Source organism: Zingiber officinale, chromosome 4B (assembly GCF_018446385.1).
Source record: "Zingiber officinale cultivar Zhangliang chromosome 4B, Zo_v1.1, whole genome shotgun sequence".
Lineage (NCBI taxonomy): Eukaryota > Viridiplantae > Streptophyta > Magnoliopsida > Zingiberales > Zingiberaceae > Zingiber > Zingiber officinale.
Window position 1 is genome coordinate 79,550,337 of NC_055993.1, and position 72,089 is coordinate 79,622,425.

The 72,089-nt window shown below is 37.3% G+C and overlaps 4 protein-coding genes and 1 long non-coding RNA gene across 8 annotated transcripts; 3 read left to right on the forward strand and 2 right to left on the reverse strand.

The window, feature by feature from the left end:
* The first annotated feature begins 35,325 nt into the window (after positions 1 to 35,325).
* LOC121975236 (target of rapamycin complex subunit LST8) lies at positions 35,326 to 47,349 on the forward strand. Of its 4 annotated transcripts, none has more exons than XM_042526762.1 (13): positions 35,326 to 35,502; positions 35,568 to 35,686; positions 43,774 to 43,862; positions 43,959 to 44,093; positions 44,318 to 44,419; positions 44,505 to 44,617; positions 44,957 to 45,026; positions 46,073 to 46,150; positions 46,284 to 46,400; positions 46,478 to 46,572; positions 46,770 to 46,849; positions 46,928 to 46,987; positions 47,075 to 47,349. In XM_042526762.1, the coding sequence occupies exons 4-13, from the start codon at positions 43,986 to 43,988 to the stop codon at positions 47,200 to 47,202; spliced, it is 951 nt and encodes a 316-aa protein (XP_042382696.1). In that variant the 5' UTR covers positions 35,326 to 35,502; positions 35,568 to 35,686; positions 43,774 to 43,862; positions 43,959 to 43,985; the 3' UTR covers positions 47,203 to 47,349. The 4 variants fall into 4 exon arrangements, with proteins under 4 accessions (XP_042382696.1, XP_042382698.1, XP_042382697.1 ...); XM_042526764.1 differs by having other exon boundaries at positions 44,321 to 44,419; XM_042526763.1 differs by having other exon boundaries at positions 43,964 to 44,093.
* A 346-nt stretch (positions 47,350 to 47,695) lies between these two features.
* On the forward strand, positions 47,696 to 49,679 carry LOC121975237 (transcription factor HHO6-like). The gene is made up of 4 exons (XM_042526767.1): positions 47,696 to 48,805; positions 48,887 to 49,147; positions 49,243 to 49,319; positions 49,410 to 49,679. Exons 1-4 carry the CDS (start codon positions 48,676 to 48,678, stop codon positions 49,512 to 49,514), a joined length of 573 nt encoding a protein of 190 aa, XP_042382701.1. The 5' UTR covers positions 47,696 to 48,675; the 3' UTR covers positions 49,515 to 49,679.
* A 117-nt stretch (positions 49,680 to 49,796) lies between these two features.
* On the forward strand, positions 49,797 to 53,596 carry LOC121975238 (embryo-specific protein ATS3A-like). The gene is made up of 3 exons (XM_042526768.1): positions 49,797 to 50,006; positions 50,075 to 50,188; positions 53,125 to 53,596. Exons 1-3 carry the CDS (start codon positions 49,869 to 49,871, stop codon positions 53,431 to 53,433), a joined length of 561 nt encoding a protein of 186 aa, XP_042382702.1. The 5' UTR covers positions 49,797 to 49,868; the 3' UTR covers positions 53,434 to 53,596.
* LOC121975239 (uncharacterized protein At1g15400-like) lies at positions 53,546 to 54,023 on the reverse strand. Its single transcript, XM_042526769.1, has one exon. The coding sequence runs from the start codon at positions 53,915 to 53,917 to the stop codon at positions 53,609 to 53,611; it is 309 nt and encodes a 102-aa protein (XP_042382703.1). The 5' UTR covers positions 53,918 to 54,023; the 3' UTR covers positions 53,546 to 53,608.
* Positions 54,024 to 64,275: 10,252 nt separating this feature from the next.
* Positions 64,276 to 68,073, reverse strand: LOC121977639. Its single transcript, XR_006110983.1, has 3 exons — positions 67,815 to 68,073; positions 64,813 to 64,892; positions 64,276 to 64,732 (listed from the first exon to the last, which is right to left on the reverse strand). It is a non-coding gene; the product is annotated as an uncharacterized LOC121977639 (long non-coding RNA).
* Between the last annotated feature and the right edge of the window lie 4,016 nt (positions 68,074 to 72,089).

Below are 72,089 nucleotides of genomic sequence, written 5' to 3' on the forward strand. Positions count from 1 at the left end.
TATTCCATTGCGAAGTCGATTTCAAAAGAAAAATATAAATTTTTAAAATACATATATGATTCATCCCTCTCATGTCATCAATCCTACAACGAGAAGCCCCACGGAGTTACGTACCTTCGACGTATCACACCCCGGGGCTTCCTCCTCGTGGCTGAGCACGAGGCGATGGTCTTGACAGAGAATGTGTTTGTCATTGGCGGAACGGGACTGAAATTCACAATCTAAAGAACAGGATGATACGATCTACGGCGGGCTAAGTTCAATCCTACCAATAAAAGATGTGCCTAAACCTCACTCATTGGTAGCTATGTATATACCAACTCCTAACTTTTTAAAAAAAAAAAAAAGTCATATGAATTATTAATTGATATACACATAACGATCACTAACTTTACTGGTAGGATCGAACTTGTATTGTGACAATAAGAATTTTACCTCTTTAATTGAGGTTAAGTTTGAATAATTTAATTGTTTGATTCATATTTAGGTTGGATGGGTATTGGATCTTGATCCATAGTTAGTCATTGCCGGATCGGATTCACTTTTGCTAATTACCATCGGACCCTCGCGTCGATACCATGTCCACTACCAAACACCACTACCGTCGGCAAAAGCCCAAAACCCTCGCCGCCTTGAGATGGCTCTGCGTGGTTCGATCTCTAGGTCGATCGCCGCTACCGTCCGAACCTCTTCCTTCCGCACGCCGACGGCGAGGATTCTCCGTTCGTGTCTTGGTCTGCCGGTGACTGCCTCCCGCCACCCACGCCGCCGGCTCTCCTCTATTCCTGCCCGGTAAAAGTCGGCGACGTGAAATCTATTGTGGTGGTTCTCTGGGTTACTGATCTATTACTCGGCAGGTTGTCAGGAGAATTGGGGTGCGTCCAGCTTCTTCTTCCATTGCAGGCGCTGGATGCGGCTCCACGCCTCACGTCTAGTCTGTCCCTTAGCATGAGAGCGTGCTGCCAGTTCTCCAGGGGTAACCCTTTGTCTAAACACATGAATTGGAAGATGTCATTCTTTGTTTTTGCTAGTATCTATGCAAATAAACCACACCTGGTATCTGGATCATGCAAATCATGCAAGACACAAGTTTCCATTTGCTAATCAATTACATTCTCCAGTCCGTATGTTTATATGGCATCGATCCTTCTTCCATCCACCTCTTTCCGGGCATCTTTCCTCCTTCAGAGTCGAATAGGGCCTCTGTTTGCCTTGCCACCTGCGCCGGTTGCAATCTTCATTGTTGCATTTTTACATTTCATCGCCTTGAACTCCTGACAACGTCATCATATCACCGACATCTCTTGTCAACCTTGGATCTTGCTGATAAAGACAAAGCATATTTGATTTAGCTTAGATCAAATAATCCCTCGTCTCATCTTCTTCTCTGGTCGCCTGAAGTAGTATCATCTCACTTGTGCCATTAGTCAAATTGCAATTGGCCCAATTGAGATTCGAGTTTTTCTACGACCAAATACTGAAATCTGTTCATAATGCCACTTGTCAAATCTGAAATTAACTAAATAATCTGTTAAATTGCAGATTACTCCATTCCTCTAGTATATTTCATATTTGATCTATCTAAACTGTAAAATTAGAATTAATCCATAAAAAAACCACAGCTGTTGATGCTCTCCTTCCTTCATAAAGATAATTCTGCAATGGCTTGTATAACATTTTCAGAAATGGCGAGTGAGATATCTCAACCATTCATGGTAAAATTGGACAGAGCTTATTTTCTCTAATGGTCTCATTTTATGTGTTTTTATCTCAAAGGATGCTAAAACATCATATGTGTATCCGTCTCAGAAGATGCAGGCCATGGAAATACATTACCGGACTTTTTCAGAAATTGATAAATAGGAAATATATAATGATAAGATCGTTACATAGATAACAAATATAGATTTCTTTCATTAATCAACATTCAACTTGGCAAATTCAATGTTTGAGAGTTCCTTTGAATCAAGTGTCATTAGATGAATTTCGTTTTAAAATATAAACTTAAGATAAATTGTAAGACATCTGTAGCTACAACCGTAATATCCTGTTTTGAGTTCTACTCTCTAATAAGATCTAACTGGGCTATTGGTACTGAGTTATGCTGCAAATATCTAGAAGAATTTTGACTTGTATAGTTTCTAATGGCCCTACAAGAATCTCAAAGCCTGAGCAAATTCTTTGTAGATTTATTAGAAACTGTACAAGTGAAGAATCTTCTGGATACTTATAGATAGCTAAGCATTGACAGTCCATTAGGTTCGACTAGGTAAGCTAAGCTAAGCTAAGCATTAACACAGTTCATTTAGGTTCCATTTGGGCTACTTGTCCCAGATGATAGCCATTTGATAGTGGAACTCAGAACAAACTATCTTGATTGTTGCTGCAGATGCCTTGTGTTCATTTGAACTTTATTTTAAAGCAAAATTGTTTCATGATACCTGATACAAAATAATTTTTGGACTTCTATAGTGGGGTTGACCGACCCCACCTAGTGAGAAAAGGTTGTTGTTGTGTATAGTGGGGTCGAATTTGCCAAGTTGCATGCCAATCGATGTAGAAATTATATTTGCTGTCCAAGTCAAGATCTTTTTGTTGTTTATTTTCTATTTACCAAATTTTGGGAGGGCCTTAGGTGGTTTGACATCACAGGTAATGCTTGAGAAAAATATAGCATGAGATAAGATCATCAGAGAAATTTAGTTCCATCCAATTTTACCATGATTTGTTGAGAGATATCACTTGTCATTTCTAAAAATATTATCAGAGCAAATGCAGAATTATTTTATGATGGGGATCACTGTATATGCATATAGAGGCTAGCTTCAGTTGTATCTTGATTCTTGAGGCATAGAATGAGACTAACTTGTATGGAAGCTAGATTTTTGCCCTGACAGAATAAAACTTCTTGTTTTTCCCTTCTTTTCCAACTTTTGCTTGTTTTTCTGTAATCTTAAATTGGTGTAGGCTGTATCTTTAAAACAGAATTATAATTTTCTTTGTGGTAAAAATCTAACGCTAAGGACATACCTTGTTCTTTTCTTCCTTATTTCAATGAGTGAAACTAACTTATATGTTTAAATATCAAGCAGGTTTGAAAAACGGCAAGGTTCTAAAATTCGCTAGGCATTAGTCAGGCGCCAGACCAACGCTTAGCGCCTAGGTTGTCTAGGCGGGAACTAGGCTCCCTAGGCGGATTTCACGGTCTCAACATAAATTACATTTTATAACTCTAACATAATAACATCAAATTTAGACTAAGTTCAAAATTACTCAACTAATAAAATATCATAAATTTATTCTACTTCTTCTCTATAATTTTCAACAACTTATTTTTCATCGGACACAAACTCAATATCATCATTATGAACCTCCCCTTCTTCTTCTTGGGATACAAAATCATCCTCGTGAAGTTTAGAGTTTTTTCAGGGATGTAAATTTTTATCTACTCCAGTTGCTTCATCAACCATTTGCCAAGTGATCCCGGAACTTGGTTCAACTTCATCATCTTTCCTACCATTCACAATCCAACCTTGTGCATTTGAAGCATCTTTTGCAAGAAGGAACATTCCTTTCTTTCTCTCTTTTTTATTCGTTCAACAATTTAGCATTAAATTGGACAAATACTAGATTGTTCAGTTGGCATCCAACCTATTTTTTTCTTTGGTTTATAAAACTTAAGCCCAACACGTTACATTTCAATTTTTTTTAATTGGGCTTTAAATTTAAAAGCTTAAACAAAAAAAAAATTGAAAACCTTGCACTATTTTTGTGGGGCCTAGAGCCGCCTAATCCCGCCTAGGCTGCCTAGGCTGGCTGATCAGCATGTTTTCGGTGCTACTGGTTGGCGCCTAGTGCCTAGGTGGCCGCCTAGGCTGATTTTTAGAACATTGAAAAATGATCACCTTGGAGGGAAACACTAGAAGGGAAATGTTTTAAGCTTAGTAGATTAAATACAGAATATATGGAATTTAAGTTTAGCAATATTAGAAGTAATGAAACAATTGTTAAGATAGGAGAGGATGAGTTGTCCGGAACCGAGAGATTTAAATATTTAGGATCATTTTTGCAAAACGATGGAGGGATTGAGAGAGATGTCTTACATAGAATACAAGAAGGATGGGTGAAATGGAGGGGAGCGTCGAGTGTTTTATGTGACCGTAAAGTACCTCTTAAATTTAAAGGTAAGTTCTATAAAATCGCAGTTAGACCTGCTATGTTATATGGAGCTGAATATTGGGCTATGACTCGAGCACATGAGCAAAAGATGAGAGTTGCAGAGATGAGGATGCTAAGGTGGATGTGTGGATATACGAGGATGGACAAAATAAAAAATGAGAGCATTAGAGATAAAGTCGGAGTCACATCTATTGAGGAAAAACTCCGAGACACGTTTAAGATGGTACGGACATGTACTTAGACGACCAATAAATGTTCCAGTTAGGCGATGTGAAAATATGATAAATATGCATATCAAACAAGGAAGAGGAAGACCAAAAAAGACTTGGTTAGCAATAATAAAACAAGATAAAATTTATTTAAATATAGATGATGATATAATAGGAGATAGAGCTCAATGGCGTAAAATGATTCATTCAGCCGACTCCACCTAGTGGGAAAAGACTTGGTTGTTGTTGTTGTTGTGAAAAATGGTCACCTTGTTTTTTTGTTTTATACTTGAAGAATAAATAGATAGTGAAAATTATGTTATTCCAGGGGGATCAAAAGTCATGTAGGTTATATTTTGTTTTTAAAATGCCTGCTTTTATTTTTTTTTTATGCCTCTTTAGGGAGCTCTCATTTTATTTATTGAAAGCTATCATTGTTTTATAATGGTTCACTGTTACAGTTAGATACTATTGTGAAATTCTATATTGAGTTGATTTCATGTTTATAGGAAAAAATGGATATTACAAAGGACTAATAACGGTGATATTATGTTGCATCAGCCTGATTTCCCCAATACATTGGCATTATTACTCTTTCTGACACTAATTTTAGCCAATCATTGATATGATTTGTTTTGGGGTATATAGGTGGGAAAGATGGGTGATTCAATGGATGCTAATGGTACATTGGACGCAGGAGAAGGGGCTCTCGTTTCTAGTCATTGTTAGTGTTCTCTCTCTATGGTTTCTTACCTGCTAAATGAATTAATTACTAGACTTTTACACAAAATATAACGGATTAACCTGAGCAAATGTCTATTTGCTTTCAATTCCAGCTGAGATACATCATTTCTCTAGTAAACGCTGTATCGAGTTGTGTTTTATATCCATTTGAAACTTCATGTTAATGTGCAGATAAAAGATGGTATCTGAAAGAAACAAATGAAATTTATTTCAATTATTTAGGTTCGGTACATGGAACTTAGTCCGCCATTTATCTCAATTAATTTATTTAGATTTTTATTGGTTTAGAATCTACATGAAGATGGATATCAAGTGCATTTTAGGAAGTCTTTGTATCTTATGCGATATTTTAGATAATCAGAAGATTTGAATATCATTGGTCATGTAAGCTTGCAAAGGATTTAAAGATAAAATGGGACTTATATTGTCACATAGTTGGCACTAACAAGGCATGCCCCATATTTTCTAGGTTAATTTTGATTTAATCCTTTATTATTATCACATCCTACCCTTATTTGAAGAAAGATCATACTGCTTCATATGAACAAAGGCGATGATTAATTGAAATTGGTAGAGTAAAACTTTATTCTCATTGCTTCTTATGTTTGATGTAATGCAATTGTTTGTAATGTTGCTTGACTCGTGGTTACTCTTTTGTTTCCCATCGAAGCAGGTACTTGGAACATGAAGTGATTATGAGGCATGTAGAAGCACAAATTTTAAATGAGCAGATTACTCTAATTGACTAATTAATTGTTGTAAACGTTAAAAATAATGTGGACCAAACTCATTGATTGTGTGAAATTTCCTCATCTTTTACAAAGTAGATATCAAATATATACGTAATTTTATGGTTTTTTTTTCTTTAATTCCTCATGCGCAGTTTACTTTAGAAGAGTGTTGGATCACACACCCTGTTGCAGATTCCAGATGGAAATTATTATTAGTATATTATTTTACTGATTCCCTATATTAGAAGGGAAAGAAGAGAAAGTGATGAAAACATGAAGGATTAAGCTTTCTAGTCGATTTGTCACATCAAATTTCTTTGTTTTCTCTGTACGTGTCAATCATGGTTGATACTGCAAACTCTAGCAATAATTAGATAGTTACAATTTAGATTTTAATTTGATTTAAAAATATTAATTTGAGATTGATCGGTTGGACCGATAGTTGAAAAGCTGATTTGGTTCAATTTCGGAGTTATTTACGTTAGTGCAGCTGATTAAAGAGTGAGATCATGTGACTCGACTCAAAATCACTTTAGGGTCGGGTCCGAATTAATTTAACTCAGGTCTTACAGTTTTGGTTCAATTTGGACCCAACCTGATCCTTCTCCTGAATCATGATCTCGTCGAAGCCCTCTTTCGCACCCTTGAGATCTTCCTCCACACCTCTATCGGTATTCCAACGTTGCCCAACGCCTCTGCATGCAGCGCTGCTTGTCGGCGTCGTAATTTGTCTGCGAGTCACGCGCCCCTGCATGTAGTTGTTGCTTGTGATCTATCCGCGTATCGCTGCCGTCGCCTCTGCTGTTCATCCATGTATCGCCACCGTTTCTTCTGCGCGCCGTGTGTTGCATCGCCTCACGAAGCCTCGACCGTCGTGGGACTCACCTGCCTTCGCCTATTCGTCTGCTCACGCAGCATGATCGCCTGCATTCGCTAGTATCCGAGGTGAGCAGTAGGTTCGACCCTCTCTCCTTCTCCACCGAGAGAAGAGCTGCTAACCCTCTTTTTCTTATGGCGGCAACCTCGACGTCTCATCCTCGACGAAAGATTCTTGTCCCTTCCTTGATACTTGACAGACAGTTTGATTTCTAGGGGTGCCTAAACTTACCCTACATTCAAACGGTTGCTGTGATAAGAGGTCTGCCAACACTATCATCAGAAACCAGGTTTGGAATAATCAGTGAATCCATAGGTTTTGACGTTTGAATAAATATTTAAGTTAAGTTATTTGTCATATTTAATATGCACCTTTGAGTGTGTAGATATAAGAAAAATCCAAGTGTGATCTTGATAAAGAAAAAGTCTAAGTATGACTTAGCAAGGATGAAGCCTCGAAACGAGGAGCCTCTTAGCAATAGAAGACCTTACAATAAAGACAAAGCCAATGTAAACTTCTAAATGTAAGGCGTGAAGGATGAAGAGACATCTAAGAGACGCAAGGCTGATGGAAGATACTAGAAGACAAGGTTAAGGTTGTGCGGATGAGGACGAGTGTTGAGAGAATGTACTCGGGGTAAACCCTAAGTTTAGTATTTACCAGTCGACTGGTGTATGTACCAGCCGATTGTTTTTGTTCTCTCAACTGAAGTGGACCAGTCGACTGGTCCTAACACCAGTCAACTGATATCGAGCCGTTGGAGTTGTAATAATTGAATTTCACATAGGACTAGTCGACTGGTGGTGTGACCAGTCGACTGGTAACAGTAAAAACAACTTGACTATTTTTCCCAAGTTCTATATAATGCAGCTTCGGGTGGCTAGTTTAGGTGACAATAATAGGAGTGGTTAACTCCTATTAAAGTCTCTAAAGCTCTCTTAGTGATCAAGAGTGTGTGTTCAAGTGTTTGTGGCGAGGTTTCTCCACCGACAAGGAGGCTTGAGCTAGTCGGAGTTTCGGGAATTGATCCACCGACGGATTGAGGGATCATCCACCTTACGAACACTCCGTGGAGTAGGAGCCCTAATCTCCAAATCATGTTAAATCAACGTGTTAGAGGTTTGATTGTTTTATTTATTGCCTCTAGGTTTTAGATTGCCTTTGTTTGTTTTGGTATTCCGCTGCCCTAACAAACGTAGGAAGAATCCAAGAGGGTGACAGTCTATTCACCCCCTCTAGCCAATGTCAAAGGTCCCAACAATTGGTATAAGTGCAAGGAGCGCTCTTGAAGGACTATTGGCTTTAAGGAGCAAACGCTAGAAGAAGAAGATGGACTCGAAAGGACTATTAGGATGGGATATCTGAATCTCACCTCTATATGATCGAGATGATTTCGAATATTGGAGGAAGTGGTTAGAGACGTGGTTCCAAATGGATTGGGACCATTGGATCGTGTTGGAAGTTTCTTTTGAAGCTCCAATAAACAAGAAGGTGAAGCGTCTCCGATCTCGGTATTGGACCAAGGAGCAAAGGGAGCAATCGGAGATGGATAAGGAGGTAAATAGAATTGTATTGAATTTATTATCTTCTAATATAGTATCGCATGTAGGTGAGTACAAGTGTTCTCATGAGTTATGGAGCAAAGTGATTGCTCTTCATGAAAATCTTACACAAGCACGAGAAGTGGAGGAGCCAAGGAGAACTTATTGGTTCAAGAGGAGGAGAAGGACCAATCGGATGTGGAAACAAGCTCAACATCTAAAGAGGAGGAAGAAGTGGAATTGTCCACATCTTCAAGTGAGGAAGAAAATTCCAAGAAGAGTGAGGAAGAAGTCTTGGAAGTTTAACCCTCAACCTCACCTATCGAGAAGAGCGAAAAATTACACATCAAGTGCTTTGAATGTGGTAAGATGGGGCATTGCAAGAGTATATTACAAGAGTAGGTGTTCATTGCTCAAGAAGGTAAAGGAGATAAATCCTAAACCTCGTAAAGTTAATTTAAAAATTAATGTGGGTTGTAGGAATGGTACCAAGAAGAAGTGACATATCATATGCTTCATGTGTGATGATCGGGGTCACTATCATACAAAGTGCCCAAAGAGGGATGAACTCAAGGAGATGGAGTGATTGAAGTAATGGAGGAGGAAAAAGCCATGTGGATGCTTATATCAAGGTGGAGATCCAATGGTAGGTAGGAAGGTATACCCTAACATGAACTTTAATTCGGATATTAATTTAAATTCTAGGGATATGCATGCTAGAAATAATGCAGATTATTTACTCATGCATAATTATAGATTTAGGTATAATGATAGGAATATGGTTAACATGATTGATAACCCTAGGAAATCATATGCAAAGGTTAGATCTAACAGGAACCAAACTACCATGTCTAAAGTGAGGAAGGTAGCGAAGGATCTAGGTATTAATCTCAAGAAGGGGAGACACGTGTCTAGAAAGGTGGGTAGGTTTAAGAATGTCCATGGTGACACGTTTATTCTGGGGTTAGAAATCTAGAATTAGAAAATCAAGTTTTAAAGGAAAAACTTGATAGGTTAGGGAAATCCCTTAAGAGATTTAATGGTGGATCTAAGGGATTAGGTATGATATTGGATAGTCAAAGATCCAATGGTGATAGATCTGATTTAGGATACCGATCTTCATCAAATAAAGGTAAGAGGAAGTTACTCATGGAGCACTTTGGCGAGTATGTCATAGTAGAGTTTCCTAAGGTCAAAAGAAGGTTACATGCAATGATTGCAAGTGCAAATGGTAAAGGGAATCCTCCAAGGTTAGAGAATAGTTATATGCTTGGGTGACATATGACTATAACAAGGAGAGATCAACCAAAGACAAGGGAAAGTCTAAGGTTGAGAAGAAGAAGATCAAATGGCTAGACCAATCACCCAAGGTGCATTGTTGTAGTTTAGCCATAGTAGATGAGTCACCTAGGAAAATGTCTAAGATTAAAAGCTCTAGGGGAAGCTCAAAGAGTTAAATTGGGGCTCATGGTCAATGGATCTCAAGTAGACCTTACTTGGGATTCTAGAAGGGTCATAAAGTGTGCCAAATAGTTTGGAGACAGACTTGAGTCTTAAATATAAGGAATTGACATAATTGGGATGAGTATCATGCATGAAAATATGGATAAATACATCAAGAAGAAGCCAAAACTAAGATTTTAGGTCAAAGTTCAATTAAACTATTTAACTAGTTTTAGATTTTATGTCAATCTTGGGATTCATGATAAATATATTTATATATTTTTTTTTCAAGTAGACATTGGTAAAACAGACATTTCCACAAAATTTGAAATTTTTTTGATGTTTGTGGAATTTTTGGTGCATTTCTGAAATTGAGTTTAGAATGTTATTTGGGAGCTGAAATAGGGTACCAATTAACTAGCTCAGATACTAGTTGACTTGTAACAGTGTTCATCAAGTACAGAATAATTCTATGAGGTTATTTCAATGAGATCAGTCAACTGATACAGTCAGAAATTGTTTTTCAATAATAGGAAATGATCAACAGGATATTATACAAGTATGTAATCTTATGGGATTAATACATGATAATTTTGGTCATTAGAGGTTAAAGAGTCCAATAATTGAGATATTGTTGAAGTTTTTTTTATATGTGGTAAAGAGAGAGAAGTTTAAATTTAAGTGGGAAATCTAAATACCTTTGCTAGAAATTCTAGCTCAAGGGGGAGATTAGGGGAGCCTAAGATTATGTTCCATGATATATGCACAAGTAGATGACATATTTATTTACATGTTGTTTTATTATATGTTTCCCTAACTTAAACAGATATCAAACATCAAAAAAGGGAGATTGCTGGAGCAATCAGTGAGTCCCTAGGTTTTACTTTTTAGACAAACGTTTAAGTTAAATTATTTATTGTATTTGATATGCACCTTTGAATACGCAAATACAAGGAAAGTCCAAGTGTGATTTTAGCAAAGGAGAAGTCCAAGTGTGACTTGGCAAGGATGAAGTCTTAGAACGAGGAACTCTTGACAAAAGTGAAGTCCTGAAGCGAGGAGACTCTTGGCAATAGAAGACTCGACAATAAGGACAAGGCCGATGGAAGCTCTTGAAGGCAGGGCGTAAGGACGGGGAGGCACCTGAAGGAAGCAAGGCTAATGGAGGAGGTTAGAAGGCAAGATCAAGGTTGTGCGGACAAGGACAAGTGCTAAGAGAATATACTCGGGTAAACCCTAGGTTTAGGATTTACTAGTCAACTGGTGTATGTACTATTCGACTGGGGAGAGAATAGAATGTTTCTATTTTCTTAACTGAACTGGACCAATTGACTAGTCCTGACACCAGTCGATTGGTATCAAGCCGTTGGGGTTGTAATGGTCGAATTCCACAGAGAACTAGTTGACTGGTAACGGTAGAAGCAGCTTGGCTATTTTCCCCAAACTTTATATAATAAAACTCGGGGTGACTGGCTTGGGTGACGACAATAGGAGTGGTTAACCCTTATTAGAGTTTCTAAAGCTCTCTTGGTGATTAAGAGTGTGTGTTCAAGTGTTTGTGTCGAAATTTCTCCACCAACAAGGAGATTTGTGCTCCAGAGTTTCATGTATTGATCCACCGACAGATTGAGGATCATCCATCTTACGGACACGTCGTGGAGTAGGAGTCCTAATATCTGAATTACGTTAAATCAACGTGTTAGAGGTTTGATTATTTTGTTTATTGCCTATAGGTTTTAGTTTTCCTTTATTTATTTTGGTATTCCGCTGCGCTAACAAACATAGGAAGAATCCAAGAGGGTGACAATCTATTCACCCTTTTTTAGCAGATGTCAAAGGTCTAAACAATCAACACCACATTCTGTGTTAGTTGACACCAGATTATAACTTCGCCTATGTGTATTATGACCAAGATTGGATACCATATATATCTTTTACACACTTCACACTTCTATCTCATTGTAAAATTTTAAAAATCCAAGTCGTCTAGATCCATCAATAGATTTTAGTCAAAATTTATTAATGGATTAGAGAGCTCTGATTGGATTTATTCTAACTCTGATAGGTTTCTACAATTCTCTGGAGTCTAAGGGTGCCCTCCGTTATCATCGTAAAAGATTCTCAGCATTGCTCAGAAGGTTTAGAAAGTTTCAGACTTTATGCCAATTGACACAGGTTTATAACTTCATGTAGGAGACTCATGACTAGAATTTCTCATCATTTCTCCCTTCTTCACACTCATTCCATCTCATTTTATTTTTTAGAAATCTGAGTCCCCAAAGTCCATTAATGAGTTTTGGCCAAAACTCTTGATAAACTTAGAGAGCTCTGGTTGGACTTATTCTAATTCGTATATATTTATTAGGTGAACCCGAGTCTAAATAAGCTCACATTTACTATTTTTAAGATCATCCCAACAGTGCTCAGAATGATTGAAGCTTTCATGACATTGTGGTGCTGGTTTTCAAAAATTAGCACCACACCGATGTTGATATTTAAATTATTGTTGATTTTTAAAGACTAGCTCCAAAATAATTTTTATTTTATTTTTTTATTAATAAAAAACAACTTTATTAATTTTATTTTATTATTCTTCTGTAATTAGATATTAAAAATAAAAGATATTAAAAAAATATTTTAAATGTTTTATTAATTTGTTTAATATTATATTAATTTTTAAAAATAAAAAATAAACAAATTTAGAGGTCGATTAATGTTAAAATTAATTTTAGAGATTAAATAAGAGAGGGAAATTAGGAGAGAGGAAAAGAGAAGATATTAAATGTTAGAATGTAAATGAGAGAGTAAAAAGAAAAAAGTATTAATAATTATCGAGGGGTAAAATTATAATTTAATGTACATTTGGATAAGAATGAAATTTGACTCTCTTTTATACAAAATCGTCCTTTGGGACTTTGCCGCAAACTTAAACACATCTTTTCAGGCATTGCCTCTCTTTCGTCGTCATTCTGAATGACTTGACGTAAATGGCTGGGGAGCCCCACAGAGGAGAACAAGCCTTCAATGTATCACACCTAATCCTGTCCGAGTGCTGAGTTGATGGACGCTGAGGACGTGGCACTCTTGTTGATTGGTCGAAGACTCCAATGACGTAGATCCTCTGTCACCGTGAACCTGCAAACACAGTGCCGAACTGGGGAGGGGTTCCCCGGCGATGGCCCTTCGACGCTCAAGTCAAATCTCTGACAAAAAGAAGTAGAGCGAAGAAGAAATGAGAACTGTAGCTACAGTGAATAATAGCGCATACCTCCATCGACGTTCGGGGGTCCTTGTATAGGACTCCCCAGAGGCGCGTGCACGCTCCCCCGAGGCGTGCACGCTCCTTAAAGCATACCTGTAATGGATGTGTCAAGAAAGCATGCAGGATGCCATACTTTAATAGCACGAGCATATCTCTGATGCGACAGTGGAAGTTTTCCCCATACGATTCTCTACCTGACCACGCCACCGACCTTGCCTCTTGCCGGCGGCACTAGTTCTTATGAAGATATTGCCAACTGCTCCCTTTGTCCTTTACCGGGCCGAGCGTAGGAACCGCTCGGCTGGTGTCTTTCCCGGGCCGAGCGGAGGGCCGTCGGCTAACGGTGTAACGCCCCTAGTTTTTTTTTTTACACATAATAAAATATAAATTGCGGACGTCACCTATTCTTACTTCCATAAAGGTTTCTTAGTTCAAATTACATAGACGGTTCAAAGATAAACATAACAAAATATAGGATTTAATCTGGATGGTCTTCAGGTTGTACTGCCCTTGTTCCGAACTGGCTCACTGGTCAATGCTTCCTGTCTCATTTGTCTCATTATCTGAAAAAAAAAAGTATAATCTGTGAGTCGAGAGACTCAGCATATTCGAAACAGTGTTATGTATTAATTAGCGAATATAATCTAGTGTACTAAGGGGAATCACATACAAGGTAACTTGGGGTTTCTCTACTAGCATACTATGAACGTAAGCATATGCACCGATATAAGCAAGAGAGAATAAACATGAGCGTGCATATTAACAACCATAATCATGAGCATGAACATAAGCATAAATAGACTTAATCGTGGGCATGAACATGATATGCATATCATGAACTTAACATTTTTATAACATATTATGGACTTAACATATTCATAGCATAACATGGATCTGAATTTAGTTTATCCTGAACCTAACTTATTCATAACATATTATGGAAACTGATATTGGGCTCCCTCTGGGGCCTTGTCCCATAAACGTCCCTCTAGGGTCTTTTCCCGTAAACGGGCTCCCTTTGGGAACTTTTCTCATAAATGGGCTCCCTCCAGGGCCTTTTCCCTCACAGTATTCCCATCAAACCTCATCATGTTGTCGTAGTAGACTTACCGATATTGGGCTCCCTCTGGGACCTTCTCCTGTAAACAGACTCCCTCTGGAGTCTTTTCTCTCACGGTATCTTCATTGAATCTCATTAACCACTTGTTAATTAATGCGTTAATACTATTTTACTAAAACTAGAATTAAAGTTCAGATTATCAATTAAACCGTTATAAAATTGTCTAACCAATTTCATTAACTAAATCATAGATTGATTAACTTACCTTAATTATTTCCTTAATTAATCTCTCAATCATCCTTATTAATTAATTAATCTATCAAACTAAATTAATCAATTAAGTTGATTAAATTACTTAACCGACTTTTTAATTAATAATCTTAATTATGGAATCCCTCAAATAAATTTTCTGATTACATTAATTAATCGTATTAATCAAATGGCTTAATTAATCGACTATTTCTTCAATAATCAAACTACACTAATAACTCGGTTAATATTACTTGATCGACCCATTAAATATGTATTCAATCAGATTAATAGTTAATGCATTTAATCACATACTAATCAACCTCAACCAATTAATGAATATCTATTATATCACCAACCATTTAATCAATCTATGAATAATAAATTATAAATAATTCAATTCATTAAATCTCTAATCAAGATTAGATTATCATACCATATATAAATTACACAATAGACCTATTCATCTATTCATTAAGATATTAAATTTAACTAACAATTGGAATCAAATAAATAGAATAAATCTCACAGTTAATTAAAGAAATAAATTATAATTTTAGTTAATTAAACCACATGGTCCCTATCGAAAACTCATTAGAACTTCATCGAATCATCGCATGAACAAGAAGAGAAAAGTATAATCATTACCAATAAAACATGCATTGAATTTTGTAGCATGCAAAAGCATAGAACCAAAATTAACATAACATACTAAATTATCTCTTAAACATGGTTGGGTTTACTATTCCTAAACATTATTATATGAACTGAGTATTGCATAAATTGGTTTAGAACATGCACAATTTATATAGAACCAAAACATGATATCATGATAAGAAAACAAGTCAATCTTACAAGCTGTAAAATTAATAACTTCACAAAATTATATACACTAATTAAGAGCATTAACATAATTAAAAACATGCACAATTCATTTAACTTAAACATGATATCATAACCAGGAAGCAAGCTAACCTTACAAGCTATAAAATTTCCAACCTTCACAATATTATAGAAACTAATTAACAGCATTAACATAATTGGAAACATGCACCATTCATATGAAACCAAAATATGGCATCATAATAAGGAAACAAACCTAACCTTACAAGCTACCTAATCCGAAACTTCAAATAATTATAGAAACTAATTAAGAGCATTAACGTTGTAGAAACATGCATGCATCATTCATTGAAATCGAAACATGATATCATAAAATGGAAACACCCAAACTACACAAGACCATAGAGGCTAACTACCACAATAACAAAGTTAGGAGCATGCCTTCTACCAACTTCCACTTCTCGTCTTCCTTTGGGGCTCTAGAACTGGTGGAGAACAATGGGAAGGAGAGGAGCTCCTTAGGGCCAGCGACACATTAAACGGATGGGGCTTTTTGGAGGTAGGGTTTTTAAAGAGATGGAGATTAAGATTTTACCTAAATTTTATCCTTCAAGTCATATAATTTATTTATCTCTTTTTATATATATATACTTTATTTTCATATATGTTACACGTTACATACATAATATATTAAATCTTATTTTTTTTCTTATTCTTATTTAATTATATATTTTATATTGTATATAATATATTATTTATAGAAATAGTATGTTACACGTTGTGTTTCTTATATATATATTTTTTTCCTTATTTACTTTTATTTATGCTTTATAATTTATATTATACATTTCATATAATATATTATATATATTTTATTTCTATGTTAATTAGATGAATAATCTCTATAAATTTATAGATACTAAATTTTATCCCTAAATACTAAGTCCATTAATTCCTATATACTAAGTTTTATCCACATGTTTTAATTTCATACTTGTTTAATCTTTATTTACACAATATAATTTATATAATATATTTTATATTATACATAATATTTCTTTGTTACACGTTCTTACCTTTTTAAATACTATATAATTTACATTATATATTTTATATTATACATAATATTTCTTATTTACATGTTCATACATTTATTTTTATACTATATAATATTATATATATATATATATATATATATATATATATATTATGTTATTTATATTTCATTTTCATATTATTTAGAAGAATGATTTATTCACATAAATTATATAAATACTAAATATTGGTATATTATTATTATTATTATATAATTCCATATATACCCACATATATAAAAATCCGTAAGTTAACGGTTTTATAAGTGTTAAATCATTTATATATTTTTATAAAACTCAATACTTAGTATAAATAGAAGCCTATATCCATATATTAATTTTATATTTATATATATCCATGTTTATATTAACTATACATGGTAACATATAATTCATGTTTATAATACTAAGTAATTACATTAATTTTGTATATATATTTATTTCTATATACTAATTTCATATTTATATATATCCATGCATATATCACATATATATATATGGTAATATATATAGTTCGTATATTTCGATATTACAATTTCTTAATTATAATATATACTATATATTCTACGTAATACACGTTATATATATATATATATATATATATATATACTTCTTATTTTTTTTAGTTATATATTATGTATCATATATTTCTAATATTTTACTTATATATTAATTAGATTAATAATCTGTATAAAAATTTATACAAATATGTTATATAAATACTAGATCTTTATAAATTTTATATATTTAGCTCCAATTTCTTAATATACTTGATTAATCAAATTTACATAATTGTGGACATAGTTGAATTAATTAAATTTATTTATGTAAATAAATTCATAATTAAATCAATTGACCAATTACAATTAACCCAATAAATATTCTTAATTAAATAAATTTAAAATCTAATTATAATTAATCCAATAAATTTCTTAATTAAATAAATCTAGATTCTAATTAAATTATAATTTAATTCAATAAATTCCCTTAATTAAATAAATCATAATTCTAATTAAATTATAATTTAACTCAATAAATTTCTTTAATTAAATACGTGATTTTGGACACTACAAACGGCCTCCAGGCGGATGCTCGCTCGGCCGAATGTCGTGTCTACTGTTAGCCGAGCGGGATGGCCGCTCAGCTTCCGTTTCTTCCCTCTTTGCCTTGTGAGCGTCGGAAACTCGGCGTCAGGTCGAGCTGTCGAAATACCGTCTTGGGTGACTATTGCACCGCTCGGGAAGATGGGTCGGTCGATCGGTTGGCCCCGGTTGTTAACCGCCTTGACTCTGTCTGACTTTGACTCTCCACGTGTCGTTGACTTTTCTGCAGACTGGGCTTCGCCTTTACTGCCCAGATCACATGTCTCCCCCTCAAGTCTAGTCAAAGGAGGTTGTAAGTCCGACTAACTAGACAAATTAGTTTAATGCTCAGCTGGCCGGTCGGCGGTGATGCACAAAGAACACCGGTTGGCTACATCAAGCCGCTCGGCGAAGTGTACACCAGCTACTTGGCGAAGCATGTGCCATCACTTGTGGGGAATTGTCGCTCCATGTCCTAGTCTTTAGGTGGTCAAAGCTGACGCCATCCGAATCTCTTTGGTTGTCGTGCAAATCACCGTCATCAAAGCTTAGCATGCAGCCAAGCTGAGTAATGGCTTGCTTAAATGTGTTTCAGTAAACGAGCGCCACGTGGCCTGGCCACCGTCATCGTACGGCCGAGGCGTCAAGTCCGATGGGACATGCGGCGGTTTGAATTCGATGGTCGGATGCGCGCCTCGACCTCTGCGACCTAGATCGGACTACTCTCCTTGGTCGAGCCCATCCTTATAAATCCGAGAGGCGGCTCCTGTAGCATCGCTTTCGTCCTCCGCGAGCTTTGGCGACTTCGTGTGCTTGTGGTGCTCCGGCGTCTTTGCATCTCCGTGTTCCGGTGATCCCTGTTCGGTAAGCTCCTCCTTCTCCCGCTGCCTCGTTTTGCTTGGCAAACCAGCTTTCTGTCGATCCTGCTTTTTGCTTTTTCTGGCAATTTCCTTAGTCGAACCTTCCGCCTTTGTTTTTCGACGATGGCCAGTTCCTCGCAGCCATCCGACCTTGCTCCCGGCCCATGGTACACCACCATGGAGACTCAATTCGACGCACATGATGCGGCGAGCCTGATTAATGCCTTTGACATCCCTTCTGATTATGAAATAGTTTTGGCTTCACCTTCCGACCGGCCATATAACTCGCCGCGCGACACAATTTACTTTTTTCGTGACCAATTCGTGGCTGGTCTGCGGTTCCCCATTTCGTTTATTATTGAAGTCTGCAACTTTTTTTGCCTTCCTCTCGCCCAGCTTGTCCCCAACTTTTTCCGCCTTCTGTGCGGTGTTGTGGTACTGTTCACAGTCCACAATATTCCTCTTAGGCCCCAGATATTCCATTATTTCTATGACCCCAAGCAATCCGAGCTGGGCACCTATCTCTTCTAGTCCCGGATCGGCCTAGTCTTCTTTGCTAAGATGCCCACCTCCAATAAACATTGGAAAGACTACTTCTTTTACATAAGACTCCCCGAGCTGTCGTCTTTTTGAACCAAGTGTCAGGTCGGACTCCCAACTCCTCCCAAGCTGAAGAGATACAAGACCCAGCCAGAGTACCTCCATGCGACCAATATGCTAGCCGACCTTGTAACACCCCGCCCCTCCTACTAATGACGGGGGTTACTTACACATACCTATGTATACTTACTTGCTATAGCGGAAGTCTTATTTATAGAAATTAAAAACTTTTCTTTTCTTTAAAAGCAACATGACTAATTACCTAGACATAGAACATCACATAGCATGCTTAACATGATTTTTAAGTCATAGTGCTCAACACAAAATTTAAATGTCATGGAGTCATAAAGCAGTAACATAACTAGTCATAGTTCTTATTAAACAAAAGCAGGTCTTTCTCCTTTAGCCAAGGCACTACCACACACATCCTTCTAGCCCCTCCTGCTGCTCCCCTAGTTCATCCATTCCTTGCCTTTATCTGTGGTACAAGAAAGTAAGCTGTGAGCACTCATGGCTCAGTAAGTTCCTTTCCTACTCACAAAACCGTATAACATATTAAAATCACAAGACATAACACATGGAGGAAATTCATTATATCATGCAGCATATCATGGCATATCATAACGTAAGCATAAGGTATCATGGCATAACATAACATAATCATCAACTGCACCCTGACATATCATAACATCATCATAAATATCATGGCATAATCATAAGGTATATGCAAGGTGAATTCATAAACATGTATCATAAAAACATATGCAATATGTCCTTTGAAAACTTATAATATACATACTTAAACATAATCTTAACATGATTAGGGCCCCAGCTTGTACCACATACATAAATGTGCGCGTCCTATGTAGGTCCAAGGTAGCAAGTCTTGAACCCTACAAGGCATACATACTAGGCCCGTTTCTTAGTCCATCGACCTAGGGGCACTTAGGAGCTCATCCCTAACGAGACCCGTTTCTTAGTCCATCGACCCCAGGGCGCTTATGGAGCCCACCCTTGGTACAAGCCATACATAAAGTAAAATAGCATGTTTTTACATATCATGGTTCTTATCTTTTCTTGTACATCGTGCCACTTATCATATCATACCATATAGACTTTTGGGCACACAGCTCATCATAATGGTATGTAAAGATTTGGCACACAGCACATCATATATTTTATGCATAAATTGGGCACACAGCACATCATATATTCTATGCATAAATTGGGCACACAACACATCATATATTTCATGCATAAATTTGCACATAGCTTCATCATAAAATAATACACACCATAGCATAAGGGTTTCCATCATATATAGATCATAAGTGTGCATAATTAAACATAGAAGCATAGGAATCTCAAAATTATGGCATATAAGATACATGGAAAACATAATTCGATCTCTAACCCTAATGTCTTTTAGTGGCCGAACCATATAGGTTGGGTTTTGGGGTAAAACTTCATCCCAACATGTGAACCCTAAGTAAGCATCACTTCTTATACCATAAGAACTATCATGAGCAAGATTAGGTAGAGTTCTAGGTTACTTAAACTTACAACTTATCATGGCCGAACCTTATCAAGCATACATTGGGTTAAAAACTATCATTCAAGCTTGTGAACCCTAAACAACTTTCATAGCAAACATTTCAAGGAATAACATGAGCATGGTTGAGTTAGGTTCTAAGTTTCCTAAGTCCTTCATCATGTAATGGCCGAATATTATAGGACTTAAAATTTAGGTTCAAGTGTCCTAAAAGCATGAGAACCTTAAACAACCTTCATAGCAAATATATCAAGGAATAACATGAGCATAGTTGAGTTAGGTTCTAAGTTTCCTAAGCCCTAAATCTTGAAGTGGCCGAAACATGTAGGGTCTAAAATTAGGGTTCAAGTGCCCTAAAAACATGAGAACCTTAAGCAACCTTCATAGCAAATATATCAAGGAATAACATGAGCATAGTTGAGTTAGGTTCTAAGATTCCTAAGCCCTAAATCTTGAAGTGGCCGAAACATGTAGGGTTTAAAATTAGGGTTCAAGTGCCCTAAAAACATGAGAACCTTAAGCAACCTTCATAGCAAATATATCAAGGAATAACATGAGCATAGTTGAGTTAGGTTCTAAGTTTCCTAAGCCCTAAATCTTGAAGTGGCCGAAACATGTAGGGTTTAAAATTAGGGTTCAAGTGCCCTAAAAACATGAGAACCTTAAGCAACCTTCATAGCAAATATATCAAGGAATAACATGAGCATAGTTGAGTTAGGTTCTAAGTTTCCTAAGCCCTAAATCTTGAAGTGGCCGAAACTTGTAGGGCTTCATATTAGGGTTCAAGTGCCCTAAAAACATGAGAACCTTAACAATTTTCTTAACAAACATTTCAAAGAATAACATGAGCATGATTGAGTTAGGTTTTAAGTTCCCTAAGCCCTAAATCATGAAGTGGCCGAATGATATAGAGCATGAATTTAATTTCCATACAACAATAAACATAAGCACATTGGATTAGCTACATAACATTTCATCAAGGAGATCATAAGCATCTTAGATTTGCTTTAAATTCTCCTAGTCTTTAAAAATCCAAACCTAACAGAACCTTCATGGACATGAAATAAAGTTTATCTTAACATATAATCATGGGCATATCGTAATAGTTTCATATCTTATCTTAAGGAGATCTTGGCATACTTAGTTTTAAATTAAAGCTCTCCTAGGCCCTTAGTTCTACCATGGCCGAATACTCATAAATCTAAGTTCTACCAAACATTTTAACATGGATAATTCCTTACCATAAAATACATGCTACAAGAGAAATATCAAGCATATAAATTTTAGATCCTTTCTTTCTCTAGGTCCTTCCTTTGGTCTTATCTTGGTTAGAATTTCTTCATGATGTTTTCTTAGCTTTTTATGTGACCGAATTCTACATAGAAAATTTAGAACTATTGTACCACAGGTGAGGGGAACTTACTTCCTTTCGCTTGTGGTTTTCCTTAGAGAGAAAAGTGTTCTAGTGATAAGGAAGGTGGAAGCTTCTTCTTCTTGTACCTCCTCTTGTTTCCTTTGCTTGTAAGGGCTAGAACTTGAAGTTTTCTTCTCGGAAATTAGCTTTCTTGGAGAAGAACTTAACTTAGAAATTGGTATGAGAAGAGGAAAGGGGTTTCTTGGTTCGGTGAGAATGAAGAAGGGAGAAGGAGGAAGAAGAAAATGAATTAAATCCTTTGTTTTTCTTCTCTAACCCTATTTATCCCTTTGCCAATGAGACATGTCCCCATTCATTCCCCCAACTCCTCTTTTCCCCCACTCCATTAATTCCCACGAAAATAGAGAGAGGGAGAGGAGTAGTAAATCCCTCTTTTGCTTGCTCCCTTTTCTTAACCAAGAGGGAAAAGAAGGTAAGCAACTTGGTTTTCTCTTGTTCTTTTTGCTTACTTTTCTTTTCTCCTTTAACTAAATTTTTCATTCCTTTCTATCCAATCATTTCTCCTTATCCTAATGGTTATCATTCATAAATTTATCTCCATTTATTGTGGGAGGTTCAAGGTTCAATCCTTGACCTCACCTCTTCTTATTCTATATTTTCTTTTGTTTTTATTTTCCTTTTTCTCCTATTCTTTTCATTTCTATGCTTTAAGGAAAATAATATTCCTATACCTATTTTATAATTTCGTGGGTGTTACAGGCCTGAAGCTCGACATCAACAAATTGTTACCAGAGGGCGTGCTATACATGTTCGGGTTGAATCCGACCCGAACATATCTCCCGGGCGGCATAGGTGAGAAATTCCCTTAGGTTTTTTCCTTTGGGTCTAACTGATTTTCCCTCCTTTTTCCTGTAACTAACACAATGATGAAGTCGGTGGCGCTCGGCCTGCTAATACTTAAGGCTGTCGAGGCCGAGGCAACTGCTGCTAAGGAGATGGAGAGGCTCGGGCTCACGCCGATCGACTCTCACGAGGGCGAGGACGAAGAGGCTCAAACCGTTGCTGGAGAATCCACCGCGCGGACTGCCACTACTAAGGCTGCGGGAGACACTACTCCAACCGGCGCGCAGCCCTTCATTCAGTCCGAGGGAACTGAGTCCTCTGGTAACGGAGTTCCCCTGAACAGGCGCAAATGATGCCGAACGAGCACACCCACTCGTTCGGCCACATCGGCGGTGTGAGTGTCTGAGGAGACGGGCGTTCCTCCAGTTGCTCTTAATACCGTGGAGGCCATATCCTTCGATCGAACGCCTTCACAGTGCGACCTCCCATCTGATCGGGTCGTCGTCCAATCAATCAACGTCTTGCCTCCCGCTCGCAAGAAGATTTTTCGGTCAGCGATCCACTCCACTCCAACCGACCCCTCCTTTGGGCCAGCGATATTTGCTCCGTCAACCCAAAGCGGTCGACAATCAATAAAGGTGACTTTTCACCTCCCGACAAAGGAACTTCTAGCGGCCGCTGATCAGCTGACTTCTCCTGGACATCAGATAATTATTCTAGGGTCGTTGGCCAAGATTTGGGAGGAAGCCCGAGCCCGGGTTGCGACCATGTCCCCGAGGCTGCTCGGCAATACTCACCTATCCCACGCCACAGGGGTAAGTTTTATACACGCCGACTTATTTTAGTTTTACCGTCGCTCAATCTCTGACACTTCCCCGCTCGACTGTAGTACTAGGTGGAGAGCGTGGTGGTAAGCAACCACCTAGCGATGTTGGAGGAGGAGCTTAAAAAGCTTAAAATTTCTGATGGAGCTCTTTCTCAGGGTCCCACATATGCTGAGCTACAAGCGAACCTGGCGAAGACCCAGAAGTTATTGGAGGATGAACGGAGGAACTCCTCCGGCCTGCAGACCATGGTGGGTCGGCTTGAGGCTCAGGTCAAGTCGTATGACCAAAAGATCGATCTAGCCACCACTAGAAAGAATAGGGTCATTGTCGACCTAGAAACGAAGAACGTAGAGGTCCGAGCCTTGGAGCAAAGGGTCAAGGAGTTGGCGGACCTGCTAACCGCTGAGAAGACTGGCCACTCGGCGGATGTTACTACTAGTCGTGAGGAATTGAAGGTCGTCCAGGATGCGCTAGAGGCCTCGCGTGCTGCCTTAAAGGAATATCAAGAGGTCGAACCAAGCCGACTTGCCATTCTGAAGCAAAACTTCATCCGCTCGGATGAGTTTGTAAAGAAAGCCTATGAGCGACTCGTCCGTGCCTTCGATCTGTCTATCACGGCGACAATCACTTATCTCAAAGACAAGGGTCACCTTCCCGAAGCCTATGCCATTCCTGCCTTGGATCGTGCGGAGCTCCTCACCACTATCCCTGATGACATCTTCGAATACTTGGAGTGAGGAGTGTTCTTGTGGGAGGGTTTCGAATACGTGTATGAATCTTTTTGAGGTTATATATGTATGTTTGGGGCTTTTTCATTAATGTGATGCCTTTTTACCAACTTTTTCTTTAGTTAAGCTTGATTTTTTTGGTCGACGTTTGTTACTAGAGAGGCTAGATGAACACCGTACGTGAGGGTTCGGGTCGCCCTTTCGCCTTAGGCGGGTTCAATAGCTATCCACCTTGCTCGAAGGTGTATGTTTAAGATTGCATTGACCCGTGGGCTTATAGTAGCCGTTCGGTGGTCTTCAGCGTGGAGTATTTATGGTCGCCGCTCTGACCCTGGGGTTTAACGTCGCCGCTCGACAGTCTTCAGTGGGGGGTATTTATGATCGTCGCTCCGACCCTGGGGTTTAACGTCGTCGCTCAACGGTCTTCAAGGCGGGATTTTTATAATCGCGGCTCCGACTCTAGGGTTTAACGTCGTCGCTCAACGATCTTCAAGGCGGGGTTTTTATAGTCGCTGCTCCGACCCTGGGGTTTAACGTCGCCGCTCGACGGTCTTCAAGGCGGGGTTTTTATAATCGTCGCTCCGACTCTGGGGTTTAACGTCGTCACTTGACGGTCTTCAAGGCGGGGTTTTTATAGTTGCCGCTCTGACTCTAGGGTTTAATGTCGTCGCTCGACGGTCTTCAAGGCAGGGTTTTTATAGTCGCCGCTCCGACCCTAGGGTTTAACGTCGCCGCTCAACGGTCTTCAGCGCGGGATATTTATGGTCACCGCTCCGACCCTGGGGTTTAACGTCACAACTCGACCGTCTTCAGTGCGGGGTATTTATAGTCGCCGCTTCGACTTTGGGGTTTAACGTCGCCGCTCGACGGTCTTCAAAGCGGGGTTTTTATGGTCGCCGCTTCGACCCTGGGGTTTAACGTCGCCACTCGACGATCTTCAAGGCGGGGTATTTATAGCTGCCACTCCGACTCTAGGGTTTAACATCGCCGCTCGACGGTCTTCAGCGCGGTGTATTTATAGTCGCCGCTCCGACTCTGGGGTTTATCGTTGCCGCTCGACGGTCTTCAAGGCGGGGTTTTATGGTCGCCGCTCCGACCTTGGGATTTAACGTCGCCGCTCGACGGTCTTCAAGGCGAGGTATTTATAGTCGTCGCTCCGACTCTGGGGTTTAACGTCGCCGCTCGACGGTCTTCAGCGCGGGCCAGCCGCTCGGCGATAACTTTGTAAACCTTTGCTTCAAATTTTAATCCTATAGCCGAAGGACGGTGAAGGAGCGAAGATTACATGGTATAAATTACATCAGCGCACTTTTCACCTAACTCGGTACGGCTGGAGGTGGTTTGCACTCCATGGACATTCGAGCCTCTACCCCTCTTCGTCCTCTAGGTAATAAGTACCCGACCGGAGCTTTCCCACAACCTTGAAGGGTCTGGCCCAAGGAGCCTCCAGCTTGGTGACATCCCCGACCGACTTCACCTTCTTCCATACGAAGTCACCGACTTGGAAAGATCTAGGTATTACCTGCCCATTGTAGTTCTGGCGCATCCTCTGTCGGTAGGCCATCAGTCGAACGGCTGCTTTGGCACGTGCTTCGTCCACTAAGTCCAGCTCTAGGAGTCTCCGCTCGACATTCCCCTCGCTATACTGCTGCAGATGATCGGACTCAATTCCAACTTCAACAGGGACGACTGCTTCACCTCCATAAACCAAATGGAACGGTGTCACTCCCGTCCCCTCCTTTGGGGTCGTGTGGATTGCCCATAGCACGCCTGGAAGCTCGTCTGCCCAGCTGCCCCCGACGTGGTCGAGCCGAACTCGAAGAATTCGTAGAATCTCCCGATTGGCGACTTCAACTTGTCCGTTGCTCTGGGGTATGCCATGGAAGTGAAGGCCTGCTGAATCCCGTAGCCTTTGCACCATTCTCTGAGATGTTGCCCGGCGAACTGTCTCCCATTGTCGGAGACGAGTCGACGCAGAATTCTGAACCGACATATGATGTGCTGTCAGATGAATTTTTGAACCATCTGCTCGGTTATTCTTGTGATCGGCTCGACCTCTACCCATTTGGAGAAGTAGTCTACCGCGACAAGCAGGAACTTTCGTTGGTCGGTCGTCATAGGGAAGGGCCCCACTATATCCATGTCCCACTGGTCAAACGGGTAGGATACTGTGGACGTCGTCATCTCTTCTGTGGGTTGGTGTGAGAGGTTGTGATACCTTGGGCAGGACAGGAAGGTGGACACTGTCCGAGCGGCATCCGCTTGGAGGGTTGGCCAAAAATACTCGGCCAGCAGTTAGGGCTGTAAATGAACCAAACGTTCGTGAACAAGCTTGGTGTTCGGCTTGGTAAGAGCTTGTTTATGTTCGTTCAATATACATAAGATTAATTAAATAAACAAGCTTGAACAGCTTGTTAAGGTAAACAAACAAGCTTGAACACATATGTGTTCAGATCGTTAACGTTCGTGAATAATGTTCGTGAACAACGTTCGTGAACAACATTCGTGAACAATGTTCGTGAACAACGTTCGTGAACAATGTTCACGAACTATATTTATAAATAAAACTTTTTTCAATATCCTAAATAAACAATAAAATAAAATAAATTAATAAATAAATTTAAATTATCAATCTTAATAACCAATCAAACAATTAAAAATTTCAAACAATCAAACAAGCTTGAATTGAGAGCTTGATAATATCTAAACGAACCAAGCTCAAGCCAAGCTCGAACCAAGCTTAAGTCAAGCTTGAATTGAGAGCTTGATAACATCTAAATGAACCAAGCTCAAGACAAGATTCAAACAAGCTCAAGCTCATAAAAAATAAACCAGACCAAGCTTGAACACTCATTTCAAAAGCTTGATTCATTTTAAGCTCGGCTCGGCTCGGCTCGGTTATCTTATCAAACAAGCTTGAACATCCCAAAGCTTGGCTCGGCTCGTTTACAGCCCTACCAGCAGTATCTTCCTGGCCAACGACCGACCGCCCGGGTGTCCTCCGTAAGTTCCTTGATGCACCTCCTGTAGAATGCACTCGATGTCTTCTGGCCCGACGCACTTGAGTAGGGGTCGGGAGAAAACTTTCTTATACAGTTGATCCCCAATCAGCGTGAATCTTCCCGCTCTCCTTCTGAACAGGTGGACTTCCTCCTGATCGGACGGCGCAATTCCCAATCGCAGGAACTCTATCAGCGCTGTCCTCCAATCGTTTGGGAAGGCGAGTCCTTCCATCCGATCAACGTGTGCCACCAGAGATACCTGCTCGATCGACTGCGATATGACAATAGGCAAAATGGAGTTGGCTAGCTTGGCCAGCTCGTCTACCACTTGATTTTTCGCTCGGGGTATCTTCTGAATAATCACTTCCCGAAAGTGGGCTTTTAACCTTTTAAAGGCTTCGACGTAGAGCTTGAGTCAGGTGTTGCTTATCTCAAATGTCCCAGTGAGTTGCTGAGCAGCCAACTGGGAGTCCGAGTGAATCAAGACCCTGATTGCTCCGACATGTCGAGCGGTTTGCATGCCTGCTATGAGCGCCTTGTATTCGGCCTCGTTATTAGTTGCCCGATATTTTAGCCGAACGGACAGATGCATCCCTTCTTCCTGAGGGGAGATCAGTAGTACACCAACTCTGCTCCCTTGCTGAGTGGATGATCCATCCACATATATCCTCCAAGTGGCTTCTGGCTCAATGTTCTGTACTTCGGTGACAAAGTCTGGCAAGGATTGTGCCTTGATGGTCGTTCGGGGCTGATACTGTATATCAAACTCACTAAGCTCCGTTGTCTATTTGATCAGCCGTTCGGATACTTCCGGATTGAGGAGGACTCGACCTAGATGGTTGTTTGTCATTACTATGATTGTATGCGCGAGGAAGTATGGTCGAAGCCTCCGAGCGGCGAGCACCAACGCAAAGGAAAGTTTCTCGAGACCAGTGTAGCGAGATTCAACATCTTTTAAGATATGGCTCAGGAACTACACTGGTTGTTCCTTGTCGTTCGGTCACACCAACACCGAGCCGACAACGTGCTCGGTCGAGGATAAATAAATACAGAGTGGCTTGACGACAGCTGGCTTAGCCAATACAGGCAGAGAACTCAGATATGCTTTTAGCTCTTTAAATGCCTTGTCGCACTCTTCGTCCCATTGGAATTTGGTAGCTCGGTGCAGTATCTTGAAAAAAGGGAGGCTCCGATCGACAGACTTGGAGATGAATCGAGATAAGGCAGTTATCCGACCGGTGAGGCGCTGAGTTTCCTTCAACTCCTTGGTGGCGGCATGTCTTGCAACGCCTTTACCTTACTAGGGTTCGCCTCGATGTCCCACTCGATGACGATGTAATCGAGAAATTTCCCACCTTTTGCGCCAAACAGACATTTGCTCGGGTTCAGCTTGATTCCATATGTGCGGAGCGTCTGGCAAGTTTCTTCTATATCTGCGCAGATGTCAGCAGCTCGGAGAGACTTAATGAGTATATCATCAACATATACTTCCATGTTTCGTCCGATCTGCTATCAGAACACCTTATTCATGAGCCTTTGGTAAGTAGTCCCAGCATTCTTTAGTCCGAACGGCATTACGTTATAGCAATAGGTGTCGTCCGCTGTGATGAAGCTCACCTTTTCTTGGTCCTCCCGGGTGAGCGACACTTGGTGGTACCTCTGATACGCGTCCAACATACATATCAGCTCGCACCCAGCCGTAGAGTCCACTACCTGGTCGATCCTGGGCAGTGGGTAGAAATCCTTTGGGCAGGCCTTGTTGAGGTCTCGAAAGTCGATGCAGACCCTCCACTTGTTGCTGGGCTTTGAGACTAGCACCACATTCGCAAGCCAGCTCGGGAATTGGACTTCTCTGATATGGCCAGCCTCCAAAAGCTTCTCTACCTCAACTCAGATGATCTGATTCTGCTCGACGCTGAAATCCTTTTTCCTTTGCTTCACCGGCCTTGCATCCAGTCGGACGTGAAGCTCATGCTGCGCTATACTCGGGGAAACGCCGAGTAGTTTATGCGTGCTCTAGGCGAAGACATCATGATTCCGCCGAAGACATATGATCAGCTTGGCCTTTTGCTCAGCTTGCAGGTCGGCTGCTATGAAGGTTGTTGCCTTCGCCCGGCTAGGGTGTATCTGCACCTCTTCTTTCTCTTCATAAACTAGAGTAGGAGGTTTTTTGGTTATGGCGTTTACCTCATGCCGAGGAGCTTTCCGAGCGGACTTAGCCTCCGCCTTCACCATCTCGACATAGCAGCGCCGATCAGCCAGTTGGTCTCTTTTGACTTTCCCGACATAGTCTTCTACGGGAAACTTGATCTTCTGGCAATAGGTCGAGACTACCGTCCGGAATTCGTTGAGGGTCGGCCTGCCCAGGATGATGTTATAGGCTGATGGGGCGTCCACGACGATGAAGGTGGTGGTCCTGGTCCTTCAGAGCGACTCCTCTCCGAGTGATATAGCCAACCTTGTCTGACCGATCGGCTGGACCTCGTTGCCGGTGAACCCGTACAAAGGGGTTGTCATCGGTAGCAACTCGGCTCGGTCTATCTGGAGTTGATCGAAGGCCTTTTTGAAGATGATGTTGACCGAGCTCTCTGTATCAATAAATATGCAATGAATAGTGTAGTTGGCAATTACCACACGGATGATGAGAGCGTCGTCGTGCGACACTTCGATCCTATCAAGATCCCTGGGACCAAAGCTGATCTCGGGCTCATTCGCCCTCTCTTGGTTGCATCCTACAGCATGGATCTTCAGTCGTCTAGCATACGACTTCCGGGCTCGGTTGGAGTCTCCGCTGGTCGGTCCACCAGCGATTATGTTGATTTCACCTCGAGCGGCGTTGCTCCGATTTTCTTCCTCCCGAGCGAAGTGCCCGACTTGCCCGCATGAGGCTGGGGTGCGGTCGTCACTCCTTGCTTGATGATGATGCCGCTGCTTGGGGACTGCCTGATCTCCTCTCACCATTCGGTACTCTTCCGCCGATATCGTAGTTCGGGGGAAGGCGATCGACGACAATAACTCCTAGGAGTCGGCTGGGCGATTGCGGGGACTCCACGGCAGTCTCGAGTGTTGTGGGTGGCGGATTGATGGAAGGCACAGAACATTGGAGTCCATACCTTTCCCTTGGGCCTTGGCTGTTCGGCCGCCACGTGCTGGACGGCGTGTGGCCTTGCTTCCTATTGTGGGTGTGCCATATCAGCTCGGGGCCCTCTTGGAGGCTGTTGGCTGGTTGGCGGCCTCCGTTCAGCGTGCACAGCCGGTTTTGATGGCGCTTCTTTCCTTCGGGCCGCTTGAGCTTCCTCCATGTTGATATACTCGTTGGCCTTCTTTAGCATATGATCGTAATCGCAAGGCGACTTTCTGATAAGCAAACGGAAGAAGTCCCCGTCGATGAGCCCTTGGGTGAAGGCGTGCATCATTGTTTCGAACGAGACCGTGGGGATGTCCATGACCGCCTGGTTAAAACGTTGAATGTAGGTCCGAAGAGTCTCTCTCGACCCTTGCTTCATAGAGAACAGACTGACGCTGGTCTTCTGATAGCGTCTGTTGCTCGCAAAGTGGTGGAGGAAGTGTTATAGTGTATACTAAAAGTCTAGCTTTTTGTATAAACATATAAGAATCACATTGGTCAAATGCATAAATTTATGCTAAATGTAGTTGTCCATTTAATTTATATTATAGATAACATGGTGTGAGGAGACATACAGAAGATCATGTTATCAGATTCTTATAAATTATAAATAGTTGCTCACAATCAAGATGGAATGAGATAAACAATTGGAGTGGTTGTAGTGTAATTAGGTATTAGTTTATCTTGACTAATAAATTACACTAGTATACTATGAGTGTATTGAGCAAGACCAATTGATGTAGTATCTTTTTATACTGACTATATAAAAGAACAATATCTCTGTTATTATGGAAGTGTGTACTCTTAATCATGATATAATAACAAGCATATATACTTAGTATTTATTTCTTTGATTTATTAAAGAGTGCGATTTAGCTCGTTAAATCAATAGGACCGATAAGTTGGGAAATAATATTATTTATATGACGTGTTGTTGATTATAGAATGAAACTGTGTCCTAGTAATCTAGGTTGATGATATCCCCTTGAGGAGCTCATAAGGATTGTCATGTAAACCCTGCAGGTGGATTTAGTCCGACATGACGATAAGGTTGAGTGGTACTACTCTTGGAGCTAGATATTAATTAAGTGAGTTGTCAGTAACTCATTTAATTAGTGGGCATTCAATATCTTAAACACAGGGAGACTAACACACTCATGATAAGAAGGATCCCATATAGTAATATGAGATTGGTGCGGTAGTGCAATAATAACTCTTTAGTGGAGTGAGATATTATTGATGAACTTGAGTTCGGTGTTCGGGGCGAACACGAGAAGCTCAAGCTCATCGGGAGACCAAAACCAATTCCTCCTCTCGGTCCCTATTGTAGCCTCTTATACAAAGCCTTATATTCACCTAAAGCCTAGCTTCTTAAGACCCAAGCTAGGGCCGACCTAGCCATGCTTGGTGACCAAGCAAGGGGCCGACCAAGCTAAGCTTGGAGTCCAAGCTAGGGTCGGCCAAGCCTTGCTTGGTGCCCAAGCAAGGGGTCGACCACACCATGATTAAGAAGGAAGTTTTATTTTTTGTAAAATCTTTCCTTTTTATTGAGATCCATAAAAAGGATTTAAAATGATGATTTTAATATAAAACTTTCCTTATTTAGATCGGTCATAAAAGGAAATAAAAGGGAGTTTTTATTTTGTTAAAAACTTTCCTTTTATGTTGATTTTAAAAGAGAGTTTTAAATTTTTAAAATCTTTCCTTTTATAGCTTTCTACAAAGGAATAAAAGAGATATTTGAAATCTTTCCTTATTTGTAGTTATCTATAATATGAAAGAAAGATTTTAATTTTTTGATAAAACTTTCTTTTTTTCAAACCATGTTTTATTTTAAATCTTATCTTTTATAGTTATCCATAAAAGGATTTAAAAGAGAGAGATTTTAATTTATAAAACATTCCTTTTAGAATTATCCACAAAAGGGATTTTTAAAAGAGAGATTTTAATTTTTGTTTAAAATCTTTCCTTACTTGGAGAACAAGCATGTGGTCTGCCATGACAAGAAGAAAAGGAAGTTTTAATTTTTTGTTTTAAAACTTTCCTTTTTAGTCATTGGCAAGGAATATAAAGAAGTTTTAATTATGTTTAAAACTTTCCTTATTTACCAAGACCAAGGAATATAAAAGAGAGGTAGAGGTGCCTCACCTTACAACAATACATCTTCTATTCCTCTCCTCTCTTCCTTGGTGGTGGCCGACCCTTACTCTTTCTCTCTTCTCTTTTGTTTTCCCTCTTGGTGGCTGGTGGCATATTAGTGTGGAGATCCATTGATGGTCGGTTGCTTGAAGGAGAAGAAGAAGAGAAGGAGGTTCTCTTGTCTAGCATCCCTTGGAGGAAAGTTGGTGGCCGAACTTCATCATCTCTTGGAGAAAGTTGGTGGCCGAAACTTGAAAAGAAGAAGAAGGCTTGGGTGGATTCTCGTCTTGGTAGATCGTCGCCCACACGACGTCCAAGATAATAAAAAGAATATAATAGAAGATCAAGAGGTCTATAAGTTACAAGAGGTATAAATAGTTATAAGTTTCCGCATCATAACTAGTGCATCCTTTTGTATAGATTTTGTAAAACCAAACACAAGAGGTTATCGATTTTAATTATCATTTTTGTTATCGATTTTCGTTTCGATTTCATGTTTCGATAATGTGTTTCTATTGAGGTCTCTATTGTTCAACCTTGTTTACCGTGAGAAGTTTAAATATCCGATTTCTTTGAAAGACTTTGTCTAGGCAGTGGTGGATGATCCCATACCCAAGAAGACTTAGTGCCTCGCCACGTTTGACCTGGAAGTCGATCCTTGAAATAGATATTTGATCAACTTCTGTAATATAGTTTAACTTAGGAAGATCACATCGGTTGAACTTGAAGTAAGAATGTTAAGTTTCGTTCCCAATTCAATTTTAACTCCTAAAGGGAAAATTTGGATTAATAATGTTAAGCATCGTTTGCAATCCAAATTTAACTTTAGTAGAACACATGGGTAGCTAGGATAGTTCTATGCTTGTACAAATTTTTGTACGGGGGAATTAGGACGGTATTCCGTGTAGCAACTAACAGGAAGGCCGTCCTGAAGTCCTTGAAGCTTTGAATCGACCCGTCCGGTAACCTTCGAAACAAGCATTGTGCCGAGGCGGACAAAGTAGTGAGGAAGACTCGACACTTAATTCCATCCGTGTACTGATGAAGGGTTGCCGCGTTGTCGAACTTGCCAAGGTGGTCGTCTGGGTCTGTCGATCCGTTGTACTCGCCGATCGCCAAGGGTGCGTAGTTCCTTGATAGAGGATCCTGTAGAATTGCTTCGAAGAATTGGCGGTTGATCCACTCGGGTGATGAGTCAGCTCGGGGCGCTTTGCCCTTTCTTGCATCCCGAGCGGGAGCTTCGTCTAAGGAAGACCGGTCTCGATTCGCTTGCGCGATCTCAGAGGGCGTCTGGAATAAGGCCCAGTGGAATGGGATCAGCGCGGGTGGCGCCTCTATTTGTGTACAGCTCAGACTTTTGTTTTGACCACATATGGAGAGCTGCTCCGGCCGGTCCTTGTGCGCCGCTCGGCCTCCAGATACTGAAGTTGCTTGTTGCGCTAGCCGCTCGGCTAGAGCCTTCTGTTGTTGCTCTATCATCTTGGTCGCTCGCGCATGTACGAGCGCATCAAGTTCCTCTTGAGAGAGCGTCACAGTGTGTTGGCGTCTAGCTTCTTCCATCTCCTTGACTCGGATTCAGGTGCGTTCCCACAAACGGGGCCAATTTGATCCTGTTCGAGTGCTGAGTCGATGAACGTTAGGGATGTGACTCTCCTATTGACTGGTCGAAGACTCCAAAGACGTAGATCCTCTGCCGCTGTGAACCTGCAAACATAGTGCCGAGCCGGGGAGGGGTTTCCCGGCAATGACCCTTCGACGTTCAAGTCAAATCTCCGACAGAAAGAAGTAGAGCGAAAAAGAAATGAGAACTGTAGCTACAGTGAATAATAGTGCATACCTCCATCGACGTCTGAGGGTCCTTGTATAGGACTCCCCAGAGGCGCATGCACGCTCCCTGAGACGTGCACGTTCCTCAAAGCATATTTGGAATGGATGTGTTAGGAAAGCGTGCAAGATGTCATACTTTAATAGCACGAGCATATCTCTGACGCGACAGTGAAAGTTTCCCCCTTACGATTCTCTGTCTGACAACGCCACCGACCATGCCTCTTGCCAGCGACACTAGTTTCTAGGAAGACATCGTCAACTGCTCCCTTTGTCCTTTACCGAGCCGAGCGTAGGAACCGCTCGGCTGGCGCCTTTCTCGGGCCGAGCGGAAGACTGTCGGCTAACGACCTCCAGGCGGATGCTCGCTTGGCCGAATGTCCTGTCTATTGTTAGCCGAGCGGGATAGTCGCTCGATTTCCGTTTCTTCCCGCTTTGCCTTGTGAGCGTCGAAAACTCGGTGTTACTGTTGCACCGCTCGGGAAGATGGGTCGGCCGATCGGCCGGCCCCGATTATTGGCCGCCTTAACTTGGTTGATTTTCACTCTCCATGTACCGTTGACTTCTCTACAGACCGGACTTCACCTTTACTGCCCGGATCAACACCTAAGACTTCGTCCTCGTGGTCAAGCATGAGGCGGCGACAACAGGAAGAGTGTGGCTCCAAAGACGACAGCCATTGACGGAACGGGAATTGAAATCCACAATATGAAGAATAGGATGATGTGATCTACGGTATGCTAAATTCGATCCTACCAAAAAGGGTCATGTTTGAATCCTACACATTGGTTACCATTGTAACCAACTATTATTTTTTTTAAAAAAAAAGTCATATAAATTTACAAGTCATATAAATTGTTAATTGGTATATAACGAGTGAATTCGGATACTATCCTTATTGGTAGAGGTTCGAACTTACCTTGCGGCAATGAGAACTTTATTCTTTGATCGAGGTTAAGTTTGAATGATTTAATTAGTCGATTCATATTTAGGTTCCATGGGTATTGGATCTTGATCCATAGTCATTGCCGGATCGCCTTTAGCCACATAGTCATTGCCGGATCGGATTCACTTTTCCTAATTGCCATCGGACCCTCGCTTCGGCTCCATATCCACTACCAAATCGGCAAAAGCCCGAGACCCTCGCCGCCATGAGGTGGCTCTGTGTGGTTCGATCTGTAGGTCGATCGGCGCTACCGTCCGAGCCTCTTCCCTCCGCACGCCGACAACGAGGAGTCTCCGTTCGTGTCTTGGTCTGCCGGTGACTGCCTCCCGCCACCCACGCCACCGGCTCTCCTCTATTCCTGCCCGGTAAAAATCGGCGACATGAAATCTATTGCGGTGGTTCTCTGGGTTACTGATCTATTACTCGGCAGGTTGTCAGGAGAATTGGGGTGCGTCCAGCTTCTTCTTCCTTTGCAGGCGCTGGATACGGCTCCACGCCTCACGTCTCGTCTGTCCCTTAGCATGAGAACGTGTTGCCAGTTCTCCACGGGTAACCCTTTGTCTAAACACATGAATTGGAAGATGCCGTTCTTTGTTTTTGCTAGTATTTATACAAATAAACCACACCTGGTTTCTGGATCATGCAAGACACAAGTTTCCATTTGCTAATCAATTACTTTCTCCAGTCCGTATGTTTATATGGTATCGATCCTTCTTCCATCCACCTCCTTCCGGACATCTTTCCTCCTTCAGAGTCGAATAGGGCTTCTGTTGCCTTGCCACCTGCGGCGGTTGCAATCTTCATTGTTGCGTTTCTACATTTCATCGCCTTGAACTCTTGACAACGTCATCATATCACCGACATCTCTTGTAATCTGTTAAATTGCAGATTACTTTATTCCTCTAGTATATTTTATATTTGATCTATCTAAACTGTAAAATTAGAATTAATCCATAAAAAAACCACAGCTGTTGATGCTCTCCTTCCTTCATAAAGATAATTCTGCAATGGCTCATATAACATTTTCAGAAATGGCGAGTGAGATATCTCAACCATTCATGGTAAAATTGGATGGAGCTTATTTTCTCTAATGGTCTCATCTTATGTCTATTTATCTCGAAGGATGCTAAAACATCATGTGTATCCGTCTCAGAAGATGCAGGCCATGGAAATACATTACTGGATTTTCTCAGAAACTGATAAATAGGAAATAAATAATGATAAGATCCTCACATAGATAACAAATATAGATTTCTTTCATTAATCAACATGCAACTTGTCAAATTCAATGTTTGTGTGTTCCTTTGAATGATATGTCATTAGATGAATTTCGTTTTAAAATATAAACTTGAGATAGATTGTAAGACATCTGTAGCTACAACCATAATATCCTGTTGAGTTCTACTCTCTAATGACTATCATTTGGTACCAAAGTGTCCTCATAAAATCTAACTGGACTATTGGTACTGAGTTATGCTGCAAGTATCTTGAAGAATTTGGACTTGTATAGTTTCTAATGGCCCTACAAGAATCACAACAAATTCTTTGTAGGTTTATTAGAAACTGTACAAGGGAAGAATCTTCTGGATACTTATAGATTGCTAAGCATTGACAGTCCATTTAGGTTCTACTAGGTAAGGTAAGGTAAGCTAAGCTAAGCATTAACACAGTTCATTTAGGTTCCATTAGGGCTAGTTGTCCCAGATGATAGCCATTTGATAGTGGAACTCAGAACAAACTATCTTGATTGTTGCTGCAGATGCCTTGTGTTCATTTGAACTTTATTTTAAAGCAAAATTGTTTCGTGATACCTGATACAAAATAATTTTTGGACTTCTATGGTGGTGTTGAATTTGCCAAGTTGCATGCCAATTGATGTAGAAATTATATTTGCTGTCCAAGTCGAGATCTTTTTGTTGTTTATTTTCTATTTACCAAATTTTGGGAGGGTCTTAGGTGGTTTGACATCACAGGTAATGCTTGAGATAAATATGCATGAGATAAGACCATCGGAGAAATTTAGTTCCATCCAATTTTACCACGATTTGTTGAGAGATATCACTATTCATTTCTAAAAATATTATCAGAGCAAATGCAGAATTATTTTATCATGGGGATCACTGTATATACATATGGAAAAAACATAAAATTACATATAAATTTGGTATCTACTTCGTAAGAGATGAGGAAACTTCACACAATCAATGAGTTTGGTCCACATTATTTTTAACGTTTACAACAATTGATTAGTCAATTAGAGTAATCTGCTCATTTAAAATTTGTGCTTCTACATGCCTCATAATCACTTCATGTTCCAAGTACCTGCTTCGGTGGGAAACAAAGTGTAACCAAGAGTCAAGCAACATTACAAACAATTGCATTACATCAAACATAGTTTTACTCTAACAATTTCAATTAATCCTCGCCTTTGTTCATAAGAGCAGTATGATCTTTCTTCAAATAAGGGTAGGATGTGAAAATAATAAAGGATTAAACCAAAATTAACCTAGAAAATATGGGGCATGCCTTGTTAGTGCCAACTATCTGGAACTGACAATATAAGTCTTATTTTGTCTTTAAATCCTTTGCAAGCTTACATCACCAAAGATATTCAAATCTTTTGATTATCTAAAAATATCACATAAGATTGACATAAGATACATAGAGTTCTAAAGTGCACTTGATATCCATCTTCCTAACATAACGTAGATTCTAAACCAATCAAAATCTAAATAACTTAATTGAGCTAAATGGCGGGACTAAATTCCATGTACTGAATCCAAATAATTGAAATAAATTTCACTTGTTTCTTTCAGATACCATCTTTTATCTGCACATCAACATGAAGTTTCAAATGGATATAAAACACAACTTGATACAGTTTTTACTAGAGAAATGATGTATCTCAGCTGGAATTGAAAGCAAATAGACATTTGCTCAGGTTAATCCGTTATATTTTTAGTGTAAAAGTCTAGTAATTAATTCTTTTAGCAGGTAAGATACCATAGACAGAGAACACTAACAATGACTAGAAACGAGATCCCCTTCTCCTGCGTCCAATGTACCATTAGCATCCATTGAATCACCCATCTTTTCCACCTATATACCCCAAAACAAATCATATCACTGGTTGGCTAAAATTAGTGTCAGAAAGAGTAATAATTCCAACGTATTGGGGAAATCAGGCTGATGCAACATAATATCACCGTTATTAGTCCTTTGTAATATCCATTTTTTCCTATAAACATGAAATCGACTCAATATAGAATTTCACAATAGTATCTAACTGTAACAGTGAACCATTATAAAACTATGATAGCTTTCAATAAATAAAATGAGAGCTCTGAGGGGGCAAAAAAAAAAAAAAAACAAAAGCAGGCATTTTAAAAACAAATTATCACCTACATGACTATTGATCCCACTCAAATAACACAATTTTCACCTTCTATTTATTGTTCAAGTATAAAGTAGAAAAACAAGGAGACTATTTTTCAGTGTTATAAAAATCGACCTAGGCGACTGCCTAGGCATTGGGCGCAAGCCAGCTGCACCAAAACATGTTGATCGGCCAACCTAGGCGTCCTTGGCGCCTAGACGGGATTAGGCAGCCCTAGGCGCCGGTCGAATCGTCTAGGCGTCGTAAAAATGATGCAGGTTTTTCATTTTTTTTTGTTTGAGCTTTTGAACTTAAAGCCCAAATAAAAAAAACTGAAATATAACGTGTTGGGCTTAAGTTCTATAAGCCTTAAACTTTGGTCCAACAAGAAAAGAAATAAGTTGGATGTGAACAATCTAGTATTTGTCCAATGTTATGCTAGATTGTTGAACAAATAAAAAAGAGAGAAAGAAAGGAATGCCAATGTCCTTCTTGCAAAAGATGTTTCAAATGCACAAGGTTGGATTGTAGATGGTGGGGAAGATGATGAAGTTGAACATTCCGAGATCACTTGGAAAATGGTTGATGAAGCAACTGGAGCAAATGAAAATCTACAACTCCGAAGAAACTCTAGAGTGAGAGAACTTCACAAGGATGATTTTGCATCCAAAGAAGAAGGGGAGGATCACAATGATGATATTGGATTTGTGTCAGACGAAAAACATGTTGAAAATTATGGAGAAGAAGTAGAATAAATTTGTGATGTTTTATTAGTTGTGTAATTTTGAACTCATTTTAAATTTGATGTTATTGTGTTAGAGTTATAAAATATGATTTATTATGTAATTTATGTTGATACCGTGGAATCCGCCTATCAGAGCCTAGTCTCTGCCTAGGCGCTAGGCGTTGGTCTGGCGCTAGACTAGTGGCTAGCGAATTTTAGATCGTTGCCGTTTTTCAAACCCGCTTGATATCTAAACATATAAGTTAGTTTCACTCATGGAAATAAGAAAGAAAAGAACAAGGTATGCCCTTAGCGTTAGATTTTTACAACAAAGAAAATTATAATTCTGTTTTAAAGATAGATCCTACAACAATTTAAAATTACAGAAAAACAAGCAAAAGTTGGAAAAGAGGGGAAAAAACAAGTAGTTTTATTCTGTCCTAGGGCACCCCTCTAGTGCTAGACCTTGCTCTTGTCACAAGTACAGATTTTTTCCACGATTCCTCATTGTAACATGTTGCTTTCGTAGTTCTTTGTCTTTAGCAAGCCCCGGTTGATCGAATTAACTATTGAGGGAGGCAACGGAGCCTTCTTCATTCACTTGTAGTGGCCTATTCTCAATTTTTAGTAAATCGCAATGGCGATAAGCTATTTTTTCCTCTGTACCTAAATTAGGATGACTTGCAAGAAAAGATTAATGTGGGTCAATATACCTTATGTCGTAGGAACTCCTGATGTTACCTTATTTACTCACTTATTTGTAATTGCTCATATATCCCTCTTGGACTGTTGTTATTTTGGTTGTTCATGTGCTTAGGCGGTCTTATAAGCTGCTACATATTTAATTATTTATGGTGTATTATATTTCAATTGTAGATTGTTATTATCTGCTCTTAATATGTTGAATGTTATGTGGTATCTTGGATGTATTATGACATTTTATTGAATAGGCGGTCTCCTTTGGTTAAGGTTATGGTAAACTTAGGACATAACATAATAATTGAATGTCTTCTAGGGGATGTGGACGTCGGGGCCTTTGGCACAATTAGGATGATTTCTTGACCATGTAGTAGTTATATTGGTTGTTTTTACCTGACTGTGCATTTGCTACACTAATGAGTATGACGAGTTAGATGCAACACATTTGGGCTATCTTTAGTAGTTGTGCATGTGCTGGCTATCTTTAGTAGTTGTGCATGTGCTAGAGAGATACAAACATCATTTTGTACTTTGAAAAACAAAAGAGGGTGTAGTGGCTCACGCGGTCACACCCATTGGATGACTCTAAGCATGTTTATTGAGTGGTATTTAGCGGATTGCAACGAATCAAGATTTTGTAGTTACTTTTCCTTTCTTGCAGCTTATAACATGGTATATTTCCTTAGTTACCCTTTTTTTTGTTATCAATACATCATACTATTTGCCTAGTTTCTTTTCCCTGATAACCAACTTTTGCTCTCTGGAGTTGGGTTGAGCTTTGATCATTGCTAGGCAGAGGTCCTGAGGTCACTTTGAAGGATTTATAGCTTTATGCTTTTGTTATCTTTTATTTGTTGTCTATGTACTTAAAGGTTCTTTTATATGTAAGTGTTCATATAGTCTTTCATTTTGTCACGAGTGAATTAAAACTTAATGGCTAATAACCTTTACGATTTCTTTTACTTGGTGAGTTTTTAATTGTGTAAATTTTTTAAAATAATCAATTGGATATGTGGTTCTATTTGGTGTGGTTGATTGAGATCTAGTAGGTGCCAAGGCAAATTGTTGCACGATCGGTGTGGGTTCCATGGACATGATATGTGGTACGGATATGAAGATTTATAATGGTTGTTCTAGTTGGGGTTGATCAATTTTATTTCCTCGTTTAATGTACGTATTTGTCATAATTCATATCGCCTAATTGGAACATTTATTAGTTGTCTAAGTACATATTCATATCATCTTAAACTTATCTCTCAGAGTTTTCCTTTAATAGGCATAATTTTGAGTTTCTTTCTAATGTTTTCATTTTTTATCTTGTCCATTCTTGTATGTCCGTACATCCACCTTAATGTCCTCATCTGTACTACTCTATTTTCTGCTTGTGTGCTTGAGACATTACCCAATATTCAACTCCATATAACATAGTATGTCTATCTATTATTTTGTAAAATTTTCCTTAAGTTTTAGACCCGCTTTACGATCACAAAGAACACTTGACTCTCTCGTCCATTTCAATCATTTTACTTGTATTCCATGTAAAACATCTCTTAGCCTCTCCATTCGTTTACATATATTTAAAGCTTAGTTATAATAATTCATCATCTTATATCTTAACAATTGTTTTACTATGCCTAGTTTCGCTAAATTTAAATTTCATATATTCTATTTTACTCTATCAAGCATAAAACCTTTAAATTTCTAGTTTCCTGCCATTTCTTATAATGTGGACTATTTGAAAAATGGGAATAAATTCAATTTCTATGTTCCCATAGAAAATTAAAACCAAACAATTTTAAGCAATGCGAATATTATGTCCATAGCTTTAATTTGGGATTTATCATGTAGTAAGAAGTTAATTACTGTTTAATCAATGAATTTGAGGTTGAATCGGTTTATTTAAAGCTGAATCTATATGTTAGAGGCTTATTTTCTTAATGTAATGAGGCTTTATTGTTGGTCAATTTGAGGTTTATTGGTTCTTTGAGGCTGGTTAAAGTGAGGATCAAGTTGAATTTGAATCGAGTGTCAACCAAATTCAGATCAGTCAAATTGGAGATTTATTGATTGAACTAAATTTGAACTGATTTATTCTATGTAAATCGATCTGGTTAACTTTCGTTTGGTTGTATCATATGGAGCTTCTCTTTCCCTTTTCATCTGCTATTCCTTTTCTGAAAAAAAAATCCTCTTGTCCTTGGTTCTCATCTTCCTTTATCTCCCTTGCTATTCTTTCTCTGTACTTGAGAAGAACAATTCTCCAGCTGTGCCTCTCCATCAGCGAGCATCCATGGTTGGTTCCTCCTCCATCCCAACGTTCGCTTGACCTCACCTCCATTGTAGTCTGGCAAGTCTTCTCCCTTGATATGGTAGTCTCTGCATCCCTTCTTCAGCAGTGGAACAGTGAGCCAACCTTCTCATCCTGATTTTAAGCAATAGAAATCAGAACTTGGCACATGTTTCCACTGCTTAAACACCTCTTTGCCAAATTTGCAAAGCAAGGAGACCCAACAGCGAGCAGAGGAGCTAAAATCCTCCTGAGTGTGGGCTAGGCAGTAGCAGCTGGCTTTGTTATTCCCTTCATCTACTTATTTGCTAGCAGCCTCCGCATGCCTTTTTGTGATTTATTACAAGTAAGCATTATGAGGAAGTGTTTCCCTTTTTGTTTGAGATTGGTTTAAGGAGTTTTCCCTCATGATGTTGTGCAATGGTAGTCCCTCTTGATTAGATCAGGATGTTTAGATTGCAAGCAAGCATTTTGTGTTGATCTTCCATTGTTCTCACTGAAATTTGATCATATGGTAAGCATCTTATTGCTATGGTCTTGTTGTAGGCTATGTAGAATTTCTAAGGCTTTAGAATATTGTGTGTATGCTTGTAGTTTTTTGGGGGTGTAATTGTGGGCACAAAACTATGCTGAATTTGAGGAGATGCTCTTGCTTGTTTCTCTCGAACTACGGAATACAGCTTGATGGTATTTTAAAACTTCTGTTCTTTTAAGAAGGGTTTAAATTGGGAATTTAAGAGATGAATTGGGGGTTGGGGATAGAACTTAGATCAACAAGGAGCTAAAACATGGGCAGAATTGTTGGTGAATCTTCCTGCTTATCTTGATGTATAAATGTTAGGCGGGATAAATATATTGGATGTAAAATTTAAGAGGGTTTATTTTCAAAAGTAACTCAAATCTTTCTCCTTCCCATGACATATTCCTTGATAATTATTGATGCTCCATTCCAGTTTTAATGCTTCATTTTTGTACTGGATCATGGTTGTAAATTTTTTTGGACATGACCGTGCTTATTTAAATTGATTCTTAAAAGTCTGATGTATTACCTAGTTATAATGGATTGCGTAACCTTACTACAACTGAAATGGCAGCTTAGTTTAGCCTGAATGGATCTTAGAAGAAAGAAAGTGGGAGCCTATAACAAGTTTTAAACTTAATGAAATGGCGAACATTTACCAAATTGTGATTGATACACCAGATCTATAAGAAAGGAAAAAAAAAGTGGAAATTGGGAAAACTATTAGCCATGCCATATTATCTAGGGGCTTAGTTCCATGGATGTTTTGGGGCAGGGTGGGACTTTGATTCATAAACATGTATGAAAACACTAATGTCATGTAACACAAAATGACTAGAATACCTCTTTGGTGTGGCAAATTCAAGTTTTGTGACACAAAAACAACTTTGCAATAATACCATTTAGCTAAACCACATTCAGCAACATAGACAGACTTTCATCTAGGATTATCATATTGTTTTTGTTCAATTCATTGATCTAAACTGATCATATATTCCTATCTTAATCTCATCCAAGCCTTTTGCTACAGCACAACCTGTTGTTGATGGAATATTGTGGATCTGAGTTTGGCCAGTTTCATCTTTGGGGCATAATCCATTCCATAGGGAAATATGTCGGGTAGGTTTCTCTAGAATTTTTTTCCCCCTGACTTAGATTTATTTTCATCTAGCTTCTATGAAATTCTAGTTCTAATTCATTTCCCGCTTGTTCAAGGTTAGGTGAGCAATAGGGTCCTTGCAAATGAGCCAACCTTCTGTAATTCTTGCCACGGCAAGCTATGATCACACTATCAGATTCTGGGAGGCCAAAAGTGGGCGCTGTTATCGCACCATTCAATACCCAGATTCTGTGAGTGCATCAATTCCTGGATGGGCCTATTGCATTTTTTCCTCCAAGAAGATAGAAGTTTGTCCTGAGTTCTTTCAATGTCCAAAAATTGACTTCTGTCACTGGCCGTACAGTATAAAAATGAATCATACTCTGTAAACTCTCATGTACCTGTAGACTCTTCGAACTATTCCTCTAACGGCATTTGCTTTTATGAACCATGATAATAATTCTTTTATCTGCAGCAGGTCAATAGGCTTGAGATAACACCTGACAAAAGATACTTAGCTGCTGCTGGCAATCCCAACATCCGCCTTTTCGATGTTAACTCTAATAGTCCACATCCAGTATGTCTACATGTTCAATGATGTTTTTTTTTTTCTATGCTTTTATTTGTTTGACCTAAATTTTTCTCATGCTATCTGGTTTTAGGTTTCCAGCTATGAATCACATACTAATAACGTTATGGCAGTGGGTTTTCAATGTGATGGAAATTGGATGTATTCAGGGTCTGAAGATGGTACAGTGAAGATATGGGATTTGAGGTATGAAATGTCTTCTTTTGTGCATTTTGTCACTTACCCATTCATCTAGATGACTTCTGTTGCATCATTTGCCAATGCAATTTACTCTTGATCAGATCATGGAACTTTTGTATAAGATGCGGCTAGACTAATTCCTCGTGTACGCTGATGTTCATATAGATAGGTAGAACATAATAAGCTGTAGGTAAGGTTAAAAATATGGAGCTGTAGGCTATTGGGATGTTACTATCCAGTGAATTGTTTGCAGGCTCTTTGATCAAGTGTTATATTATACTTAATCTGTATACTGATAACCAAACTTCATCTCTCATTTATTTGTACCTTTTGTCAATACTTCAGAACTGCAACTTGCCAACGAGAATATGAAAGCCGTGCAGCGGTTAATACAGTCGTTCTGCACCCAAATCAAGTATTTTTGTATACTTTTGTTTCTTTTTACTGATCTGCACATATTCATGATTGATGCAACAGAAAAGTCTTTTATTTTTCTGAAAATGTATTTTTTTTTTATGGCACTGTTGTATCACCTGTTTTTTTTGTAGTTCCAGACTGTTACTCATTAATGTACTTATATTGTAGTCTTATTTTTGTTACCCATAATTGCTTGCATGCAACTCTGTTTCTAATGTTCAGGGCAGGAAGCCTGCTAAACAAAGTCATAGGATTAATCAACACCCTTATCATATTCAAAATGAAATGATATGAGGGATCCTGATGTATGACTGATCAAGGATTTTGTAGCGATGGCTAAGAATGTTTCTTAAATTCAAACCCTGGCCTAGGACCTTCCTGTTGCACAGTGCCTTCTCATGATAACAATATTTCATCAAATTGATAAGGATAAAGAGTTTCTCTATGTTTCCTACTATGCAAGTGCTATATATTTTAATATATCCTTACCATTCTATGACAAATATTGAATTTTCCCTTCAAATTATGGTAGTTTCTTTTGCCTCAAGATAAGATTATCAAATTTGAGTTTTTCTTTTAATTGGCAAGAAATCTGCACGTGTAATTTTGATCTCTTTCCAATGCCAGAGCACTATATTCTGAACTACCATAGTTCTTACTTTCTTACATAAGGAACTGGTGAACAAAAATGGAAGCATAAATGCGACAGATATTATTTATTACCTTAGTTTGGACTAGATCCACTAGTGATCCTAATAACTCTAGCACTTCTTATGACAAACTGTAGATATTAACTATGTCCAACTTGTCATAGAAAGTCTTCCAAAAATAAAAAAAATAAAAAAATAATGGCAATGAAGATGGAAACATGGTACTAGTGAAGTGCATGAGCAGCTCTTTTAATCAACGAGATTTGATTATTCATTATTCTGGGAAATCAAATGCTCAGAATTGTCCTCTTTTTTGTTCGATTAGTTTGTAACTGATCCTCCTACCAATTTTGGAGCACTATTTTACAAACTATCAAGTTTAACTATCTTGCAGAAGGAACTAATATCTGGTGATCAAAATGGTAACATTAGAGTATGGGATCTCGCTGCAAATTCATGCAGCTGTGAGTTAGTAAGTACATTTGTTTTGTTATGAGATCTGATGAAAAAAAAAGTGTTCATATGTTGTGTTGAAATGCTGTTATTTAGTAATAATTTAAAAGGGATATGGCCCAGATTGACTAGCCCATATTACATGGCTGCAGGTTCCAGAGGTTGATACAGCTGTAAGGTCTCTGACTGTGATGTGGGATGGAAGCATGGTTGTTGCTGCAAATAATCATGGAACATGTTATGTCTGGCGCTTACTAAAAGGAACTCAGGTATCAAGTTTTGTTTGTTTCCTTAGTTGATATCATTTTTTGTCATTTCATTTACCAATCTGGGATTTCTTTTGTAGACAATGACCTACTTTGAACCACTGCATAAATTACAAGCACATAATGGCTATATCTTGAAGTGTCTGCTTTCTCCAGAATTTTGTGATCCCAATCGGTAACTACTAGTTGTCGTTACTCTGCTATTAACAATCAAATAAATCCATGGTGGTTGATTATTATTTCTGTGATTGGATTCAATAATAGTATCCTCATTGAAATAGCTGCCTCATTTGCCAACAATCAATTTAAGCACCATTTCTGAAAGATTCATGATTTTAAATCTTGACATGTGATGTGCTATATTACTTTTAGGTATCTTGCTACTGCTGCATCTGATCACACTGTAAAAATATGGAATGTAGATGGCTTTACCTTGGAGAAGACTTTAACAGGCATGCAAACCTTTATCACCGTTGCTCAGTGGTATTACTTGGATTAACGTCTCATTTATACTCTGATAACATGATTAGGACATCAGCGCTGGGTATGGGATTGCGTTTTCTCTGTTGATGGTGCTTATCTGATAACAGGTGATGTAAATGACCTACAATCTTTTTTTTTTTCATTACATGCTAGTTATGTGAATACAATGCAATAATATATATCATTACATGCAGCTTCATCCGATACAACTGCAAGACTTTGGTCGATGTCCACCGGAGAAACCGTCAGGGTCTACCAAGGTCATCACAAAGCAACAATCTGCTGTGCTCTTCATGACGGTGCTGAATCAACTCCGACCTGAGTAGTGTTTATTACTTAAAGTGGTGCTCTTCAGGATGGTATTTCTGTCTTTGTGAGTTTATTTAAGGAGTTTGAAGTCGACAACTATCCTAGGGACAATTTTTATGATACTTCATTCCCAGGCAACCAAGTTATGGTTACAGGATTACTTAGATCTTTCCCCATCAAGTCTTCTTCGACTCAATGTGGTTTAAGCTATCCGTTGGAAGACTTCTCATTGGGATCTTTAATGAGGATGATAAGCCATTCAATTTCACGACCAATGAGTTATTTTGCACCTAACACGAGGCGAAGAAATGCTGATAAACTTGTCACTGTAGATTATTTTGGCAAATGCATAAACTTCCCATCTAACTGGAAGGTTAAGGATGTATAATTGGTAGATAGACACACGCATACAGGTCATTTAAAAGGACACTAGCTTCTGTGGGTGTGGTGAGTAATAAAATATTCAGAGGAACAATTAAGAGGATAAATAGGATTGAAAGGTTGACTTCTGACTATCTGTAAAAAGAAAGATAAAATAAAGATTTACTTTTGTAGTGATATGAAAATTGGATTTTGAATTCTAAACAATCTAGGTAATTATTGAGATTGAGAATATAGACATTATGTTTAAATAGGAAATGCAATTGCTATTTCTTGGGAATAGAACAATACCAATAAATATTAGGCTCAAAATAGAACATAAAAGATAGATTACTACTTAAAAAGAATAAATAAGGACTAATTTTTATAGGTAAAAAAAAATCATACATAACATTTTTTTTTATTTGATTAGCTTGCATGACCTTTAATGACATGATTGCTATTTTTATGTGTGCATGAGTTTAAATTCATCAACTTTTTTAGTTTATTTTTATTATTTTTTTCCAAGTAAAAGTTCAGCCTAGACATCTATTAAAGGATATAATGGGAAGGTCAGGTTGATTCCCGTAATCAATTAAATCTATGTAACTTTAAGGAATAAATACTACCAATGCAAATTAACATGTTCATATATATCATTTTAATAAAAGGTAACTAAACATAAATTTAAAAAATTAATAAACTTAAGCAATTCACCTTCAGAAATGACACATGCACTTTTTTTTAAAAAAAAATAAAAATAAACAAGAATAATAATAATAATAATATTTTATATCTCTTCTCCTACATGGATTTTAAACCTTGTCGATTTTATAAAAGTAAATACATTTTCAAAACCTGAACTTTACTCCTTTTGGAGGGAGCCGTTTTTTGGCTCTCTTATAGAACATTCAAATTCATGGTATGGAGAGTTTAGAAAGAAATCTTTGTATGCATGTATTCCTTCTAAATCTAGAAGGAAATCTAATAAGAACATTCCAATCAACACTGGCCAACTTTGTCACAAAATCTTCTCACTTGCCTGTTAAACTCTTCCACCCCTTTTCTTTCTATTTAACGACCAACACCCCCCTAAATCCTCCTCTCCCATCGGTACCGGGGCACGATGGCGACGGAGAACCGAGATGTAAAGGTGGCCTTGCGAGAGAGGCATATCCTCAAAATGGAAGAGGAGAAGAAGAAGGTGGAGAATTTAAAAGAGGAGCTCCCCGAGTGCAACCGGTTGTTCATAAATGGTCGTTAATTTTTGTGTTCCATAGATCATTCCTCTTTTATCAAATGATTTCTTCCATTTGACTTCTGTTTTGGTCAAGCAGCTCTACAGTTCATGGAGAACAAGTTGGAGAAGTGCAGTGGCAAGAGATGCGTGCGCGTGTTCGGACGCATCATGTCTACTTCCGAGAAACTCGACGAGCCTGGCCACCGTACGAACGGATCGAGCTCGGTCTCAATGGAAGATGCCGGGCATGATCTGCCACCGACATCGCCGTTGCTGCCGAAGAAAGCGAGGCGGTATTGGACGGAGGAGCTGCACTGCCGGTTCCTCAAGGCCGTCGAGCAGCTCGGAGGCGCCCAGCGTTAGTGCAAGAAGCTTCACGCCCACGCCCTTCCTAATTTCAACCTCATTCAATTTTTATAGTTAGTTTTGTTTGTCACTCTCATCACTGGGCAGTTGCGACTCCGAAGCAGATCAAAGAGCAGATGGACGTGGAGGGCCTCACGAGCGACCAGGTGAGGAGCCATTTGCAGGTGAGTGTTGCGGCGGCCGGCGCGCCTTTTAACCCTCTTCTGTTGGTCGACGATTTTTAACGGGGAGTTGGCGCTTGTTCTTTGGCTCAGAAACACCGGCTGAGCATGCGCGAGAGGGCGGGGCTGAGCTTCCACCTGGAAGGAGGCGATGCGCGGGTTCAGCGCGAGGAAGATGAAGGGGAAGAAAGGGGCTGAAGCCCGGCATTGGAACATTAATTTATTATTATTATTATTTTTGATTTTGAGGTTATAAAAAAAAATTAGAATATGAAATAAAATGAGAAACTCTTGGCTCCGTAGATTTTTTTATTAATCGCTTTTTTACTCGATAAAAAGATTTTATGAAAAGAAACCAAAAGGAAGATATTTGAGCTTTGGCGAGATGATTGGCGAAGTCGATGGATGGGGAATGACACGCCGACACGTGTGCGAGAGCGAGTGTGAGTCAGAGACAAGCGGGGTGCCTATTTTAGAGTGTGCCAGCTACTCGATTCGTCGGTGAAAAATCGAGAGAGAGAGAGAGAGAGAGAGAGAGTGAGAAGGGGGAAAATGGCGAAGCCCGTGTCGATCTCCCTTCTTCTGCGTCTCTTCCTCCTCTCCTTGCCGGCCTTTCTCGCCTTCTGCGCCGCGGAAGCCCTCGATCCCCGACCGCGGGAGTTACCGTCCTTCGTGGTCCAGGAGATCAAGGTGCGCGACAATTTTACCTCGTTTTTGTTTTTAAGCTCTTTTTGATGTGGCTGGTTGTGATCTTACAGAAGGAGGTGGGGTGGAGTTGCTCCTACACTGTGAAGATTAAGACCAGCTGCTCTTCGGTCCGCTACACCAGAGATTGGATCAGCCTTGCTTTTGGTGATGCGTACCGTAACGAGGTCTCTTTCTGCATTTAATTTCTTTTAAATCGAGTAAGCTTTTTTACATAGACTTCATGTCTTCCGCATTCATCTGAAAATGACCGGCTTTTTATTTGTTTAGAAAAAAAACTTTTTTTTTAAAAAATAAACTTTTATGGTGTGTTTGCTTGGCAGAAGCAAGAGGAAAAAGAAACGAGCTCGTTAATATCTATTGTTAACTTGGAGAAGAGTGAAGATTAAAGACTTTAATTTCGTTCAATTTATTTTATTTTATTTTATTTCCCAAACTATGTAGAAATGATGGATAGAAAATGAAATTTGAGTCTTTTATTAAGAAGAAGAATGGGAGTGGGATGAAAAATATATTGTTTTATTTATTTTCCTTCACTAAGCCTTAACTCTTAAGTTACTTATCTTTATTCCTGTCCTCCAAATATACATAGTATTTATGTGTTTAATCTCGTCTATTTGAAGGAAAGAGAAATGTAAGAAAGAATTTAATGTTGCCTAATCCTTTCATATTTTTCCAGCTAAATTCAACGTGGAAGGAATGAAATTTGAGTTACTAATAAATGACATTTACTTCTTGTTCCCTTCGATTCATAAGATGGATGGAAAGAAGTTAATATATTTACTTACCTTTTCTTTTCTACTTCTTTTCTTCTTGATTCCTCCCAAATAAAAATAATATTAATTTCTTTGTTTATTTCATTCATATACATGAGACTCATATTCCCCGGTTTCTATTCATATGTGAATTTAATTCTATCAAATTCTTTCATATTATTTCTGCCCAAATTGAACGGGGAAGGAAAGGAAGTTCCAATCACTAATAAATACAACGTTCACCTTTTCTTGTTTTGATTCCATAAAAAAAAATGTATGGATAGTAGATAATATAGTTTTTTTTTTTTTTTTAAGTTCGTCTTCTTAATCCCTCTCTTTCAAATTGAAGAAATATAAAGTAATTTGTACATTTCATTCATATACATTAGACTCATTTATTTTCATGATTACTATTCATATGTTTTGTGTATGTGTCTGTTATTATTGGAGTAAGAAATTAAAAATTTTAAATGGTGGAACAAGAATTAACTAGGAAGCTTTTATTTTATTTTTGACTGCTCGGTGAACAGAGGCCTTGCATAGGCGGAACATAATTTATCCATAACTAATGTCATGAATGGAGAGAATTACGGTGGAGTTATGTGACTTTGAATTTCAAATTGCTCACATAGAACTGATTTGAGCATCCACATTCTTATGAAACTCGAGTAGGTTAAAATAATCTGGTCACCTACACAGCCATTGCGATACGCACATGGTAAAACTTTAAGATTATTTCTGAAGCATCAGAAAAGACTTTCAGGAAGATAGCTTCTAAAAGAAATTAGTTAAAGATCTGTGTTTTTCTACTCATTGATGACTTTTTGTAACTTTGATTTCAGCTTAAATTTGTCCAACATCTGATACAAACAACATAATATAACATGCAAAACATCTTGCAAAGCCAACATAAAATTTTAACAAGGGAATATAATGCAATATGAGAAGAGGAATTTAATAGATAGCAATTAGTCTAATTTAAGTGAATGTTAGAAAATTATAGTATTAATTGTTGGCATAACAAGCAAAAAATATTCTTAGTATAACCGTCAGTTGATCCTTCATGGTTCAAAAAATGGCGGTGCCCTGTGTCAGTTTTGAACTGAACATTAGACTATCTCCTTCGGCTATATGATATGGGTTTGTTTGTCTAAATTGCAAAAATGAATAACATACTGCATTGTGGTTAGAATAATTTACTTGATATATGGTGCTTACTATTTTCATACTGGAATGAACTTGAATATGAAAAATAAACATCGAAACAGCAATTACCAGCCATTACTGCAGTAGGATATTGTGTTCAATGCTATCAATCTAAAACATGTTGTATTTCCCTTATCCACACAGTTGTGAACTTATTTCTAATTTCAAATAATTTCTTTTTTTAATTCCAAATATTGACCTAATTTGGCGTTTCTCAAATTTTTGGATTTTTTGTAGAACCCTTTTCCTTATTTACCACAATTAATATGCATATACTAATAGATAGTATTGTTATATGTTCGAGTGTGTTATTGTTGTTTATAACTTGTGTAGCTGTGTTCATCATACATTGTCGTTTTTTTCTATGTTTTACGGGTAATGTTATGGGTCTTAGCTCTTGCATTGCATTTGCGTTCATCACTCCATTGCGATTTTTTCTTGATGCACTACTATTAGATTTCATGTTACATATAATACAATATGCCCACAACCCTTACACCTGAATTGTCAATCCCCCTTTCTATATGTTACAGTTTTTCAAAAGATAATACCATGAATTTTTAATTGTAGGCATAACCCAAAGTAACTTCAACACAACCCATTGGCAGTATCAATTTTGGAGATATTTTTTATGTTTAAAGGGTATGATTTTGTCGTCATCTTGGGCTGTCTCTTAAGGCAAAGCATGGCAGATTTTTTTGTCCTCCCTCATTGTTCAGGGAGAAGTCGGCTCTGTCTCCTGCTTTACCCCCATGTGCCTACATGCACTATCCCTCTGCATGACATCCCATAGTCGAAATGCTTCTATCATTTAACTGAAATGAATTAGTCTTTGGTTCTTGGAAAATACTATTGGAATGGTCACTCCAATTGGATTTCAAAAACAATGAACCTCATGCAAATGGCATAATGCAGGACAGTACCATAGTTCTTTTTTTTCTTATTAGACCTTTTTCTAATTTAATTTTGTAAACTAAGAAACTAGGAAGCAACTTGTATAACTGTGTGGGTTGCCAATCTTATCATGTGATTTAACTTGTGTAGGTTGCTACTTGTTTGGAGAGACATATTTGCCATCTTGAAAATGGTTATTGTTGTTGCTTGTTCTTTGTATACCTCTTAAAAACACTGCTGTGCTGCAGATATATGCACCAAGGCTAGACGATCCTTCATCAGGAGCATTCGAACGTTGCTCCACTGATACCTTCAAGATCGACGGGCCGTGCGGATACGGAGTTTGCTACTTGTACTTGCGGCGCGACGGTTGGGATGGATGGACTCCAGAATGGGTGAAGATCTACGAACCCAGTGCTCGCCGCGCCCTCACCTTCTACTACGGTTCTCCCCTTCCCAATGGCATCTGGTATGGCTTCAACTATTGCCCAACTGCCTCCTCATCTTCGGACCCAACAAAGCAGATCCAATCGAAAGGAATGCCTGAGACCGAGTAAAATAATAGATCGAGAATTTGTCTTTGTAGACAACTGCATTCTCTGATCGTTATCTAAAATCTGGTATCCTTCTATCTGATGTTAGTGAGTTATTATTCTCCTTGCGATCATCTATGGAACAGCAGAAAAATAATTCATATAATTTGATCGTGTTACATTTCAATTCCCTGTTTACTTATGTTCTCCTCTTGGCTCGCTTGCCCGTGCTATGCTTCCCTGTGCTGAATCCGCAGCAGAGGCAGGCAGGTACCTTGGGAGATGGCGGCTCGGCGGCAGCTATAGTCGGCGGCCCCTTGGTTCTTATGGGGGCGATGCCTCCGGTGACTCCCCTCGCCGGCCCCATGGCTTGTTTGTGTCTCAGCGGTTCGCTGAGCTCCGCTGCCGGCCGCTTTGCCAATTCTCCAGAGAAGAACCTCTCGTTCCAAACCAACCCCGACGACCCTGATCTCCGGAACGTCGTTGCTGATCTCTGCAGCGTCGCCATTTCTCACCGCTGATCCTTTCTCCAGGATTTGGAATTATATAATGAAAACGGAAGGACGATCGGAATTGTTCTGCAGAATTCTGAATAGCAAACAAGTCAACGGAAGGAACATGGAAGGAGAAAACAGGGCGCTGTCTTTGGTATATTAATACGAGCGATGCGCCGTGCCGTGACTAGATTTTTGTCTAAAAAAAGATGGATTGGTTTCTTTGTTGGGCGGATCTTTCATCGTTGGGCGGATCTAGTGGAGATTCATCGAGTTGTGTTTCTTGTTTTGGCGTCGTGCGAGCTACGATTGGCCGCCTTTTGCTTTGTCGGCAAAACAAATTAGTTGAGAATGAGTGGATAAGCTTTCATGCCGTCTGTTTTCATCAATCGGGACGTTTATTCGTGAGTTTTTTTTTTTCGAGATCGAGTAATTAAAATTTAAATTATAGTGTCAGATTTGATCTTTTTGATAACTTCTCGTACCGCAGTCGTTTTGATTGTTGTTAGATATTATTAATTGATCACTCATTGTTTTTCTATTATCAATTTTGATCCACGGCGTGGGTTCGATTAGTCGGCTCGTCAATAAGTTGACGGTTCAAACCGGTGGAGTTCGATATGACCATGGATTTTGTCGCATTTATACTCTTGACACGTTTTTTAAATTATCAAGGCACTTCTTTGAATAATAAACGTATACTTCTTGATATTGTTGTCATCAACTTGGTTTTATCCATCACTAACTTAACTTCGTACCTCATCTATTTCTTTGGACATCGACTTACTCTTGAGTAAGTTTATCTGTTAGAATAAGAACTTTCAAGTAAAAACACGAAGATTAGATTTTCTTTTCTTATATCTTATCTATTTATTTATCATTTATTGATAATTGCCTCAAGATACAATAGCTTATGAATCAAAACAAGAGTACTCTAAATTTTTAATCTTAATGAACTTTCAAAACTTTAGAACTAATTTTTAAAGTCAAGAGTAAGAGAGAAGTGAGAAAAATTCATAACTTGAAAATTAAGAGAGTTGAACCGAATAAGTGAGATTTTTTTTATTTGGATGAAGAATTTTGGTGGAAGGTATGTGGGACTCTTTTACTTAAATAATTAAGTTAATTATTTTATTTTGTCCCCATTTATAACTAAATCTTAAAAATTAATTATAATTTCTCAATCAACCTTTTTACTATTGAATGATTCAATTGATATTTCTGCACATTTAAGTTAATATTTGTGCATGGGAGGGGTTGTCCATATCTTTACGTTAACTAAACGCATCCCATGTTTTAAATACACCCATCAATAATTTATTTTATCACAAAATTTTCTAAATACATTCCATAATATTCTTATTTGACCCTTTCTAAAAACCCTAAAAGAAATATAGCGTCAAAAATTTACATCTCCAAGTTTTCTCCTCTTCGTCTCTTCCATGTAGGGATGTAAACGAGCAGAACTGAGCCGAACAGTATTAGGCTTGAGTTCAGCTCGTTTAAGTTATATTCGGACTCGAGTTTGGCTCGAACTCGAATAGAACTTTTATTATAAGGCTTGAGCTCGACTCGTTTTGGAATTATCAAGCTTACGAACAGTTCGAGCTCGGCTCGTTATTAGTTCGATTATCATAGTTAATGAGCCTAATTCGTTAAGCGAGCTTGGGCTCGTTTTCGGGCTCATTTTAGAACTTGTTTTTTTTTGGCTCGTTTTAAAGCTCATTTTAAGGTTCGTTTTAGACCTCGTTTTTTGGCTCGTTTTAGAGCTCATTTTTTGGCTCGTTTTAAGGCTCGTGAGCCTACAAACAAACATGTTCGCGAGATCATGAGCCGAATATCCTTAAGCTCGAGCTCGACTCGATAAAATAAACGAACGAACTAGAATGAACTTTTTATCGAACCGAGTTTCGAAAAACTCGCGAACCATTTGGTTCATTTACATCCCTACTTCTATGCACGAGCTGGGCAACTCGATTCCTAGTAACACCATTAGACAATGGTGCTCAAATTTTGTAGGTACTAGCTTTCTCTACCTTTCATTATGTTCTACATTATCATTACATAGTAAATTTTTATTTTTATTGGATTAGTTTTCATCTATAAGTATAGAAACTTACTTGAATATGATATTTTTTACATAAAAAGACTTTAGGGTGTTGGGTTGTTGAAATTGCAAAATGTATGATAGAGATATGATGAAAATCTTGAATTTCAATCGTGCATCGTTCGGTCTTGGTCTACCAGACACATTTTTGCCTGTTCAGTTATTATCGTCCAAACACACTAGAATATGTTTGGCCATGGTCCACCAAACGCAACACAATGTGTTTGATCGATGACCACCGAACATAACCGAATGTGTTTAGTTTCTGTCTATCGAACGAAACACAAAATGTTCGGCCTCTAGAAGCTAAACACCGACGGATTAGTTCGATTGTGTTTTTCTGAACACATTGTATTTTACTCGATTTTGAGTGGCCGAACAGCTCCGTTTCCTTTCAACAACACATGTTGGTTGTATATCTACTTCACTTGTTTTTTATGTACAGTAAAAATGCTGAAGTAATTTTCAAGGAGGAATAGACCAACAACTTTTGAAAAAAAGAGCTGAGAAGAGAAAATTTCACAAGAGGTACAAGCATCACAAGAAGATGAACAATCATCACAAATACCCCAAGAAGCGGTACCACCATAAGTACCACAACAAGAAGATGTGCATGAAAAGATACCTTCACAAGAAAATTTACCTTTAGGAATGAATGAGAGTGAAGGTTTTAAAACTTTTATTTTTTAAGTTAAAATCAAATAAGGTTTTAAAACTTTGGTTAATTTGGTCAAAAACTGAATTAACCGATATTTTATCGGTTCGCTCGGTTCAGGTTTTGTAGGAAAATTCAATCAGTTTTGTTGGTTCGAAATTTTTTTGATTTGTTTAGTTTTTGATATATTCAATTCGGTCGGTTCGATTTCAATCGAATACTCAACCCTACTAGTCATGATATTTAGTTCATTTTTTTGGAGCCATAGTTGTTTCTTTTTGTTTTCTTTGATGTAAAAGAACACTCAAGATTTGTCAAAGGGTATGTGTTTTCAAATTTTCAGTGCTTCAATGACATATGTCGCTTCCAATCAATGAATGACAAAGGAATGCCTAAATGCTTAAGCTACCACAAAGTCATAATGTGTGCTCTTTTAAATGCTTTATCTACGGTTTACAATTATTTTTTTACGTTGTAGCAGCTACGGTTGTATAGCTGCTACAACTATGACCTTCAAAATTTTGTTACATAGTTGTAGTAGCAATGAAATCATAATTGCTACACAGTTATAGTAGTTATAGTTTCGTAGCTGCTACAATTATATAACAAACTTTTGAGTTCGTACTACTACAACTGTGTAGTTGCTAAAATTGTGTAGCAAACTTCTAAAAATCATAACTTTTGACTCAGATATTAAAATGAGACAATATTCTTTTTAATTATAGATCTCTGAATGAGTTTCGATTCAAAAAAAGATCATCTAATTTTGATATACGAGTCAAAAGTTTGGTGTTTGGAAGTTTGCTACACAATTATAATAACTACACATGTTTAGCAGCTACATAGTTATAGCAGCTATGGTTTCGTAGCTACTACAACTGTGTAGAAACTACGAAATCATAGCTACTAGAATATGAAAAATAATTATAGTTGTAGTAGCAATTAAACCATTACTGCTACAACATGAAAAATAATTGTAGTTGTGGCAATTACGAACTTGTAGCTGCTACAACTGTATATCAAACTTATAAAAACCATAACTTTTAACCGAGTTATCAGAATGAGACTATCTTTCTTTTTAATTATAGATCTATAAACGAGATTCGATTAAAAAAAAGATCATCTAATTCTGATATCCGAGTAAAAAATTATGATGTTCAGAAGCTTATTACATAATTGTAGTAGCTACACATGTTGTAGTAGCTACATAGTTGTAACAACTATGGTTTAGTAGCTGCTACAACTGTATAACAGTTATGAAACTGTAACTGCTACAACATGAAAAATAATTATAGTTGTAACAGTTATGAAACCATAGTTGCTACAACATAAACAATAATAGTTGTTACTATTAAAGTTTGCAAGTACTTTTCAAAATATTTGCAAAGTATTTTTTAAAATTGTTTCAAGTATAAATTTTTAATACATGTAAAACTGAATTTTAACATATGTTTTTATTTTAAGTATGAATAAAATTTTCAAGTAAAACAAATTTAATAAATATTTTCATATAAACTTTTTGAAACAAATTTTTCAATACTTTTGAAAAACATGATTTTTGAAATAATATTTGAATAAAACAAAGTTTTGATTCACTAGTTATTTTTTAGAAAAAATACTGTTTTAAAATAATTTTTGATAAGTATTTTGCAAAATATTTTTAACAAAACAAAAAAAAATAGTAAAAAATTTTAGCACAAGTTTGAAAGATAAGTTAAGTAAATTTTAAGAAGAAAATAAGTAGATAATTAAGACAATTTTGAAAAAGAATCTTTACAAAGAAGTTTGTAAAATAATAATTTTTAAACATTAGATTTTTTAAATGAATAGTGATTTTAAAAAATTGGAAGGATTTGTAAGTATATTTGTACAGTATATTCCAAAACATTTTTTTCAACTATAAAGGTTTGCAAGTATTTTTCTAAATATATTTCAAAGTATTTTCAAAGAAGTTTTTCAAAGCAATGTTTGAGACAATTGCAAATCTATTTTTAAAATATAATTTTGAAACAATTTTCAAAAGAGTTTTTAAAGTAATTTTGAAACTATCTTTCAAAGAGGTTTTCAATTTTTTAAAACAGTTTCTCCCCTTTAAGTTGACACTTCCCCTAAACTATGAAATCTATTAATACTAAAGTTTAATATATTCTTCCCCTTGAGTTTATATTTACACTCAACTTGACATTAGGGTTTGGGTTTGTTTAAGGTGCTAATATTAGTTAAACTTTGATAATATATTTTCAAAGATTATTAAGTTAAGTTGAATTTTGAATTTTGGGTTAAATTGAGATCGATTTTGTATTAATAGATTAAATTGAGATAAATGTTTAATTAATTAAATTTGAGATTTTAGCAAGGTAATTTAATTAATAAGTAGGTTAATGTTTAATTAGACTTAATATATGGTTGAAGTTTAAACCAAAGTTTTAACTAAGTTAAGGTTTTATTGAAGGCTACATTTAACATTTGATTAGATTATAGGTTATGTTAATTGATAAATTAATTTGATTAAGTTAAATTATATTAAGTTACATTAAAGTTTTAATTAGGTTAAATTAAACTAAATTAAGGTTAATTAAATTTTCAAATGTTGAACTAAGTTCTCAATTAAGGTTAGATATTAATTAAAGTTAAGTTTATGCTAAATTTTCATTAAATTGAGTTATTGAGTTGAATTTAGTTTAATATTTTGAGTTTTATTCAAATAAGTTTTAATTTTTTACTCAATAATTATTTAGATTTTAAAAATAATTTTTAAAAGATTTTAAAAATATTTATAAAAGATTTTAAAAATAATTTTAAAATATTTTAAAAATATTTTTTAAATAAATTTTAAATGATTTAAAAATATTTTTAAAATACTTTTAAAAATAATTTAACAATAATTTCTAAAATATTTTTCAAATAATTATAAAAATAATTTTTAAAATATTTTAAAGAGATTTTAAAAGAATTTTTGACACATGTTGAGCCGTTAGTCAATTAATTGTATATTTTAAAAATTGACTTCCAAGCTATGGCGTGTCACAGGGTCCTTTTTGGATATCGGAGCAACAACCACTTCTAAATAAAGTCTTTTTAGAAATTAAATATTTATTTTTCATATTGATAAACCTGGTTCTAATTAGTCTATGATGTGACGAGATTACTTCAGTTAGTTTCATTTAGCTAAGTAGATCAAGCAAGATACGCTTTACCCTACTTGACTCTCTAGACAACTTCTCTAATATACTATCATCTCGCCCGACCTTAGAAATAGGTTGAACAAAAGTCAAGTTATTTTTTCATCTATTCCTAATTACTCAAACTGATAAACTATTATTTTAGAGTTGCCAACAAATTTGAAATCCCCCTGAATCATATAATTTATGTTTTGTTTAATTAAGCTTAATTAATTTTTAGTTAAGATTTAATTAATATTTAATTAATTGTAATTTAAATTTAAGTTTTTAATTTGAATTAATTAAGTGGGATAACTTTCTTTTTTAAAGAAGTTACTTAATATTTAAATTTTCTTTTAATTTTAAATTTATTAAATTATTTAAATTATCTTTGTTTAATCGATTATATTTAATATTTAAGTCTTTATTAATTTCTAATTTCAAAATAATTAAATTATTTGAATTATCTTTATTTAAAGATTTATATTTAATATTTAAATTTTTATTAATAGTTAATTTTAAATTTACTAGATTATCTTTGTTTAAGATGTTATCTTTAATATTTAATTTTAAATTTATTAGATTTGATTTTAATTTTATCCTTATATTTTCTGTGTCTTTTAAATTTATATTATTAATTAAATTTATTAGATTAGTTTTATCCATACTACTATCTTTAAGATTTAAATTTTTATTAATTAAATTATCTTTGTTTTGGATTAAAACTTCTAGATTGTCATTATCTCAATTTATTTTATCATTTTTAAGTTTTAGATTAGAATTTATTTTAATATTTGAATTAATTAAATTATTAATTATTTCTATTTTTTAATTTTAAAATTTCTAAATTATTTAATTTATTTGAATTGATTTCGTCAGTGTTCTATTTGACCAAGTCAAGGTTGATACCAATTTGATCAACGTCTTAATTTCATAATTATCTAAATTATCATACACATTATTTAATTCTCTACTAACATGAGTATTTTAGTAAATTGTACTAATCTCAAGCACAACTCCTAATTCTGTCAATTTTTCTGTTGATTCAGACTTGTGTCTTGGTTTGACTCTAACTTGATCATCCTGCTTCAACGACTCCTTGTAAAACTTGATCAACTGGGTCCAAAGATCATACACATTCTCAGATTTTTTTAATCTGTATAATACATTGTTAGGTAAAAATATTACAAATTAACTTAGTTACATTTTTGTTCAATTTTGAGTTCCAAGAAGGCTTTTTCAATATCAACACATTGTCGAAATTTTGACTCCCTAAGAATCATTCCCTTGTTCGTCTTCAGAAGTTGAAATCTTCTTGATCGTATGGTGGTTGTTCATTGATATTTTGTGCGAGCGTCTCTTTGTGCTCCAATTTCTTGCACAACACAATTAAAAAGAAATTCCAAAACTAGGTTTTGGGATAAGTAGTGTGGGAAGAAGAGGAAAAATAATAAAGCTCGGGTTGTGTTGCACTAATTTCAAACAATTCGAGGAAATCATAATAAAAAAAATTTATCTGAAGAGGTAATTAAACCAGTTTAGATTAATTCGAAAAACTTAAAATCGAAAAAGTAAAGCAAAAAAAATAGAAAATAAACCCCCCTGCTTGATTGGTGATTGCACCAATTTAGGGCTAACAGAGCTCTGATACCACTTGTAGGATCAGTGCGCACGTGAGGAGGGGAAGGGGAGAGGGTGAATCACGTGTATTTAAAAAACTTATTTTTTTTCAATTTTATAAAGCAAAGTGCGCAGCGAAATTAAACAAAAATAGAAACAAAAACACAAGTACACGATCAGTTACTTGGTTCGGAGTCCTCGACGACTCATACTCCAAGTCTCACAATCCCTCATACCGTATCGATAGGTAATCCACTATAAACCTCTTCCAGCACCTCCGGAAGTGGGAATCAAGTACAGAAAATCGAAGCAAGGGAAGTATAACATTCTACGTTCTTTTTTTTGCAAGTAATAATAAAAACAATATTTAACTTTGTTACCAACTCGCAGAAAGAAGATCAGGAAGTGCTCAGGAGTTAGTGTCGGTCTGCTAGCAACAGTTTGAAGTCACAGAGTAGTAGCACAACAATAGTAGGGTGTGTTCGCAATAGTAGAATGGTCTTCACAGCTCGTAGAGGAGATGTGTGTTGAATGCTACTCGAACAGGACTTATATAGACTATTGAAGGCACTTCCAACTTCGTCTGAGGCACCTCCATAAGCAATTTTTATCTCCTCATCTTCGGAGTCGATAAAACCCGCAACTTGCGAATTTTATCCTTTTGAGGGTGCTTTCCATGCTCTCTGAGACGCCTCCAAAGCACTCTGAGGTGCCTCCAGAGCTCTCCAGGGTGCCTCCAATCCATCCGAGGCGCCTCCAATATATTGGTTTTACACATCAATCTTCCAGAGGTCATATCATTTGATTTCAAACTCAGAATCAAATTCTATCAGTTGTTATACGTGCAAAATTCGAAGATCTACGTTTGTTTCTATAACATAAAGTTAGAAAAATATATGCATGAACAATGTATATATATTTATGAGTTAGATCCTGTCTTATCTAGACTAAGATCTAGTCTTGGTCTCAACCTAGATTTTCAAAATGGACCTAAGTTGGACCGGCGCCTATAGTCCCTACTGGAATTTATCCTCACTGAATCACTCTCCTTCAGTGCTTACCTTACTATTTGCAGTCACTTGACTTGCCTCTTGACCCACCAGGTCTTCCTGCCAATTGTCATGTATGCAGACCCAACTGGACTTCAGCCAACTGTTAGGTCCTGCAGACCCAACTGTTCTTCCTACCAAATATCAGGTCACTCCTTGACCTATCTAGACTTCATGCCAGTTATCAGGTCTTCAAAACTAACTAGACTTCAGCATGATATCAAGTCAACTAGATACATCAATTCCTACACACTTGATAACAATGTTAGATCATACAACATCTAACTTTAAATTATTTGTTATTATCAAAATCTGAGTTTGACCATTGATGTTAATTGTATTAATAATCTCTCTTTTTGATCCAATGACAATCTGAGTTAAAGTTAGAAAAAAATAACAAATAAAAAAGTAAGGTTAACTTTTCTAAGGTGATTTGAGTAAGTTTTCCAATTTTTCTAACTTAACACATTACCCTCCATTCATTAAAAAATTTAATACATGAATAGCCATCTATGCGACTAATAAGCATCAATCAATATGTTTAAAGAAATTTTCTAAAAAATAATGCTAGTCCACGCATAAGATTTGAAAGTCAAAATCATTTAAGTTTTTCTCCCAAGTACAGATTGCAAACACATTTTAGAATCAAAAATTTTCTCCAATAACTTTTTGAAACATACTTTGAAAACAACCAATTTTTTTCAAAATACTTTTTGAAGCTGAGTTTTTAACACATGTTTTTCATCTAAGTAATACATTTTCAAGTATGAATTTCAAAATATTTTTCAACTATTAAAGTTTGGAAGTAGTTTTCAAATCATTTGCAAATTATTTTTCAAAATTACTTTCAAGTATAAATTTTTAACATATATAAAACTGAATTTTAACACATGTTTTTCTTTTAAAGTATGAATACAATTTTCAAGTAAAATAAATTTAATAAATATTTTCATATAAACTTTTCGAAACAAAATTTTCAATACTTTTGAAAAACATGATTTTTAAAATAATATTGGAATAAAACAAAGTTTCGATTCACTAGTTATTTTTTTTTAAAAAAAAATACTATTTTGAAACAATTTTTCACAGATAAGTATTTTTCAAAATATTTAAAAAAAAATAGTAAAAATTTTTAGCACAAGTTTAAAGACGAGTTAAGTAAATTTTAAAAAGAAAATATGCTGATAATTAAGACAATTTTGAAAAAAAAAAAATCTTTACAAAAAGTTTGTCAAATAATAATTTTTAAACATTAGATTTTTCAAATGAATTGTGACTTTAAAAAAAATTGGAAGGATTTGCAAATATATTTGTATAGTATTTCTCAAACCAAAATTTTAAATTATAAGGATAATTATCAGATAATTATATAATTAATGTTTTTAGAAATAAAATATAATCTAATATTGTTTGATTCAATCCTAGATAATATAATAAAAATTTATTTATTGAAGGTTTTAGTGTATAATCTAATTGAACATTTACTATATTACTCTTGATTCAACCTTAAGTATTTTTGTAACTAAATCAATTTGATAATTGATTATTTTTTTAGAATAAATTAAATTAATAATATTAATATTTAATAATTAGTTGATAATATATATAATAAATAAATATAATTGATTTTATGGATGTAAATATTTTTTGAATCCAAGTTTTGCTCCAGGACATGGATGCTCTCCGTCGATTGATTCTGATTACTTTCGTAGCTACTCACTGAAAGTCACATTTGAATTTCCAGTTCAGTCATAACAAAATAAAAATCACCCAAAGAAAGTGAACGACAAGCTATCATCTCCAGAAGAGATGCATCATTTTTTATTAAATAAGAATAACTCAAACGTTGAAAATGCCTTGTGTACAAGACAAACAGTAGCCTTTGCCATAAACCTCAGCCTGAAGTTGGATGAATAGGCAGCTTTCTTCAGGTGGACATGCATGTTTCAATAATACATGCATGATGCTTACAATCACACAGTTTTATATATACATCAAAGAACAACAGAATCCATCGTAAATAAGTTGCGAATGACATCTCTTCACCGTGGCTATAAGAGGAGACCTATCACCCCAGGCTCGATGTTACGCAACCTGATTAATCATTTTTTTTTTTATAAGAGGAGACCCACCAGTTGCTCGCCTCCCTTCAACAATTAATTCAGACTTGACTTTAACACAAGCAAGAACAACTACTCCCCCTCCATTGAAGAGCTCAAACACTTTGCTATTGCATCCTGAATAAATAGGAAAGTGCCATAAATTAAAGAACTTTTAGGAACAAAGTGAAATAAAATATCAGGTTGATCACATTTACCTTGTCTGACAACACACGCAAAAGTGAGATCCAGGAACTAATATTTTGAGGTGGTCCTCAGAAACCAACGATAGCCTCTCCTAAAATTTCAGAGATGGAATGACATTCAGCTCATATACTGACTCATATAAATTAGAAAATACTACTGATGGACAAAATAAATGTATCTAAGTTATGTCATCAAACACAATATTTATTCTAGGAGCACTGCAAGTTATCAGACATTGTCTTAGAAGTCCATTTCATATGACAAATTTAGATGCAAAATTTGATATAATTTAGTAGCAAATTGTTGACCATCTACAAAGATTGTTCTTCCAATATTGCATGAAAGTATGTTTGTTCCTCTCTACCTCCACAAATTTAGTGTCTTATCTCCACTGACATTGCCAATGAAATTCCTCCATAGCAACCCAAAGTTGTTCATCTGATAGAATTAATTACATCTCCTTATTAATTAGAATTTAAAGCATAGAATTAGAAGCTAATTTTCTAGATCTAATAATTTATTCCAACAGAAATAGAAACAGGTAAATACAAAAAAACATACCTTCCCTATTAAGAAATAATTATTATAAATAAATAGTTATTTATTTCCTAGTTATTAGGGAATAATTATTATTAGAAAATAGTTATTTGTTTCCTAATTATTAGAGAATAATTATTATTAGGAAATACTTATTGTTTTCCTAATTTATGTATTTTCCTATTTTCACTTATAATGGTATTTATATATACCATATGCTATTATTAATAATATGTGTGTGAATTCCATCGTCAATATGATATCAGGGCGATAAGCTTAACAGTATATTTTTTTTTTTAATTTTCTTTCTTTTTCTCTTCTCTTCCGCATTTCCTTTTTTCACGGTTCAAAAAAAAAAACAAAAACCTTAGCTTAGCTTCTCCTCTCTTTGCCACTAACGCCAACGGGATTCGTCGCTGTCTCGTCTTTTCTACTGTTCACCTGTTGCTGCGGCCAGAGGAGGCATCATCGCACAAAGGCAGCCCACCATCGGCCTTATCGCCGTAAAAAAAAAAAGTTCTTACTGTTCCACCGCCGCCGACGTCCTTGTATCACCAGCCTTCTTTTCCCTACAAATTTAGTGACTCCACCGCTTCCTTCGCTTTCTCTTTCACGGGTTCAAGTCCATCCTGTGACACCTCCTTCATCGGTGTCGCCTTTTCTCAGGCTTTCTGTCCAGCCGCTTCTGTGATCTCTTTAACTTTCTTAGAATCTTCTTTCTCCCCTATTTTCCTTTCTTATGTTTTTTTATCCTAAAAAAGAAATTCTCTTTTCTGACTTCCTCTTTTTCACCGTATAATAATTTTGTTTTCTTTTTTCAAAAAGTCTATTAATAGCGAGGTTCAATTCCTCTTTTCTCTTTCTCTTCTTGTTTTTTCTCATAGCAAGAGCAATATTATTATCTTTTTTCTTAAATTTAAAGACATCAAATTTCATCTTCCTCCTCTCCTTTGTTTGTTTGTTTTTATTAAGTAGCAGCCGCATTATAGCGGCCTTTCCTTCATGAGTATTGTTTTAGCCATCTTCTGATATGTCAAATAGCAAGTTTTTTTTTTTCAAGTTTTGTTCAATAGCAGATTTTCTACATCTACTCCAGCATATGCAGCCATCAAATTGCAACCTTCTGTCTCTGCTGCTCTTATTCCGATGACAAGTCAGATTCTAGCCTTCAAACAACAACACCTCGTCTCCTTCTAGTTGTTGTCTTCTTTCATCAAAGGCAAAGTTCAACAAATCGTCGTTTCGTTGATCGCACTGTTGGATTTTGCTCTAAAATAATAACCATCGACCGCCTTCTACAATGGTTGTCGCTGATGACATCACTCGCCGGCTATCTCTCACAAATACTCTTGATTCATCTTCCAAACAACGCACAGCTGCGTGCTTTTCGACTGAGGATGAATATCGCGCCATTGCCTCTGAGGCATCTCAGATCCAATGTATTAAGTCACTTTTGACATATCTGCTTCTTCCGGTTACCACGCTTGTTGTGCCTTTCACTGATAATTTGAGCCTCCAAACTGCGAGCTACTCATATTTCTACTGAAGATCAGTTGACTGATGCACTTACCAAGTCGCTTTCTTGACCTCGGCTGTTTGCTATTTGTAACAAGATTGGTGTCATTTCTGGGACACCATCTTGAGAGGGCGTATTAGGAAATAATTATTATAAATAAATATTTATTTATTTAGTAGTTATTAGGGAATAATTATTATTAGAAAATAATTATTTGTTTCCTAATTATTAGAGAATAATTATTATTAGGAAATACTTATTATTTTTTCTAATTTATGTATTTTTTTATTTTCACTTGGAATGATATTTATATATATCATATGCTATCATTAATAATATGTGTGTGAATTCTATCGTCAATATTCCCATCCACAAACAATCCAAACAATCATAAGGATTAAAGCCGGAGATACAGAAACGGGTAAATGCAAAAAAGCAAACCGTAACTATAACAACATGCCAGCACCAAATAAATCTTCAAGAAGAATAAGACCTTTTGAAAAAAAAATGGAAAGGCAAATTTTCTGATCGCACATTTGATTTCGACAATATAGAGAATGCATCAATTAATTCACGCGACCAATATGCTATACGCTAACAAATTCTGATCAAGAAATAACTAACATTTAGGTCAGGTAGCTGACATTCTTTAGCTAAAGAAAAGCAAGGGTCAGATTGTCAACTAAGGCACCCAATTAGGGCAAGGTAGAAGGCAAAGGCAGAAGATGGTATGTTTCATCGAAAGCCGAAGACAAAGGGGGAAGGACTTCTGATAAAACTCTCCTAAAATCTAAACAATCTTGCTGTACATCAATCAAATAAATACTTGCGTTGGATAAACAAAATCCCAAAATCCAAATCAAAGCTAAAAAAATCGCAAAATCATAAAATCATGGATCTTGAAATGAAGATACACTAAAAAACAAGTAAATACTTTCTCAATGGATGGATTCAAATTACCTGTAGTTGGTCGACTCTTCTTGGATGCCCCAGCACCAACCTGACAACCAACAGGAAAGTGGAGGAGTAGACGGCGGCGGAGGGAGAAGGAGGTGCTGTCGGAGGAAAGCTAAGGAGTAGACGGTGACGGAGGAAGAAGGAGTAGACGGCGACGGATGGAGAAGGTACTGTCAGAGGAAGGAGGTGGAGTAGACAGTGGCGGAGGGAGGAGAATTGGAGATTTTCGGGCGGATTGCGCAGACAGAATTTTGGAGGAAATTTGGACGGATTGAAATTTGATAAAAATTTAGAGGCATTTTTGTCTGCAATGGTAAAAATGAAGGATAATTTTAGGAAAAAAATATTGTTAATTTTGGAATCATCCAAAATCTTACGTTTTGGAAGTAATGTAATTTCGAATTGCATGCCAATTTACTGACGTGGCAGGCATATATTATTACTTGGGAATTATTTGTTATCAAAACCAAACGGGTTATCATCATACATAACCTCATATTGATAACCAAAATTATGTATTATTCCCCCAACCAAACACACTTTGCAAGTGTTTTTCTAAAAAGAGAAAAAAATACTAATAGAACATATTAATTTGGCTAAATTCAAATGGTCAATCATATAAGATAACTAATTTCGTCGATTGTCACAGCTAATATGTCAAGTTGAATATATTTGTTGGGCTAATTAGGCTCATCGATTGTTAGACGAACTAATTAAGGTGGTCGAGTTGTACGAACAATCCACTAAGAAATACCAACTTCTATAAGATATATTCTATACCTTATTTATATCATCATGATGTGAATGAAAGGAAGAAGAAAATGAATGGAAACCTAGATAAATCTTTATTATAAGAAAATGATCATTTTACAATTTCGTAACAATAAAAATGATCTGTTTTTAATATTTTCATCCTTAATTTTTAGTTATAGAATATAATAGGTCAATCTTTACCGAAAATCCAAAAAATTGATCTGTTTTTAACATTTTCATCCGGATTAACACCCTAAAGAGTAAGAAAATGACTATGAAGGAAGGGTTTAGCACCAATCGTCCACCCTACTTCGACGGAGTAGACTTTCAATACTGGAAGAGCTGCATGGAATATTATCTCAAGACCGACATCTCAATGTGGTTCTCCGTCAAGGAATGGTTTACACTTCCGAAGGACGAAGAAGGTAAGGAACTTGACTCATCAAGGTGGTCCACCGAGCAAACTCGCAAAGGACAAGCTGATGCCAAGGCAGTGGTCACTCTACAATGTGGGATAGCCAAGAATCAACTCGTCAAGGTAGGTCTATTCACGAGCGTAAAAGACTTGTGGAACAAGCTCATCAAGCTCCAAGAAGGAACTCGAGACTCTCGGATCGCCAAGAGAGATTTATTCTTAAACCAACTACAAAACCTCATCATGAAGGAGAACGAGACGGTAAGTGAACTACACGGAAGGTTCAAAGAAATTATCAATGGTCTTCATTCCGTAGATGAACGCGTAGAGAATCGCGATCTCGTAAGGTATGCTCTCAAAGCCTTTCCTAGGAATGTCTTGTGGTCATCTATGATAGATGCCTACAAGGTCTCCAAGGACCTTTCAATTGTTAAAGTAGATGAATTTTTTTGTGAAATGGAACTCCATGAGTTTGCTAACAAGGGTCAAAAAGAGAAAGGTATTGCCTTAGTTGCAGGAGAAAAGAGCAAAGATGGAAGAAGGAAGAAAGAAAAGAAGAAGGAAAAAGAGATTTCTTCATCCTCATCCTCCTCCGAGTCCGATGATGAAGGTGGATCATCATCAAGCGAGATGACCAACTTTGTAAGGAGAATCATGAGAAGAAGCCGGAGATACAAAGGGAAAGGTAAACCTATCGATCAAAATGTTGATAAAACTAATGTTACTTGTTATGAGTGTAGCAAGAAAGGACACTATCGGAGCGAGTGTCCAAAACTCAAGAAGAAGGAGGAAAGGGCCAAGAAGAAGAAAGCTCTCAAGGCTACTTGGGATGAATCCTCCTCAAGCTCATCGGAGGAAGAGAAGAAGGAGAAAAGCACACGTCAATTAGCGTTCATGGCAAGGGAGGAACCGGATTCTGGGAGTGACGGTGACACAAGTGACACCTCAACCGCGGCTTCATCATCTTCGGATGATGAAGAGGTAGCCTCTCCTCATTTAGAGAAATGTTATAAAACCATTGCACATTTATCTACTTTGCTTAAGAAATCAAAAACTCAAATTAAATCATTAAAAGATGAAGTAGAGCACTTGAGGGCCCTTAGGGAAGATGAGGTTGATAACCTACATCTAGAGGTCCTTGAGGATGAAAACAAAACCTTAAAGGGTGAAGTTGAGAAACTCAAGAAAATGCTTGAAAAATTCTCAACTAGCTCTAAGACCTTAGATATGATTCTAAATGCCCAAAGGGCGGTCTACAACAAGGCTGGGTTAGGATATCAACCTAAGGAGTCTAGTTTCATTTCACTAGTGTCTAGAACCCAATTTCATAGATCACATGCTTCTAGGGTTCATGAGACTAGGAAGGTTGTGACCAAGGCATAGGTTCCTAGGTCTTTCATTGTAGATGCATTAGGTCCCAAGATTTGGGTACCTAAAACATCTATTTTTCGTGTCTTGTAGGCATTGGTCAAGGGGGAGCATCTATCAACTTGGTTTGTTGATAGTGGATGCTCCAAGCACATGACCGGGGACAAGTCACTCTTTACCACGATTCAAAACAAAAATAGAGGTAATGTGTCATTTGGTAATAATGGTAGCCTTAAGGTTATAGGAGTTGGAGACATTCATATATCCGAATGTCTCCAAATCTAGAATGTCCTTCTAGTCAAGGGGATGACCTTTAATCTCCTAAGTGTCAGTCAATTGTGTGATACGGGTTACACAATTGAGTTTCATTCAAGTCAATGTCTGGTCAAACACATTGACACACTTGACACGGTACTAGTAGGCACAAGGGTAGATAACATTTATCAAGTATCTTTTAAAAGTGCTACTAATGCCTTTGCTAAGTGTTTCATGTCAAAAGAAGAAGAATCATGACTTTGGCATAGGAGGTTGGCCCACGTAAACATGAAGAATATTCGAAAGCTGGCCAACAAAGGATTAGTGCGAGGCCTACCAAGCATCAAGTACCAAAAGACAAAATTATGTGATGCATGTCAAAAGGGTAAGCAAATAAAAGCGTCTCATAAAGGTAAAAGCGTTGTAAGTACCTCTACTGCTTTAGATTTATTGCATATGGACTTATTTGATTGTAGTAATGTCATTTCATTGAATGGAAGTAGATATTGCTTAGTGATCATTGATGACTTTACTAGATATACATGGACTTTCTTTTGAAAAATAAGGATCAAACCATAGATATTTTTGTTTCCTTTTGTAGAAGAACTGAAAATGAAAAATCAACAACAATTAAAACAATTAGAAGTGATCATGGTGGAGAATTTCAAAATCATAGATTTTTAGAATTTTGTCAAGAAAAAGGATATAGGCATGAGTTCTCTACTCCAAGGACCCCACAGCAAAATGGGGTTGTGGAGAGAAAGAATCGAGTCTTGCAAGAGGCTGCACGAAGCATGCTCAATGAGTACTCACTACCGAGCTACTTATGGGCTGAAGCTGTAAATACAGCTTGCTATGTGCAAAACCGAGTCTTGATACATAGGTTTTTAGGAAAGACTCCCCATGAACTTTGGTTTGGAAAACCCTCTACAATTAAACATCTTAGGGTGTTTGGTTGTAAGGTGTTTATCTTGAACACCAAGGATCATCTTGGAAAGTTCACGGCTAAGGCTGATGAAGAGATACTGGTCGGATATTCTCTCATCAGCAAAGCCTATCGAGTCTACAACAATAGGACTAAATTGATTGAAGAGTCCTCGGATGTAGCATTTGAAGAAATCCCTAAATCAAATGATCAATCGAGGGATGTAGGAGAAATTCAATTTGAACTTAGAAGTCTAAATTTGAATGATCAAAACATAGAAAGAGTCGAAGTTGACTCTGTTAGGATCCTTCGTACTCGGCTAGAGAGGGGGGGTGTGAATAGCCGCCCCAAATCTCTCGCGTTTCTTCCTACAATTTGTTAGCGCAGCGGAAACCACAAATAGAAACGAAAGGAAGAATACCAAACCTTAACACAAGGATGTAACGAGGTTCGGAGATTAGGGCTCCTACTCCTCGGCGTGTCCGTAAGGTGGACGAGTCCAGTCAATCCGTCGGTGGATGAGTCCCCGGAGAACCGGCTAATACAATATACTCCTTGTGGG

Coding starts and splice junctions, on each gene's coding strand:
- LOC121975239 (XM_042526769.1), bottom strand. CDS start 53,917: ATGGCGACGCTGCAGAGATCAGCAACGACGTTCCGGAGATCAGGGTCG.
- LOC121975236 (XM_042526762.1), top strand. CDS start 43,986: ATGAGCCAACCTTCTGTAATTCTTGCCACGGCAAGCTATGATCACACT. Junction 44,618..44,956: donor GTGAAGATATGGGATTTGAG/GTATGAAATGTC, acceptor TCAATACTTCAG/AACTGCAACTTGCCAACGAG. Junction 46,988..47,074: donor TGGTGCTTATCTGATAACAG/GTGATGTAAATG, acceptor CATTACATGCAG/CTTCATCCGATACAACTGCA.
- LOC121975238 (XM_042526768.1), top strand. CDS start 49,869: ATGGCGAAGCCCGTGTCGATCTCCCTTCTTCTGCGTCTCTTCCTCCTC. Junction 50,007..50,074: donor TCGTGGTCCAGGAGATCAAG/GTGCGCGACAAT, acceptor GTGATCTTACAG/AAGGAGGTGGGGTGGAGTTG. Junction 50,189..53,124: donor GTGATGCGTACCGTAACGAG/GTCTCTTTCTGC, acceptor GCTGTGCTGCAG/ATATATGCACCAAGGCTAGA.
- LOC121975237 (XM_042526767.1), top strand. CDS start 48,676: ATGGCGACGGAGAACCGAGATGTAAAGGTGGCCTTGCGAGAGAGGCAT. Junction 48,806..48,886: donor CAACCGGTTGTTCATAAATG/GTCGTTAATTTT, acceptor TTGGTCAAGCAG/CTCTACAGTTCATGGAGAAC. Junction 49,148..49,242: donor GCAGCTCGGAGGCGCCCAGC/GTTAGTGCAAGA, acceptor ATCACTGGGCAG/TTGCGACTCCGAAGCAGATC.